This window comes from Hyposmocoma kahamanoa, unplaced genomic scaffold (assembly GCF_003589595.1).
Source record: "Hyposmocoma kahamanoa isolate Upper Pololo Valley unplaced genomic scaffold, ASM358959v1 102, whole genome shotgun sequence".
NCBI lineage: Eukaryota > Metazoa > Arthropoda > Insecta > Lepidoptera > Cosmopterigidae > Hyposmocoma > Hyposmocoma kahamanoa.
In genome coordinates, this window is record NW_020653337.1 from 16,631,098 (window position 1) to 16,693,939 (window position 62,842).

Genomic DNA, 62,842 nt, shown 5'->3' on the forward strand with positions numbered 1-62,842 from the left:
ACAAACAACTTCTCAAAAGTCTTTGAATGCTTATAGTATTACTTTAAAAAATATAATAATATCTCCATGCAGAAAAATATCCTATCTACAATATTAAAAGTAGTTTCCCTTTATGTTCCATAGTCCTGTATATTACTATATGCTGCATACATTTTCAATTGTGTGCTTGTTTCTTTTATCTCGTGTATAACGTTTCAGTCTACTGCTGCAGACGACACATTGACGTGTTGTAATTACTTTCAGCGTTTCAACGTGTGGTACCGGCAGCCTTGGTGATTGTTTTGTTTCAATACTGTTGATTCGCGGTACTTCGACGGAACGTGATGGAGTTTTGTGTCGAGAACTCGAAGCTCTTTTGTTTATTTCTTTTCTCTGTTCAATTATACGGGAATGTACGAATTGTTTTTCTATTTCAGTTATCGTTTTCTCAATAAGTATTGACTCACCGATCGTTTATAAAACCTTTGTATAGCTCCCATATCAACTTTCTTTAAAAAAAAGCCTTTTAAGGTGCTTATCCACTGGCGAGGCTAGACGGAGAGAGACGGGAATTGAAATATTGCCGGACTATTTTCACCAAAGAATGCCATTAATAGCAGCTCAGCGCGCTCTGAGGTTCTGAACAGTAAATTAAAAATATTGAAATACCAACGAAGTAAATTACTTGGTAGATACTTTTTAGAAATTTGACAACAGGGCACTCTAAAATTATTTGCAGAAAAGTAATCTTGTCAAAAGTCATAGCGTGAATCGTGTTCCCGTAGCAGAGTTAATAACTCTATCGGCACAGGAATATATTTTAATATAACACCAACAAATTTTCCAACTCTCATCTCGCACATTCTCGTCAATCCAGAACATTTCCACCGAAGATTTTGTCATACAAATTTAAATCGTACTCTCGCCTCGTTTCGACTCGTGGAAAAGCACCTTTATAGGGTTCCAACCTAAAATACAAATAACGGAAACACTTATCAATAGTCAATTCGAAGCTATTCGCGATTTTTTCGGATTTCAACCGCTTATATTTGACTGTCAACTGTAGTGCTTGGACCTGTTGAATGCGAAATGCGCGAAATGTTGGTTTGTTTGAAAAAACAAACATTAGAGATCTAAAGATGCGAAAAAACAATTTTATTTCCAATGTGTAGCAATCGTGAAAACCTGTGAACTTGTTACAATCATAATGGGCTGGGCCTAGTAGAGCATGACAATAATTGAGAAGTACTTATTATAATATTATATTCTCTTCAAATCGAAATTATAAAGTAATTACATTCTTTGATAATATATCATGATAATTATCCGATAATTATCCATGCAGATTCATAATTTTGTCTCTTTAATTTTTGACTAAAATTACAAACAATGACGAACTAAATAAACATGAAGAGAAATGTTTGGGAAAACGATTTAGTTTGTGACTGTAATTTGATTTTGGTAAAATTACAGGCACATGGGACTTGTCAACTTATGTCTGAGGGTGACGGGCGTAATGGCAGTGTCCCACAGATTTTTGCAATTTAAAACTCTTAGGGCTCATTCAGAGTGCTGCCAAGACCCGCGGCTTGGCGGCTTCTCTTTCACAGTGTCGAAGGAGCTACGAGCGAGTAGATCCACACGTTGAAAACGCAAACACACGTTAGATGCTAGACCAAGCACTGTGAAAAGTACGAGTGAGTACGGGAGGATCGAGCCAATAGATCTATACGCGAGACGCGCGCGCATCTGCGGTCGCGCCCGCCTCGAGACAGGCGCCGGCGCGCGTGGCCACTATGAACGCAAGGAACGTCTACGTACATTTGATTTACACGCACCCACTTCCGCCGCCACTCTGAATAAGGCCTTAGTGGCAACTGCTATGGACAAGCGTATCGCTTACCATCAGGCGCCCGAATATTTCGTCCCGTCACTTGGTATTATAGAAAAATATTGACGTTTGGATATGTCTCTGATACAAACACATGACACGGCATTGCTAGCATTTTGTTGTTTCAATTTCATTTCAAAGTCATGATAATTATTATAATTGATAATTATTTATCAATGATAATTTTCGCTTCGAAATCTCATACTAATATAAGATAGCTTATAGACAACAATTATTGACAAGCTTTTGTACTACCAAGTTATATTCAACACACCCGTATATTATTGAAAATTACATTTGATAATCAGTTTCCGTAATTAGGTCAATTTTAGAAAGCATATAGCGCACGTATCTCATTTGTAAGATGAACTCGTGTATCGTATTATACAGACTGTAATTATATTTGACTGATATTTGCAAATAAACACAGAATCAGTCAGCCTACACATCAATCGGTCCGTCATTAACAAAATTTACCTTTGGCGGATCGAAGCTTTGACGAACCCTATGTAGCTGGCAGCTAATTAAAGGATTTGATTGACGAGGGGTCCGATGAAAGCAGCATTTACATGGCGTGCATATTGAAGAACGTACAAAGGGACATGTAGTTTCTGTTCATTACATTACTTTGAATTGTATTTAATTGAAATTCAAAATATAATGATGGTCTGGGTATTGAGTTCTTTAGTTTTCACGATTGGAAATGACTCTATTTAACCAGATTTAACTTTCTCAAACAAACCAACGTTTCCTTTATAGGTCCCACGGCTGACACTCATCCGTGCAATTTGGATCCGCAAATAATAGTTTCATTTCCAATGATCTGTAGAATAGTTACTTCTTTAGTTTTAGACCAGGCAAGCATTTGTCCCCAACAATTGTTTTTATTCACTTAAAATAATAGTTTCCAATTTTATAATAATTACCACGTGATATTGAATATTATGTTTTATTAATTTAAACTTTAACATATTATTTGATTTTTAAGTCGGGTTTTAATCGTGTATAAAAACATATTTTATTTACCTCAACTTTTCGGACGTGTTGCAATGTCCATGGAGACCATGGATGTTGCAATAAAATTTGTTTTTAGACATGATTAAGTATCATGTTTTACTACTCCACTAGTTTGTTATTATTATTGATACAAAAACCGAACAATACAAAGAAAATTCCTTCAATCTGACTCTAGTCGAACCCGTGACTGTTGCCATGCCGGGACCACCGCTCTTAACCAACTGGGTTACTAATAGTCAACAGATGTTACGAATTTCTTTATCTGTGTGTTATATATAGATCTTTGTATAGGATATAAACGGCTTTTTCATCGTTAGCGCCATCTGTGAGAAACTTATGAAAATGATACGTTACACCCTTTTTTTTATTCCAAGTGACGCAAGGAACAAGTCGTGTCTGGTGCTAAACCACACGCTTGTTCATAACAGTTGCCACTTAGAACTTAAAATCGTAAAGATCTGAGGGGCACTGCCACTGTGTCTGGTCCCCCTGAGACAAGTTAATTCCCATGTACCTGTAATTTTACCAGCACCCTTACCCTTCAAAACCCCTAGTTTCTTGCTCATTCTTCTTAGTGGAATCTGTCTTACGAATGAGCAGTAGAGTTTAATCAATATGACGATGTGTAATTTGCTTACCTATGAAATGAAGATGATTTGAATTTGATTTTAAGTTAAACCGGAACGCAGTAGTGCTTACATTACTGCAGTAAGGTGGCAGTGTTTCCCTAGACGAACTCTTTCTCAAGCGGCTCTACTGCGAATAAAAATAATAAAGTAAGACATTCATGATGCGATGAATGTTTGACTTTCAATAACAATAAACAAAGTATGTTTTCTTTTTAGTATTTTTATTATTTTTTCTCTTTCTCCTGTTGGCTACATTTCTCGGTAGAGTCTTAAGATTCCGAATAACCAACAGTTATTCTAGAAACTTAAATTTATCACCATTCAATATTCTGTGCCCTGTGGCCCTTCCCTAAAGGCACATATTCAAGAGCCATTACGCCACAAAAGGAGTCCGAACAGCATTTTGAATCAGAATGGTGCAATATATCTCTGCGAAGACCGGCGATGGTGCGACAAGTTTTATGACTTCTCGTAATTCATCTCGAAATCTGAGAATAGTATAGAATATGTTTCCGTCTCTTAAGGCTGGAAGTATCTCTTTTATATCTGGAACTAACTCTACAACTGCTGATTGATTCTGCTCATTACCTTTGCTATAGGGTTCTTGCTCGGAGGTTTTTTTTATAATATCAAGTGACAGGATGAAAAAGTCGGGCAAGTGATGGTAAGCTACACGCCTCTCGATAACAATTGCAGTGCCACTCAGAGCAGTTTTAAATCGCAAAGATCTGAGGGGCACTGCCACTGCGCCCGACACCTTGAGACATAAGTTGACAAGTCCCATGTGCTTGTAATTTAACTAGCATCCTTCAAAACCGGAACACAGTAATTCTGACATTACTGCCAGGCGGTAAGGTGGCAATACTACCGTGGACGAACTTTTTCACAACGAGCTCTACTGCTATAAGGTCTATTGGGACGTTCTTTCAACACACACTTACTTTATTAACTACATTTTAAATATGCCTCTTTGTTCCAGGAGTATTTTTCTTCTTTATTTTCTGTGTATGGAGAACAGAATGGATAAAGCCAAGTTGAAGTGTCACTGTAGTGATCCAGGCTTGTAAAGGGACAGGATGGAGGGATCCAACTTGTCACCTGTCTGGTGTCATGCTGATGTAGTCGCTTCTAGATAGGCTGTTTATATATCTGATTTTATATTCGGTCACTTAATATACAATAACATATAATAAAGCGCGATCGCGCACAAGTGCGAAGTCTACTACTTAGATATTCCTAAGGTGCCTTTAAAACTAGGAATATAACGGATGTTACTACTATCTAGTCCATCTATGATTAATTCATTCGTCTATTGTCAATGATTTTATACTTATTGCCCAAAATGTGAGTTTGATTTATAGCCAGGAATGGAAACGTAATAGCTAACGGATGACAACGAGTAGTTTGTTCGTATTATTATAGTAATACAAAATATTCAAATTTATTTTCTCCACAATTGGGAAAGCCACATACTTTACGTATTCCCTCAGTGCTTTGCTCGAAAAGTATTTCCTTCACTTTTCATAACATACGGATCGTTTTTCATTGTTATAGCCCGTAACAAGATCCTACAATTCCGCTCACAAGCTTTGAAGATAGAACAAATCACGAAGTCTCAAGTTTCCATACAAAATTTATTCGTGTCTCGGGACCTTACGTATTGAATTTGTTATAATAAGATGAACATTTATAAGAGCTTAGCAAGCGAGTTCGTGAGTGTACGAATCTCGTAGAAGCATTTTGCTCTTCTTGAACAAACTCCCGAGGCTGCTACGAAAGTTATACGGCGTAGCTCGTCTACGAGAGGCATTGCCTGAGAATAAATAGTGTGTTAATTTCAGAACTTTGTTATTAGGGAATAATGTTTTCATTCTTATCTCCTTAACGTTCTTATGTACCCTATGGCTTATATATATATTACATATTACGAAAGACTCTATATCGATAACACAATATTGTTTAACATTATGAAAGGAATTTGAGAAGCCCTTGTACAGTCATATTAATGGGTATCAAACAACAAAGGAAATTAATTATATTTTGTGTAGGAAATATCCACATCCAACGAAAAAATAATAAAATCGGACCCTTGTGTAATAAGGCCTCATTTGAAAATGACAATATTTCAGCTTTAAAGATTCTACGAGTGAAATTAGTAATAGTAGAAGATAATTGTTTTGAGCTTAAATAGGAGACTTTTAAAATGAATGCTTAGTTAGTATAGCATCTAGCACGGTTTGCTAGAAGACGCTGGTTCGAATCCAGCCAGATTGAAAGAATTTTTCTTAGTGTTCGATCTTTGTATTAATAATTATAAGAAACTAGTGGAGTAATTTTGACTGCCTTCGCGGCCGCACTGTTACCATGTTGATCTGCTACGCAGAGGTCCCGGGTTTTATTCCCGGCCGCGAGAAATATTTGTATGGCCCACATTTATTTCCCTCATGAATTTGGGTGTAATTTGTGGTTGTCTATGTGTGTGTCCATGGCAGTCGCGACACAAGGTTTCCCTAGTGCGGGTCTAAGAGTGCATGTGTTAAAAAAATATTCATAAAAATAATTGAATATCGTGACATTCAAAAAAGATTTTAAAAGTAGTTTGGATTTTTTTTGTTTAATGTAATGAAAGCACTTGTGACGAATCACACATGGCTTCTTGTTTCATGGGTATGAAATATTGTTATTAAAAAACAATGGCAAGTTGCAAATTATACGAATCAATTGAGATTTTTACGGATCCAATTTCAAACAAAAACATTCTAACAAAACTATTCTAGTTTACTCTACAGAATTTCTAACGATTGATGCTTTCTAATCACACTTGCAATGCAATACCAACTCAGACAAAGGTTTTGCGAGAAAAAGAGGTACTGTATACGCCTCAAAAACAACATTACACTGTGTCTTAAACTTGTTGACTGTATTACAAAAGTCGAAGCTTATTATTCCGCTAACGATGTTATTATTCGTGGAATATTCCACTTGGAGACTTGATAAAGATCGCAAGATACCATTTCATAATTTATCTAACATATACTATAGTACAGTTTCAGTAAAAAAGTTTCTAAACTAGCTTCTTCTTTTAGTATTTTTTAGTATGTTTCGCCGTTCTTATTTCTTTTTGTTTCTTAGATCAACGCTTAACACGAGTGTCATCATCATCAGCCTAACGTCGCATCAACTTGTTGCATCCATCTGCTGCAATGAAACTAAGAGATGGGGTAAACAAGTTCTACGCCTGGGGGCAAGCGACACGCCTGTCAGTAGCAGTTACAGTACCATTTTGAATTTTAAATAACAAAGATCTGAGGGGCACTGCTACCACGCCCGTCACCCAAAAACATAAGTATAAGTTGACAGTTTCATGTGCCTGTAATTTCACCATCACGCTGACATCCAATTATAATTGTACATAACAATCATATTAAGCAAATATTATAATAAAATGAAAGATGTTAAAGAAAACAATACGTAATTTTTTGTTTGTACTAGAGTACAGCATTGTTTTAAAGCACTTAATACTACTGAAGAAATAACTATGGTAAAAACATAATATGCTATTAATTATGCCAACGACTCATTTTGCATAATGCATGCATGTTCGATCAACTGAGAATCCAGAGTAGAATTAACGACTTTATGTAAAGTACATACGTCTGACACTTCCCTACGATCCTCGAGACTGATTTTGTTGAATTTCCGTAAGCGATCAGTATAATTAGGTGTCTTACGTCGTAGTTCGAATTTTGCACCTGGACATGTCAAGAATCATTGTTGGTTTCCGGTGCCTGATATTTAAAAATTAAACTTATAGTTTTATGTTATCATAGGGATTTGAACAGTCGACTTCGCCTTTGCGAAGCAATCGTCCTCGTACTATACTGTAGCTAAATTTGACATAGAACATTTAATAACAAAACTGCTAGGCAACCCTAAGGTGGCCTGCCTATGCAGGCAGAGGAAAAAAAACATTTTTTTGCCAATGTTCATTATTAAGGCTAGCTTCGCTCACGTTCTGCTCGCGTCGTTAGAATTTAAATAGGTAAGAAGGTAATTGGGTTATGTGGAAATAATATTTACCTGGCAAATTATTACAAAGTTCGCAAAGTTATTAATTGATATGTTGTATAGCAGTAGAGCTCCTTGTGAAAGAGTTCGTCCAGGGATGTACTGCCACGTTACCTATTTCTGCCGCCAAGCGGCAATGTGAGCATTACTGCGTTCCGGTTTTGGAGGGTAAGGATGCTGGTGAAACAGACACATGGGACTTGTCAACTCATGTCTCAGGGTGACGCAGTGACAGTGCTCATCAGATGCTTGCGTTATAAAGCTCTGAGTAACTGTTATGGATAGGCGTGTTGCTTACCACTAGGTCCCGTCTCTTAGTCATATAAAAAAAATACGTATTTATGAATAAAATAATTAAGTTTTTAATACCTACTAATACTTACCGCTACATAGTATAGATAATGATAGTAGATGAAAAAAAATGTTCGATTTTATTTTATATTAATTTACTACATATTTTATCCAGAATCAATTTTCGATTCTGAACTTGAATTACTACTCGAACTAGAAATATTTGGAACTGGTAAATTTAGTTGCTTTACAGGTAAATTTCAAGTTGGTTTCAAATCACTTACTAGTGATTTGAATCTTGTATTGCACTAAATTCATCACAAACATTACTTTAACATTACAATGTTTAAGTCATGTTTGTGATGAATTTAATACTGAAGTATTATCAATATAGCCTGATGGAAGATCGGGGAAATATATTTAAATTGTGGTAATTGCATAACAGTCTGTGGTGAAACCCCTAAAATCATGTTTTTATTTATTGGCATTTATTCTACATCGAATTTGGCTGCAGTACCTATAGGCTACAACGGTTCTTTTATTTATACACGGTGTTAACATAATGGCGTTATACCCAAAGAGGATTATTCCACGCATTAAAACGAACAACCTTTATTTTTGGTACCCCTCTGAAATTACGAAAAAACATCTGGGGTTGTATTCTTGAATTGTGGTTGAAAGGGTATGAATATTTAGTATAAAACATCGGATTTGTTATTTGCGATTTCAAAAAGGATATCTTTGTTCAAGATGTTAGTACTATTAGCGTGCAACACAATTAACTTTCTGTCTCGTAACATTTGGATCACCTCCAAAGAAACAGGTTGTTGAGTCGAGGTTAAAATCTTGGTTAAGCCCTTGGCACTAGCAAAAAGGTTAATTTGTAAAGTGTGTGTGTCAAAACTATGGCCTTTTTTGAACAATTTTCAGAAATTTGTGCTATGTCGTGTTTGTAAAGATATAATTTGGTACAAGTCTGAAAACAGTACTAATCTAGGATTTCTCACAGGTTGTTCATATCCACTACTGTTCCAATTTTTGCTACATATAGTGGTATATAAACATACAAAAATAGGTAGGTATTCTTTAACTGCTTTAATTTCGAGAAAATACATGTTTTTTAAACTAATGAAGAAAAATATCCTAAAAATGACTTGTCTATCAATTTCTACTACGAGGCTCGTGTAGTCTTAATAAGTGTTTCACTATGCTTAAGGATTGTTTCTTTAGGAATAGTTCTTAAATATAAAACTTACTTCATTTCTTGTCCTTTTGAAAAATATCCATGCTTTTTTGCTTTAATACATTGCAACTACGGTATATAGGTAGATGCTTTTCATCCGCCATTTTTCTTTGAGAATATTTTCATGTAATAACTCGCTGAAGCAGCCGTGCTTTCAAATACCTTAAAGTTTTTTTTTGATTTCCCGGCGGCAGTCTATCTTAGCTTTAATGGACGTAGCGCTTTGAATAGTTATTTTTTAAATAAATAACTTTTCAGCGTTCCGGTGTACGCTGAAGTTTTTACGTAAATTAAAAAATAAGTAAAGCTTTTTGTAAACTGAGTACGTCTTTGGTACCGTAACGAAAATAATCTATGTTTTTGGAGGACGAACATTTACTTTATTGTATGATTATACAGGAATTTCAAGACATGATGTAGCGGATCGCTAATGTTGCGCATACAACCCAAATAGCCCCCCGTTAAATGTACATCAATTAAATTATTCGTGTACGCAACCCGTTCGCCTATAAAGTAATAAATTGCTAAAACGAAATGAATACGTAGCGGCGCTCTTACAATGTGGCCGCGGCAAGAGGCTGTAAATTATGCAAATAGGCACCGCCGCGTTTCCACCGCCCGTCGCTTCGCGGGTTTTCTCGCCCATCGAGAATTCCCTGCATAAGTATTGGAACTTGCCGTTCCATAAAAAAACCAAGTTCTTGAAACTGCTACAAGAACTAAATTCAAAAGCAAACTTTATCATCCCAGAGACGACGATGGAAAATGAGAACTCGACTCTACGTATTGTATGTAGTACAAATTAGTATTTAAGGTGTTGAAAAATATCGAAATTTCGCGAATAGATAAGTGTGTAAGTTCACGGATTGAAAATGTTACCTAAAATGGGTGTTAATCTCTTCAAGCTAGTTCACACTTAAGATATTTGCAAATTACGGGTCCTGCTTGACAACAGCAGCAAATTGGTGCTTAATATAAGAAAATACCACCCAAGCTCCAGGCGGGCGTGACTCGTACCCACCGGCACGGATGAGTCAAGATATTATGTGCTCCCGTAATTATGTTTGCTTGCCCGCTGGAGATTTTTGCCGGATGTTCATTAAACCTTCCTTTGTTTTCACATCTAACAAAGCAATAAATGTTCCATTAGAAATTTAAACTATGTCAAATTTCTCCCGTTTCTCGGCGCGAGGCCAATAGGAAACTAATAGCTGTGTAGTCCTCATCCCAATACGCTGAATCGAATCATCTACATTACAGGGAAACCATTGCACCTCGAATGCTAGATCCATGAACAAAAAAGTGGCCGATGTGAGTGGAGCGGACGCGGCCGAGGGCGGAGCGGTGCTGCCATCTCGCGCGTTGCTAGGAGACGCGCCGATCAATACAGCCTCCGCCGGGCCGCTTAATTACCCCCCGCTGCGCCTCACTCGCTCCGCCTTCCCCGCACACCGCGCTTCCATCCCCGCCCGCCCAACAACGGTCGCGGATTTAAATATCGAATCATACGACTCAAATTCAAATGTTTTACATTTCTTTTGTGAATATTTATTTTGTTATGCCGTGGTTTTATTCGCTCGATATTTCTTTGTTCAATTTCGGCTGTTTCATAAGTAGCTACTTATCAAATTGTTTTCATTTAGCCTTCAGTTTTTATGGTCATGATTTGTTTAGCAAAACTTTGTAAATCCCATTTGGGCTTTTACATTTTGTTTTTGACTTGACATCAATATATTAAATTTATGTCGGTTCAGAAGAAAAAAAATGGAGTCTGGACCAGGTGTGTTATCCGCGGGATAAATGTGTGCGGAATAATGCGCGCTGTGATGTATTGGAATATAATAGGGACCGCAATCCTTATCTGTTAGTAGGTGTGAGGAGCACAGGGCCATGATAGAATTGCCACAAGAGAATCCGACGTAACTGTAGGGTCTTAACTTAGGCCCCAAGGTACCAATACAGAGATATAGTCCCATGTGACTAGGCACCTTTTGGGTCTTAAGTATACTTGTGGTAATACTCGCGCTGCAAAATTTAGGGCGATAAAGAGAAGGGACCATAGAGGATAAGGGGTGAGTGAAGTGGCCCCATTTACGTTACAGATAAGGTGAACTTATAGGATATTGTGCAACTACTACTTAATCCAAGTAATCCCTAAGTCAGTCTTTGATAGACCACTGCATGAAAATGGTAGTACTGAAGAAAGAAAGGTACCATGCTTTGTAGGCTGCATGATTGGGTATTCAGTGGTGGGTTAATGCAATTTGTTAGCATACTCGTGCGCTGTTCATTTGGCTACACATTGTTTTACTTCAATAGACGTTTGATTGTGAATGGTGTTAAATTCCGTTCAACTCTCTGGTTATAACAATGATGCGCCGCACAAAGTAAAGAAAATGTAGTTTTAATGTACAATTGTAAGAAATAAGATAAAGATAACGATAAATTTATTTCAATATAACTTGATGTACTTACATTTGTTTTACTTGTATTGCACAAGTAAAACAAATGTAAATAAAGCTATTATAGTATTAAAATAAGGGAATCTAAATTATACAATCTTCATAGTAAAACATACGTTTTAATATTAGAACCTAATGTGTAATTGCGATGCCTAAACTAAGTAAATGTGTACCTGTATTTTAGGCACCTTTTTGGGCAAATTTCTTTATAATACTGCTTAAAAAGAGATTTAACAATAAAATCATTAGTAGTTATAAATGAATTATTACTTATATACATAATATGCAAGCATATATAGGTATGTTTTTAAAACAAACAAACAATCATTTAATTTTGCAGATGTTGGCTCGGACGTCTTTTCTTTTCAGAGCAATTGTTTCAGAAGAGACGCTCATTGTACCATTTCATATAACGGAATATTCTTTTTTTTCTTCTTTGTAATACCAAGTAATGTAATGTAGTAATGCTCACATTACGGCTTAACGGCAGAAATAGGTAAGGTGGCAATACTTCCCTGGACGAAGGAGCAAGGAGCTCTACTGCTATTAAATAATAAACTTGCTGCGAGTAATGCAGCAGTTGGTATATACCTACGTCATCAACTTCGCTGCCCTCCAGTTCTACGCTTCAACTGCTTTCTCGATAATAACCTCGCTGCCTTCCGGTCCTGCACCTTTGTCCTCGGTCACCAACTCTCTCCAACTCTCCAACTCACCAACCCTCCAAATCCGTTCCTCAATCTTTTCCTACCCACTACATTACTCATCCTAGTCTACTACACTCTTAAACACTTTCATATTATGAGTGTTTACGCGTTATTCCTACATTCTTTTTTTATATATAGTTTGGCGGTAAAAATAGGTAAGGTAACTTCCCTGGACGAACTCTTTCAGGAGAAATGCTACTGCTGCTAAGGTTAGCTGTGTACGTAGGTAAGTAGTAAATAATTTGGGTTCACTCGGATTAAAAAACAAATTTAAAAAATACCTAATGTTGGACAGATGGTCACAAACATCAGAGCTAGAAACGAATTTAGTTTTTTTTAAAGGGGTAATTTAGGTGCTAAATTGCAATGATCTCCACGAATATGCAATTAAGTTGTCGGAACAGTCCAGCTCTGCAGTGTACGCGATAAAAAAGCAGACACAGCGAGTTTTGTTTACGCTACTTTCATAGTTTTATAACATACAGCATACTGCTATGATATTAATAGAATTTTAGGCATCGGAAAAGGTACTTAAGGTAATTTGTGTACTCGGCCCTAAAGTCTTTTTCAGAGACAAGTTTATAGATATTAACATTCTTACACTAGCATCACAGTACTTTTATGAAAATGTACTGTGTAATAGCAATTTGGTAATGATAAATAGTGTTAGACATAATATTAATACGCGGAATGAAAAAAAAAAACTTACTGTTCTCTACAGAAGATTCACAAACTCAGTGTTCAGTCTTCTATAGTAAAGTTCCCGTTAATATTGAAAATTTGGCCTTTTACGAGTTTTAAAACTATAGCGAAACAAAAACCACGTGTAGCCGACAAGTGCTATTCGTGTAGATTAGTTATTTAGTTTTATATTGTATTTTACGTTAGTCGTTAGTTAAGGTATATATCTTATGAGCCATAGTTGCCTGATTTAAATGAATAAATAAAAAAAACCATGACAAAAATCCACGTTAGTGACCCGTTGACTTTTTCTACGTTATTATTGTCTAGGATATTTAAATGAATATTGCGTTGCACATGATAAATGTGTACAAATTTACAAAAAACATCCTTGGAGTTCGCAACGCATTTATACTCTCCGGTCGTAAACGCGCCTTTGAAAACAGCTTATAAACGTGTTGAGCTCAAAGCATTCCACATTTCCAAGAATGTCTCATTTCCATGCGTAGAATTTGTAATACTTGTTGCCCTGTTTGTCATACAACATAGGTGCTCAGTTTAGTGTTAATTTCTTTTCTACTTTGCCTTTTATTATAGAACGCCTAAGAAAGTATTACAGCAATTACACTTACGCAGCCTGTGCAAAAGCTTATTGCCAGTTTTCCTATATATCCATGTTATACACAAAAGAAAAAAATTTCTTCTCTGACTTACGAATTAAGTTCATTACTAGAACTTATGAAACATACATTCTTTGTTATAATTATTAACACAAAGATCGAACACTCAGAAAAAATTTCTTCCGATCCAGCCGGATTCGAACCGACGTCTTCTAGCATACCGTGCCAGATTCTATACTAATTAAGCCACGGAACGAACCAGCGAACCTCACGAATTTTTCTATGTGCATGTTGTCGTGTATTTGATTTTTCAATGACTTTTTTAGTCGTAGCTGTCTGAAATTATGCACCGAAGGCATAACTGTATTTATTTGTTATATAATGTTAAGGATAAGGTAATAAGAACAATCAGCAATCTACATATAAACGTATACTAATATGACTACCTATTTTAAAACAACGTAAGTAAATGTCATCTTATGACTATTAATTAAAATCAGTCTTCAATTTGTCTGTTCAGCCTTTTTTAAGCACACAAAGTGTTTCCATAGCCTTAAGTCTACAAAGCAATTTGTGGCTACAAGAAGCACATGTTTTTGGAACTTGCACGATTAATACAACTTCTAAATCTTTCTTTTCCCCTTTTTTTTCGCATGCCTCTGTCTCTCTTTTCCATTAAATCTTTCATGCACAGTTTCAAATCAAATCATTTATTTCTTTGTGATGAAGTTGTTACAAGAATGAATTTTGTCCAGTTGAATCGCTTTTTATTTTTGCTTTTCTAACACATTCTTTCATCATCTTGATTTCCAATTCTATTTTCTATTTGATTTTACCTATTTATATTCAGCTGGAAGCAAGTACTAACAATGTTCTAGTACTAAAATCCATAATATTAACAAACTTTTGTAAGAAAAAATGTATAAAATTCTTGCTTTTCAAAAATAATATGGTTTAGGTGGCAGCTTTTCTGATCTCGGTGGCATAATATCTACCGAAACCAAGTCCACGGAATTCAGAAAATATACATTTTTTTTATGTTACCCGTAAACGACAAAACTTTTAGCACGCATTATAAAAAATATGACATACAACGATAACATTTATTTTTATAAAAATTTTATACACCGAATTCAGAAATCAACTAGGATCAAATCCACCGAATTACATACTTACACGTAAACAGGTGAAATCGACAACAGATCACCCGCCTGTTCTTTCCAGCTACATGAGATAATGCGAATGAATTGCGAAACTACTAAAATGTTTCAGTTGTGATGTCTAGCGTGAATTGTAACTACCACCGAATTCTGGCGTAAGCCTGGGTCACACAGCAGACTTGGTATTGTGATAAAACTATTGTCTTGTTTATTATGAAATTCAGATTATAAATACTGTCTTAAATACCTTGTATACGTGAACTAAAGTCTAATATATTGAAATATGGCTCCAGGTTTGAGAAATATGACACTTTGTGTTGGATTCTGCACACCCGGGACACCCCACCGTTGTTAAGTTTTAGGTATTGTGGATTTTTTTCCATTAGGTCCGTAAGGTTTATTATGAAGTTTCGTGCTCTCTAGTTAGCTTTTGATCTATACTATACACTCCTTTTTTTGTAGATTTTTGTTTTAGTAAATAAGTGGTGTTTAGTGCGTGGGCACTGAAGACTGTGACTTTGGAGAAATGCATATATATTTACAGGTAAATCAATTAAAATAAAATATTGTTATAACTGATAGTGAGCCCGCTTGAGTTTTCAAGAGCTTGGTGTTTTATAGTACATTCACACTTTTCTACGTGTTGTTATCAGCGGTGTGCTTGTATCGAACTGTCAGACTGCGCTTTCAAGTAAGATACGCGGGCTAGTGTATAATATTATGGTCCTGTTGGAGTAATGTTAGTTTTATACTTAGGCTGCTACCAGACTTATATAACTGCATGCAGTTCAAACCGACTACACATAGTTTTTTCCTCGCGCCTTGCTAATTAGTAGAGACTTACTCTTTTCCAAGGAGCTTTACTTAACTTACTCCGTTGGCTCAGCGACCAGAAGTGGCCTCAGACATGAATTGAGGCCAGCGCGCCCTCTCTTGTGCGGTCTCCTCATTGCGTGCGGGGTGCGGAGGTCGTCACCCCTTGGACATCCAATGTAGGTCTTTTTCGAGGTGTCCGACTTGATTTCTCCGATAATATTAGAGACTGCTACTAAAAATAAATTACAACTCTGCTAGGAAATATTGAATCATTTCGTACTCTTTCAGAGAACAATTAATTTTTTTAAAAATATTGTAAGTATTAAAACTGGGATTTCCTAAGCGAAAATAGGAACCTACATTTTACAAGGAAACCTTACACTTGCCTTATTTACCTTTGTGGTAGTTGTTACAAAGGCGCAACATTTTGAAAGAGCTGAGTTCAGATTTTATTTCAGTCGACATTGCAAGTTGCGAAACAGCGCTGGTTGAAACCTTATCTTGGCTGTAACTTTATATTTTTTGTACGTTGCGAACATTTCCTTGTTCGTCAAATATTTCTGTTCTCAGCTAATGTAAACTTTTTTAATTATATATTCTTTACTTTTCTCATTGTAATTTTACGCTATGAAGTATCCCACGTCTCATACGGTGACCTAACAAGAGCGTTAACAATAAAAGCGGCGTTGACGCAAAACACAATTAATATATTTTTTTAATTTGTTGTTATTCTTGCATAACTTCTTGAAAATTAAAAAAAAAAACATATTTAGAAAAATATATGTTATTAGCAGCAGATATCCTTTGCGAAAGTATTCGTCCAGGGAGGTACTGCGACCTTACCTATTTGTGCCGCCAAGCAGTAATGTACTGCGTTCTGAAGGGTATGGAGTTTTAAAGGTTAAGGGTGGTGGTGAAATTACAGGCACATGAGACTTGTCCATTTATGTTTTAAGGTGACGGGCGCAGTGGCAGTGCACCTCAGATCTTTGTGATTTGTAGCTCTAATGACACTGCAACTGTTATGGATAGGCGTGTCGCTTACCACCAGGTGCACAACTTATTCGTCCTGTCGTTTGACATCATAAAAAATATTTTATTTATTTCCATACTTCACATGTACATTTAAATGATCTTAAAATATAATCTAGTATGGTACATGACCTAGTCAGGATGTTGCAAGAGTAGGTAAGCCTCTTAAACTAAAAGCTATAAATTGTATACTTAATTAATAAATGAGATAGTTGTGAGTTTTCCGCGAGGTATGACTTTACTTTTCAATTAGAATTTCATTTATAGATCTTTCCCTTTACTATGAAGGCTTATGATAAATTAATAAAAGCTTTTACTAGGTATGTAGTATTACTGAATTTGCTTGGTAGATGTTAGAAGTACATAATAATTAATAACTATAATACAACATCTACTAACTATAATATAAAGTCTTATCAACATAAATTAATAAATTAGACATATTAATTTGTATAATTATTCGGTCCATTATTTACGTAATGTGCTTTTCGAAAGGTTAAATCATAGCTAATATTACGTCTTGTTTTCTAATCACTAAACGATTTACTAGTCTGTTTAAGAATTACATTAACTTTACTAGTCTCGATTATAGGGTTTCTTTGTTTACAGATTGAGTGAGATCGAAGAGGGAGTGCCGCTGATGTATTTTGAATGTCTTCAGTTTAATCAGCCGTTTGACGTGGTCCTATGATATGATGGTCGAGAGCTGCCATATGAAAATAAGGAGTGAAAGTGATCATGATGAGTCAATGCTTTATAAATGAGCGCGCATCAACAAGATGGACTCTTATTCGTTACTTATGTGTTACTTGGACTGTAAACAAGCGCTGCCGGTCTTTGTGAACTTGCCGCGTGATATTTAAAACCCGTTTTAACCTGATTCATCTTCTATATTTTCGAACTAATTGCAGTGATAAATGGATAAGCGAATTAATTGCAACGAACAGACATTATTAAACCGCCGGGTAAACGAATTGATAACGAATGTAAATAAGCCCATTATTATCAAAAAATAGCTGACGAAATAACAAGTGGCGAAGTGACAAGAGGGTTTCCCTCATCGTTGTTCCTTTTCAGTTATACTCCGGACATATTATGTAATGTGTTGTCTCTGCCTACTTCGATGGGGCAAGGACTGGATATAATATTTATATATAAATAAATAAACAATGTAAAAAATTAAATATGTCATATGCCTTGATAAACAATTTTTGTTGGAGGAAATTACCGAAGATCAATGGCAAAAGGGAAATACAAATGAGAAAAAGTCACAAACATTTTTCGAGTGGGTTCTCGTTTGAAAGCTTTCGAATGTTTATGATTAGATTCTCGGCTACCTCTTCGGGAAGTCCGTAGTGGGTAACATGGCATAATGTGGAACATAAGCACAAAGAATGAGAACATTGTGTACGGAACCTGAAAGATTGTACCACGGATACGCAATCGCAGCTTATCCAGGATTAACTAATCTCAAAATTTATCTCAGATAATATTGTATCCAGAATCTTGTAAATTACGTAACCCCCTTATTTTTAGTTCGAGAAATGTTTTCAAAGAATATTGCCGTGGTTCGATATTCCATTTCCGTCACGGTTTATCTTTTGTGTCTGCTAAAATGTTCTTATCTTCTTCATCATGTAACCTGCCATTTCTGAACTTCAATCTTCTTTAGAGATGTAAAAATTGTTTGAATTAAACGAATCCATGAACGTAAAGGAGACAGACCAAACTCATACCGACTTTAAATTCTTTGTTTTGAAAACAAACAAATACTTTTGTTTATCTCTTTAAAAGTTGCCCCACAAACATCAGACTTACATGGTGATAGTTCAAAGCAAAAAGTGTTGCTTTTGAAATCACGATTATTTACCGTGCAAGGTTTTGGAGTCAAGTTGTATATTTTTCTTTTTATATTTGTATATTATTTCTCCTCATTCCAATAGGTCTGCAGTACCTAGCCGAAAAGGGCGAGGATAACTATCCTAACAACTTGCAACACGTCACGTTTTTACTAATAATTCCCGATCATAAAGAAACGCGCTCTTTAGAAAGTTCTCTAAACTAAGAAACCTGAAAAAGAAGTTGTATTATTAGTTTATAGGAGTATGGTTTGCTACGAGCGCGTAGACGCAGACGTAGCATCATTAAAATCGGTGTCGGCAAGCTTCGACAAATGAAATTTGGTAGTAGTAATACACATATACACATGTATATTTTTATTTTAATGTGGGATAGAATGTATGAAAATGCTTGACTTTTTAGAACTCTACGTAAAGTTGATTTAAGCGGTAAAAGTATGTATAAGTTGGCGTTCGTGTATCAAATTAATAATGTGTGTATAGAAGATAGAAAAATTAATAATTAAGTAAAATATGACTAAGGGTAGTAGGACCACATCAATCAATATATAATCGATTGCTGCCATCGATCGATGGTAGAATGAGTTGAGTAAATGTTGATCGGCAATTTTTACTACACCAAATCGATTTGCTCGATTTGTATGAACAATTTACAATCGTCTAGGCTTTTCCGTTTATAATTACTAAATACATCATCATCATTGATCGATAGTCGAATGATGTTTGATGGATCGATATTCGTCAATTAGCCAGGTGCCATGTATAGACGACCTTAATCGGTTGCTTTGTTAACGCCCTAACATACCCTGTTCTTGGATCTCATTTAAACAAGTACAAATAACAAAATTTGGAGTAATTTACAACAAATCTCCTTGCTAATTAGTCACTGATACAAAAATGAATGATTTAATTTTAAATTTTTTCTATGTTTAATTTAGACTTTTTAAAATTACACTAACCCTAATTTACTGTTAATTTTTCCGCTAAACTAACTTTACGTAGAGTTCTAAAAAGTCAAGCATTTGCCTGCATTCGATCTAACATTAAAATAAAAACATATATATTGTTACTACCAAATTTAATCTGATAAAATTTGCCGACACGGATTTTAATACCGCCACGTCATCGTCTAAGATGGTGCATTTACTTTAGAGAACAAGAAGTAATAGTTACCTATACAAACAAGGTGATCTATTTATAATATTTATAGCCTTGTATACCGGTCTGTTATAATGTGTAAACATATTGATGATTTTCGAGTACCTACATACCATTACAATAATGGCATAATAAAGGTGTTCGATCTTGTAGTTGTAGATAATGACATAATTTAGTTCCTCATAGAAGAAGACAAGAATATTTCTCATATAAACTCATTATTTACCATTGACACACAGTTCTAATTCGTCTTCGAGCATTTTTTTATTGAAGCGTCATCTATCTTTAAAATTTTAAATTTGTAAGAGAACATGTTTGATGAATAATAGCAATAACATTTTTAACACAAAGATCGAACAAACATTTCATCGATCCAACTGGACTCGAACCAGCGAGCGTCAGTTGCCGCAACGTGGGTTTTAATTTTGACTTCTGTGTCGATAATAATAACAAACTAGTGGTGTATTTAGAAAATGAAACTATTTTACTGGAATATTACGAGTCATCCGTGACCATGGCACCTGTAAAGGGCCCGAATCGTTGGTTTGTTTGAAAAAACAAATATACGCGATTTAAATCCGGAAAAATAGTTTCATTTCCTATGTGTAAGAATTGCGAAAACCTAAGAAATCGATAGTGGTGTATTTTCACAAAATAATTGAACAGTAGTAAAAACATCATGATATTCAACAAAAATAAACATAACAATTGTAATAATAATAATAGTTAGCCTATGTATATCGATACTTCAAATGAACACTGCGCCAACTTTAGTTTTTGGTCATTTTCTGTTATTTTTGTAATATACTCGTAAGCCACAATTATTTACTAATGTCATGCTCCCCGAATTTTGTTGAAAAAAAAAAGAAACAAAAAACAAAATTCGAAAAAAAACATGAAGTGACAAAAACAAAATAAAAACAGAACAGGTCCAAAAATTAAGTTGGCGTAGTGTTCATTGGAGGTATAGTCTTGGCTTGGAGCTGTAGTTACCACGCGGGTCTACCGCGGAATGGGAACTTTATACAAATCATCAAATTGCTTTGCAGGTGTGTGCAGGTTTATTTATCGATGCTTTCCTTCACCGAAAAGCTCATAGTAAATTTTAAATGAAATTTCGCATATAAATTTCAAAAAAGATGACAGAGATGGAAGCTCGGCTACGAAGCTAGTACTTGTTCTTGAGATGCGCTAAGTCAAACCATTAGCCTACAATGGCTAATTGATGAATGCACTTGACGATATTTGACGAATTATATAAAAATTAAATATTATTCTTGGTATGAAACACTTTTTCGTGTCTAAATCGCGTATATTTGTTTTTTAACCAAATCAATGTTTCGAACCCAAACGCGACGAACGTACACGACTATTTAGATCCGAAAAAATAGTTTCATTTCACATGTGTAATAATGGCAATAACTTAAGAATTCGGTATGTTATTCTTCGTGTTATTTTTTATGTTCTTGTTTTCTTTCTGTACTAAAGTTCGTATTTTTACGAACATAGCGTTAGCATCTGTATGCCTCGTATTTTGGTGTTTGATGATTATTATTATGTCTTTACAGACAAACCTGAATTGCATAGTCGTGTATTTGATTCCAGTCGATACGGGAGAACTATTTGGCTGATGGCTTTGAAACGAAGCAAGTTGCTCCGAGTAAGTCAAAGACTCACTGCAAATAAAGCAGTCTTGTTAGCGCACAGTGCACTTCAAATTGTACACTGGAGCGGAAACAGACGATTAGAGTTGTTACTTTTTAATTTACTAATATACGATACTAGCGTTTCTTAAAAATATTCAAAACATGTTTAACAGTGACAGAGCGTATCTTGTGTGATTTCTTTTTGTTTCCGTTTTATGATTACATCATGTAGTTGCGTCGATATAGTAATTGATTTATATAATAAGGTCTTCACAATCCAATCGTCTTGGTACTGTGATACAGTGACCTGAGAGTTTTTTTATAATATTAAGTGACGGGACGAACAAGTCGTGCGCCTGATGGTAAGCTACACGCCTGTCCATAACAGTTGCTGTGCCACTCAGAGCTTTAAATCGCAAAGATCTGAGGAGCACTGCCACTGCACCCGTCACCCTGAGATATTTATATAGTTGACAAGTCCCATGTGCCTTCAAAACCGGAACACAGTTATGCTGACATTACTGCTTGGTGGCCGAAATAGGTAAGGTGGTAGTACTAACCTGGACGAACTCTTTCACAAGTAGCTCTACTGCTATTAAATTTAAATTAAATTATTTAATTTAAATTGAGTTAAATTCAAATTCTTTACTTCAAAATTGTACATTGCGTCAAAAAAGATAAAAAGCATTAGATCAATTTCATTGAAAGTTTGAAAATACATCGTACAAGTTCATTGACAGTCACAACACGGAGGTAAATAATCAATAGTTTTGATCATACGATGTTGGATTCTTATGAGAGTTTATAAAAAGTGACACTTTGTATAACTTGATGTGTGGCGGAGAGTATATTACTGCTGGCTTTTATACGTTCATAACTGCACAATGCAACTCTAGTGCATTTTTGCAGAGGTTGTCAGACCGTAACCGTAATGCTTCTACTCCAGACTTCTTTGGCAACATGCGATGATATAATTGCAACATAGTAGCTGTTAGTAACTAGTATTATACACTCATACTCTATTAGGTACGCATGCAACTTTGTGCTCTATTGCTTTAGGCTCCTTTGATAGAACACGACAATATAATTGCAATTTACCAGCTATTAGTAACCAGTATTATACGAGCATACCTAGCTGAAATTGTATCCCTTTATGCTCTGTTGCTCCAGGCTCCTTTGATAGTATGCGATAATACAATTCTGGCTTAGTAGATATTAGCAGCTACTATTATATAATCCTATATTACCTAGCTATAATAGTATGTGCGTAACTTTGTGATCTATTGCTTGAGGCTAGCTTAGCTATACTAGCTTTTTTATAATACCATGTGACGGGACGAACAAGTCGTGCGCCTGATGGTAAGCTACACGCCTATCTATAACAGTTGCAGTGCCACTCAGAGCTTTAAATCGCAAAGATGTGAATGGAAACCGTCACCCGTAAAGTTATGTATATATTATGTCTCACACAAAATAGACAAGTCTCATGTGCTTATAGTTTCACCAGCTACTGCTTGACTGCAAAAGTAGCTAAAGTTGCACTACTTCCCTGGACGAACTCTTTCACAAGGAGCTCTACTGTAACTAGTATTATACTGACCATTCCTAGCTGCAATAGTATGCCTGTAACTTTGTGTGCTATAACTTCAGGTTGTTTTGACAGTACGCGTCGATATAATTACCACACAGTAAATGTTACGAACAGTATGCCTACAACTTTGTGCTTTATCGCGCCAGGTTTATTTTACGGTAATTGCAACACAACGATGTAATTGTGACTTATTAGTTTTTGGTAACTAGTATCATCCACTGACAATTAGCTCCAATGGTACGCTTACAACTCTAGGACATGTTTGCAGCGAGTCTGTGTTCATTGCTCCAGGTTCCTTTGACAGTGCTCGCTGATATAATTGGATTGCTTCCTAACTAAAGTAATGGCTCCTTTTCCTGTATTTGTGTTACAGGAATTTGTATTTGCATTAGAAACGTATAACTGTATTAACGTTTGCGTTGGAGCACGCTTTGGGCCATTCAATCTTTGTGCTCGTGTTTAAGAATATTGACCTACACGTAGATACGTATAATTAATTAACATTAATACGTCAAAAGTGCTTTTATGAATAGAGTAGTCCACTAGCAAACTGTGTTATGTGCATGGATAAAAAAGTTATAAACTAAAAAAAAACAATTATTTTTCCGAAAACGGGTTTTTAAATGATACTTTTTTTAAACTGAAAACCGAAAAATCAAGTGAGAACTTAACGGGAGACTGGTGCCCAAATTAAGTAGACTCCATGTCTTGTGCTTGGCACCATACTAAATAAAAATATATACATACGTACTTAATAAATAAAAATAATAATAAAAAGTGTGTGTGTATGTAAGAGAAAGAGAGCGTGAATGCGTACGTGCGTGCGTGCGTGCATGTGTGTGTGTATGTGTGTGTTGAGGCTAGCTAGACGTCTTAGAGGGTGGATGTATTTATACGAGTACTAACATCAATACATAAATTAATAATTTGACATAATATACTATAAGAATACGTAAATTTCTTTACTTTACCGATTTTTTTAAGAATTAGTACAAAACCAAAAAAGGTGCACCAGAGGCATAGAGACAACTTACTCTATTGAAGGTCCTTTACTCAAGAACATCATATAAAGTGCAAAATGCCTTAAAATACTTCAAGTTCTTAAATTGTACTGAGTCGACAGTAGCAAAATAATCCTCTAAAACTGACCAGCAAAGCACAATTTTATTCTACGTATATCAGGCATAACATCATGATCAGGCTTTGTTCTTCGAGCGTTATAAAAATTTAATGCATGCTAGAGCTGCAGTCTATAAAGGGGCAAGTCGATGAATCTATAAGTACGTTACGAGTCGGTCGAACGTGCCAAAACCATTTCTGCGACCGGTATGATACCAAAAACCCGACGAAAGTTCTCGCTTTGGCACCGCCGCGACATCAAATTGATTTCCCCGAACGTTTTCAGCTCACGTGGAATGGAACGGAATGCGATTTATGGTTTTTTTTCCACACAGCGAACTAGAACGTTAAAATATTGGAAATTACACTCTTTGAGTATTGCTTTAATTTTTTTTTCTCTGAAGGCGGCAACTGTGAATAGATATATAGTATAATACGAGAATGTGTCAATCAAATGTAAAGGTGCCTTATGGGGGAATTTTAAAAGACGTGAACTCTTGTGTTTTAATGAATGTGTACCAGTATGGTACCAATATATAAGATCATTGATACCACTAATACTTTTTCGTTCTCAGATCGACTGCATTTTTTTTTGTATGTATGTTATGCGACAACTTATAATAGATTTGTGAACCTATTTGATGATGCTTTTTTTTGTTGGAAATAGTGTTCGTTCTCAGTATTGGTACCATTTAAATTTGAAGAAAATATTCCACCTCCAAGTGTGGCAAAAAGGAGATGAATCCGGTTTGCGTACTTTCGGATAACCAATTCCAATAAAACTTGGCAAATAGATGTAACTCCACGAACTTTTGAGGTCGTTTTTTTAGTATTCTGTACTGAGGTTATATGAGTTCTATTTTTTTTTCGCTTTTAAAAAGATTCGACACGTACGATTCGTACATTTTAGTGTCAGTAAGTTTTGAGATATATTTTGTGTTGTGTATGTGGAGCGAATTAATTTGTCGCGTTACGACATTTTGAAGGGATAAAGAACTATGAAATTAAAGGAGTTTAGAATTACAAAGCAAATACGTTTATTTATAAAATAAGAATGTGAAAGTGTTAGAGTGTAGTAGACTGGGATGAGTAATGTAGTAAGTAGGTGATAGGAAAAGATGGAGGCACGGACTTGGAGGCTTCTGTCCTCGAGAGTTGGAGACCGAGGACAAAGGTGCAGGACTGAAAGGCAGCGAGGTTGTTATCGAGAAGTTGATGGCGAGACAGCGGGAATAATGCAGCAGTAGGTACAGGAGCAAGTTTGTTATTTAGTAGCAGTAGCTAGAGCTCCTTGTGAAAGAGTTCGTCCAGGGAAGTACTGCCACCTTACCTCTTTCTACCGTCAAGTAGTAATGTCAGCATTACCGTGTTCCAGTTCTGAAGGGTAAGGGTGCTGGTGAAATTACAGGCACATGGGACTTGTCAAATTATATCTCAGAGTGTCGGGTGCAGTGGCAGTGCCCCTAAATTTTTTGCGATTTCAAGCTCTGAGTGGCACTGCAACTGTTATGGACAGGCGTGTAACTTACCATCAAGCGCACGACTTGTTGTTTGATGTTATTAAAAAAAAGTTATACTTGAAGGTGGACTTTTATTATCGGCTTCAGTTGCTTCTGTGGTGCGCCACATGCATGTAGCCGCTCCACATTCGCACGATGAAGGTGAAGTACACAGTCCGGGTAGGAAGAGTGTAAAGTTTAAGAGCTTGTTTAGTGTGGTGAAATTGAGGAATCAGACATCGGGTAGACAGGTAAGGTGTCGAGAGTAAGTCCAGGTCTAGAGCTCGAAATGGTAAGACTTCGCAGATTTAGATCAGTTAAAGACCATGTCTCCAAAGTCGGTACTGGAGTACTGAACAATTAGCACAGTGAGACTAAGCATCATGATTTTCAACTCGATGATGGATGATCAGGAACCAAAATGTGATCTGCTAGAAACGGAAACGCTCCGTCTGCCAAGATCGCATATCAAAGGAAGGAGTAATTTATGGGATAGTCTATGGAAAGATGGATTCTAGAAGAATACAACGTAAAAAATTTTTTTATAATAATATAGGTATAGATAACTCATTTATTTGCTGAATCACGGTACATTACAAACGAGCTTATGACATCGGTACAATGGTAATCATAAAGAAAAAGGCTAGTCTAGGTATGCGGGTAAGGTCTGGGGTATTATGTTGTGTCAGGTATAGAATTGAGTGTGCTGTGTCAGTAAAAAGGGCCTGCCTCAGCATTATGCCGCAATTCAGTCGAGTTATGACGCTGATGGTTCTGCCAGGTCCTAAGGTGAGCCGGCATAAAAAGAAGTAACTCAGAATAGAGAATCGACATGGAGTTAGAATGTAAGGTATGTAGTTATAATATTGACTGTATAGGTGAATAAGTTATTACATAAGCTATAAAACGTGGACAAGGTAACTAGAAAGAAGAGAAACATTGAGAAATGTATATGTGAGAGTAAGGAGAGGAGTTGTGTGGTTGTATAATAACTTTAGATGAACGTATATTTTGCTTGGAGGTGTGTGTGGGTATGAAATAAGTGAGAAGAGTGTATGTGTGGTTTATATAAACTATGAAACATAAAGTATTTATGGCAGGGAAAATATTTTGTAGGCAGGTAGTGTAAAGGAGAATAAGGGTAATTTGTGAACTTTTGACATTTTATCAGACACGCGTAAAATATTCTGTAGAATTTTTTTAAAGTGCGAATTTAAAAGAGTGAATTGATTTGAAGTAGGCACTTACAGCGTCTTTTTAGATATATGTCTGTGAGTTGTACAGTTAAGCTACATACTTTTGTTCGAATATCGCCTCCAGTGCAACGGAACAAAAAATCCGTCAATGTGTAGCTTGATGTACAACCGCCTGTACACGTCTTTCTATAAAACAAAACTAATTTCCTAGCAGTCTTGTTGCGGTACTTTTATCCTTAAACATTCTTTTGTCTTTAAAGCTTCTACTATTATTTGCGATAAAATCAAGATCTAAAGACGAACAGTTAATATAAAATAAAATAAATAAAAATCATTTATTTCGGACTTGCATCCATATAAGTGTTAGTAACAATTTGCTTAATCCTATGTTAGTGCCTTATAAAAATATTATTATTGTAACTTAACCTAACGTCTTTGGCGAGATGGACGCTGGTCCAGTGTCGCATAATCGCACTGTCCACGTCCAATCTCGCCGCGACCGTCTGCAGGAGGCTGTTGGGGCTGCCACGCACACGATAGATTAGAGAAGCGATGCTCTTTCGGATGATAGCTGAGAAACTATCAACCTCAACCTCCGCTAACATACCTGACGCGCTGCAGTAGCGTGGCAGCCCCATCAGTCCCCTGAAGGCATTGTTGTACTGAGTGCGCAGGGCCTTGTACGCTCCTTGGGAGTAATTCATCCACAGGCTACACATAATGTAAATAAATATAAACATAAAGTCTGATTTATACAAAGGTAGCACTGCCCCATGCTATGTTGCCTACCCGTGTCTTTCCAACAAGACAGGTAGCCTCCATCATACGCTCCTTAAAACAATCAAACCATGTCATGTTAGTAATTGAATCTCTGCCCATCCTCCAGTGGTTCTATGCTATGAATTAAATAGTGATTTATATGTAAATCAGCGCACATTTTACGTTATTACGTGTGTAGCAAATCTGGAAGTTTTTTCTTTGCGCCTATACTATAATCAAAATGCATGTACCACAAGCGCTTTTTATACTTTGGGATCAGAGCGACGAATATAATGTTATCTAATATTTATTTATTATGTCATACCATTAATACTATTTTATGCAACCATTGCATAATGAGGTTTTTAAGCCGAGTGGCCAAAGTAATAGGTACCTCATTATGTAACGACTGCATACAATACATTTTGTACGAGTATATAAAGTTATGAAACAGAACCAATATTTAATGTATATTTTGTTGACAATCCATGACAACAAACGCAATTTTTATTACCTAAATAAATTTTAACCCATTTATTAGAGTAGGCGAAGGTTCCACCATACAGTCTCTTCATATATTTATAGACGAAAGCCAAAGAAACGCTACAAAAAAAAAACCAAACAGATAGAATTTCTATTTCGTTTGAGTAGCGTCCTAATTGATATTTTAATTAGCAAAAATACGACGTTCTTTTTTTGAAACTCATTTCAGTTCTGTGACTGTAATGAGTACAGAACTTTAATGAATTTTTTTAGCTGAGTGGCAAGTACCATAGACAATAGAATTTTGGTTCAGAACTGAAAAGTGCGCCTTTATGATATGATGTAAGAATTTTAATTGATAGATTAAAGTACAGGAGTAGAAAAAAATATAAATGGAAGAGCTTAGTACTAGTTATATCATGAAAGAAGGGGATTTGGTGACTGTTTTCAGTCGTTACTTCTAACCCCAGTAAATATTTTTTTTAGAAGAAGTTGGAAGTCAAGCTATGGATTACTTCAAGTCTCAATATGCATTCGCAATACACAGAAACTTCACTGTGGACGAAATCTTGTATTTGTTCCAAATATTTTTTATTATTATACCTAGAGATGCCAAATTATTTATTGTTTAAAGTCAAAGTCAAAGTCAAAGTATTTATTGCTTTCATGTGTTACAAATGATCTTAAAGCTAAAGTAGTATCAACATGACCCTGTTAGGGCGCCGCAATTTTACCATATGTACTTAAACAATATCTTTTCTTTTTTAAATAAAAAAAGCAGTCAAATTAAGAGATATTAATTTTCATGTCGTGCTTACACGCTAAAGAAAATTTATTAACAATTCCTCTGCAATGTCGATAGGGCTCCAGACGGTCGTGTTATGTAAAACTTAAACAGAGTAAAGCGGAAAACATACACCACTCACTCAACAATAAAACGGTAAAGCTCTGTACCCCCACAACAAGTTTACGTTGTCGATAGTTGCTTGCGACCGCTTTAAATATTTGTATACAAAGTTATCACTTTGTATACTAATCTAATATAATAATAACTATCTAATATAATAATATATAATCTAATAACTATCGTTTTTCATGCTCCTCTTGTGGGCGTTGCACAATTTATACGGTCTGTATCGGCTCTTGATATCGAAAACTCATAGTAGAGTTACGCTAGAACATAGATCCCACCGGACGTCATTTCGTTGGTAGAGTTGCTGTTCATTGAATATTTCGAAATATATTATGTATATGCATATTCTCCTGGACACATAATACGAGCCATTTTGCATTAGTACATAAAATATTATTAGCATCAACGACTCTCGAATCCATCTATAGACAAGAACATATTTACCGCAACTAAATGTTCCAAACAAAACACTAATTATCTAGTGATGGTTTTAGTGTTGAATTTTGTCAAAGAATATCGACACAGTACAGTGGGCAGACATGACAGTCTATACCTATTGGGAATGAGCTAGGTAGGCAGATAATATTGAGTGTTTACCAATGATATCTATCCATAGTTGGGGAATTAACGCAAAGTCGACAAAATCGCTACTAGTTGCACAATACAAATCATTTTGCTTTGGCCCAGTGGCCTTCCGCTTACTATTTACAGGAAAAAATCAAATGAATTATAAGGTAAAAAAGTCGAGTTGCTGAAATATGTTATGTACGTTTTCTTGCGGAAAGGCAAAGATCTTTAGACCGCATGGTCTAGCCTAATCAAGTACATAGATATCGTTGAGCTCAGTCTTTTCTATATTTTTGAAATGTATATAGTAACCTTAGTAACCGTTATAATCATATTACACATATTGTGTTATTGTGTAGTCAGAACACCCAGTTGCTTATTAATCTATGATTTATGTTTTGTCTTGTTTTAACATGCGTCATTACATGCTTGCAAAATGAGATGGATAGTATGAAATTTTGTATACTGTTTCGCGACTATCAAATGTTATAATGTACAAATTAATCAAAAACCACACATTACTTATCGAATCAATATAAATAATATTAAAGTTTAAATTTATGTTCATACAATTAGTCAAATGGCGAAATGTGAGCAACAGAACGATGTAAATTAATTTCCAAACAAGACCGCATCCGCGTCCGCCATCTTGAATGTTTGACAATCACAGAACACTTTACTCACTTGACAACCAACTAAATGATGTATAGCGTCTTCACCGCACATCAAACACAGCGTGTGTATGGAACGCCGCATCTAGTACGCTATCTATCTATCTATCTATCGATAACATTGGTTGTCATCGAAGAAAAAGGTTTTTTAAATATTTGTTTACAATATGTTTACAATTCAAATTTTCAACAACGACTTATGGAAATGACGTTCAGCATACCAGTTTCAAATTGCACATTTTTAAAGTAGAGCGTTTAATACTGAAAATGGTGTCCGTGATGTAGTTACGATCGTATTTATATAGTGGTATATTCAATGATGAACTAGTGACAAGCATATAGGGCGGCCATATTGGTTTTGTAAGGGAAACAAATATTCCTGTTGAATATTTTTTCCTCTCCCAGTGCCGGTAATGTAACTTGGTTATGTACGGGTAACAATTTGGTTTTTCACATCCTAAGGTTTAACAAAATACCTTCAACAATACAGATTGCTACAATAGGGTTTGAACATTGTTTTGGAGTAGTTACCTAACATTATTAATAAACTGAAGTACCGATACCAAGAGTAAATTTACATTTACATTACAAAAAAGGGACTTTAAATCGTTTGCTAAAGTAATTTGTTGAGTTTCGTACCTGTAGAGCTCCTTGTGAAAGAGTTTGTCAAGGTGACGGGCGTAGTGGCAGTGCCCCTCAGACATTTGTAATTCAAAGCACTCAGTGGCATTGCTACTGCCACGGGTAGGAATGTCGCTTACCACCAGGCGCATGACTTGTTCGTCCCGACACTTAATATCATAAGTAAGGCTTTTTCAATGCGAGAGTGAGTAGGCATTATTTAGGTGTACATGCTACTTTGTATCAGGTGAGATGAAAGTCAAATGAGCATAAATTTTTTAATAAAAAAAATCATAAAAAGAAGAGAACGCCACCAGCTGAAATATGTTAGGCCTTTATGTTGCATCGTGTAAAGGCTAGAATATTCTATTCAGTAACAACCAACAATATCTATTGGTGTCTTTAGAACAACGGTAATAGGAAATAGTTAGTATATATATATATATATATATATATATAATAGACAATATTTGTTTGAACCTGAAAATTAAATTATCTGGAAGGCAAAATTACGGGAATTTTTCTCGCTTCGCAATAACAGTTAACTTAGAATACGAGCTTTCCTTGGAACCTTTCAAGCAATGTGTTTGCTTTCATCTCGCAGCAAATTGCCATCAGTTATTTGTAATTTTATTTGTAAAACGAATAAACACGAGTCAAGGAAAATATCACCTCAAGGCTTCTTTGAAATACTTTGTAAAAGTACCTGCCAACGACGTTGTTTGTCAAAAGTATGTACTTGTTTACATGTACTTTTTATTTTTTATTATTTTATTGTTGTATATATAAGCTCAGTAGTATTTGGAACTTGTATCGAAGAAATTGTAATTACACATTTTTATTGAACATCTTAGTTTTGAACAATATTTTGTTTTACAATAATAAAATCTAATAATAACGTACACAGTCATAGTCCCGCACTAGGGAAACCCTGTATCGCGGGTGCCATGGACACACATAGACAACCAGAAATTACACTCAAACTCATGAGAGAAATAAATGTAGGCCATTCAAATATTTCTCCCGGTCCGGGAATCGAACTCGGAACCATTGCGTGGTAGATGAGCATGCCAGTATTGTGACATTGATAATAAGAAATTAATAACTGCCTCCGTGGCCGAATGGTTACCATGCCGGACTGCCACGCAGAGGTCCCAGGTTCGATTCCCGGGCCGAGAGAAATAGTTGTATGGCCTACAATTATTTCTCTCGTGAGTTTGGGTGTAATTTGTGGTTGTCTATATGTGTGTCCATGGCACCCGCGACACAGGGTTTCCCTAGTGCGGGGCTATGTTGAGTGTGTGCGTTATTTATTATTTATATTATTATTATTTATTTATAATTATTCTATGTTATTCTACTCGTAGGTACTTCGTGAACCTTGCAAAGTGTAATTTGCATTTATACATCGCTAAGTTAAAAAAAAGTTAAAACGATACCTCCTTAATCAACTGTGAAAACCAAGCACGAAGTGTAACATAGTTGATTAAGAATACTACTATATAATAATTATAATAATATTTACCTTACTATAAAGATTAATGTTTGAAAATAAAAACATAATCCTAACTTATTTCACACTAAAGTTACTAGAAAATGTAACTATATATACTAATGATTGATCCCCTTTTCTCCGTGATATAAAATAAACTAAATCAATATATATTTTAATCTGTTCTGAGTTACGCAAAAAATGTTTGTATAAATTTGATAGTTTTATGTTGGGCCTCAAAACTAAGACAAATGAGAAGATTATTTTTGTAATTTAAGTAAATGTTGATTATATTAGTGTACAATAATAATATATTGTTTATAATATAATTCATTTTTCATATACATACCTAACTTAACCTACTGAATGGAGGGCGCAATTGAGCAACCAAGATTTATTAAGAGATCAATATTAAAAGATGTAATCAGTTATTAAAGGAAAGACGAATAATAAAAAAAAGGATCAAATATTATTTGGAATACCAAATATTAATTTCGTGTGCTTAAATATAATGATAGTGTTATCTTCAACGCAGTTCATTTACAATTTATCCGTAGATCGACTAATACAGACGGAACAATTAATATTATATATCAAACATAAAAAAATATCGTTTATTTAAAAAAGTGCACATTTACAAGAGATCAATCTTTGAGGATCAAATAATGTTATCTCTTGAAAAATTAAACATACCGTTTAATATTTATGACAATTTTATCTTCACACTTCCACAATAAACGAATCATGCAAGTTGTCGAATGTTGGTCGGGTCGGAGGGGCTGGAATATCTTCTTACTCTCTTTTTTGTGTTTATTACTGACGATATGATATGCAAGCGGTGCACAGAAAAATATGTAATAGGTTTATGCGACACCGTTTTATGGTTTTTGACTTATTATAAACAACGCTAGGGAAACTCTGTATCGCGGGTGCCATGGACACAAATAGACAACTACAAATTACACCTAAACTCACAAGAGAAAGGCAACCGTTCGGCCACGAAGGCAATAAATGTATGTTATAAACACGTTATAAATAATTTAAAAAAGTAAATCAAATCGTATTTTCAACCCATTCTCTGCCACTAACAGTCATTACGGTCCTTCCCTGCCCCTTCACCGCAGTCACCGCGCGGAAACGCTAAGCGCAGGTAACTTCCGCACGCTACTTCCGTACCTACTCCCTCGCTATATGCAACGCAACCCCAGCTAGCCTTACTTTTACTCTTTTTAGGTCACTTATAATGTCTTTTTAAATGGCCGAAGGCGACAGTGTATGTGGAATAATGATTAACACGTGCAAAAAAAAAAAAACTTAACCTCCGTACTTTATTTCCATGCATACTGTTAATTTTATAATTGATTATGAATTATCTTGTATCCAGTTACGTACATTATCGTTAAAGCAAATCAATATTTATTATTATTATTATCTATATCTTTTCTCTGCCTGTTGGCTAGTTTTTAACCACGTTCACATACCGAAATCAAATAAACACAATACGTTAAGTATATGTTAAGGATGTGTCGTGATGAGAATCCATTTCATCTTCTATCTGCTAGATAGAACTTTCTGACAATTCGGCATGTATTTAAAATTACAGTATTATTATTATTTTAGTTTGTTATTGTGTTTTTCTATTTGTGTGAGTTCGTACAGGGAAATACCTTAACCTATTTCTGCCGCTAAATAATCATGTGAGCAATGCTGCATTCCGGTTTTAAGGTGTGCTAGTGAAATTCGGCGTGATTCTTACAGCCAGATGCGTGACTTGATCAGAAAAAAAATACTCGTTAGGTCATGAGATTTCACCAGTATTTTTTGCACCCTGTATTACGAGCAGTAGATCACACTGTAACCGAATTCTGAAGAAAGAGCTTGGTATTATTATATATATCACTAAATACCAAGATATATCGTGTGCTAAATTTGGAAACTTCGTAACTCCATTTCTTGTCGAGATCCTTTTTTTACATTCACGCGTAGTGACGGGCAATTAAGCTTAAAATATAATTTATACACCTTCTTATAGTTATAAAATAAAGGTACATCTAATCATAGATTGTTATACAATTATTTCCAGTAATTTTATTTTTTGCGCCTACTCAAAAGTTCACATTAATGTTTGATACGAGGTTTTCGAATTTTGTTGACTTTATTAAATATATATTTTATCATCATCGCACGCATTACAAGTTATGTCACTTTCTTCCTTTTCAACTTTAATTGCACAGTACACAATTAGCAATTTACCATTTCAAAAGTTTAAAAGAATTAATAAATTATGATAGTTTCGTTGAGTGAAACGGATATTTATTCTATACATCAATACTTATATATCAATATTTTGGTTTATATTGAATTCAATTAATCCAATTTGTAATTAAGGTTGCTCACTTAAACTTATAAAATTTATAATAAAATACCATAATACTAATTTTATGAATACCCACGTTAATTAACCTATTACAAATATTAGGTAAAAATTTTTTTTACAAAAATATTTTATACAATAATATTTACAGGTTTTTCACGCTCCTATGAAATTATTTTTTTCTATAATATCAAGTGACGTAACGAACAAGTCGTGCGCCTGATGGTAAGCTACACGCCTGTCCAAGACAGTTGCAGTGCCGCTCAGAGCCCGTCACCGTGAGTCATAAGTTGACAAGTCCCATGTGAATGTAATTTCACCAGCACCCTTACTCTTTAAAACCGGAATACAGTAATGCTGACATTACTGTTTGGCGGCAGAAATAGGTAAAGTGGCAGTACTTTCCTGGACGAATTCTTTCGGAAGGAGCTCTACTGCTAGCGGTGTTGTTTGCTAAGCGACGATACCTAAGTAGGCATTATAATGAATCATAATAAACAGCATCAGTATATATACACTAAGTTACACATATAAATAAGTATCCTTATGTACCTTATAGTATACATAATTAACTATCCTTTCACCACGATGGCAAGCATTATTATGTACCATCGCAACGATAACATGATTGTGTTACTTTCCTCACACCAGGTCATGGTCCCACGGTTGCCGGTTGCCATTGTCACTTTATTATGTTTTAATGTACACGTTTACTTCAGTTTAAAAAGGACGCTTTAACTCTACGTTTTGATAATAAAATTGATTTCTACAAGTTGATTTACAGTATTGCGTGTTTAGTAGGTAAAATATGTGTATGCTAATGTTCCTTCTTAAAGCGACCGCTTGGAACGCTCTTTGCAATTAGCTGTACTAAATTGTGTAGCGTTTTACGCTATCGCTAACGAGAATTGTTGCCATTAAGTCATGGTAGAGTCACTACTTCATTGGGCGCCTAAAAAACGTGTCAGACAGCCGTATCAATTACTTGATTTCCAACTAGAGAATTCCCTATACTATGAGTACCAGTGCAATGGGATTCACTCTGGGTCATTATCTAGAACACTCAAACCTGTATAAAAAACTCATCCAGCGTTTATAGAGTAAGCAGTTGGGCTACCAACGTGGCCATCATCGTCGTCAATCTATGGACATAGGCTTTTCCTCATTTTAATACCAGTGCGAACAATATAATGTGCCAGTCAAAAGCTAGGAAATTCCCTGTACTATGTGTACCAGAGCGACGGAATTCACTCTGGAGCACTTTCCAGAACACCCAGACAAGAATCAATCCTGAAACTTGATTTCACAATTTGGTCCTACCGGTAATCGAACCCGGGACCTAATCATACAGCGCCCACAATATAAGCCGTTGGGCTACTGAGATCGTCAAAAACATTTAATAACAATATAATACCTAAGTAATTTATTTCGACCAACATGGATCATACTTTACAAGATTTAATGCAATAATACCTCAAACAAAATTGAGTGCAAAATTAAAAATAAACATAATATACATATAATAAAAATAAATTTAAGCAATAATGAATGTACAGGTAAATGTAAGTAGGTAAATGTGTACATAGTAAATAGGATGTCAAGCTTGACACTTGAGATTTAAATCCAACTCTATGCCGTTTACGATAAGATCGGTCCAAAGTACAAAGTATCAAGCTTGACGTGCTCTTGACTGTACCACTCTACCCTATCACGCCATCACTGGTTGGTTAGTGAATCAAAGTATCGAAGACTAGAACTTTCAACATGGATTGATGTGAAATAAAACAAGAAGCATACATTTTTCAAAAAATTTATTAAACCGAATTAAATTTATCATTAAGTACTTAAAAGATTAAAAATTAATTTTCCAATAAACTTAATTTGGCATATTGTTTTAAAAAGGTAAAATTTCGTAATTCCAACAGTAAATATTTCTTCCTCTTCTAAATAAATAGGATAAAATTTATTAACTATCTTAGGAGATCAAAACTTAATCAGGTAACGAGAAAATTTAAGTAAGATTACATTTGAAAACTTCAAGATTCGGAGCTAATCAAGTTTTGCGGAAGTCGACAATTGTGTTATTGACGTATTTTTTACCGACTCCCAAAAAAGTAGACATTCGTTCGATTTCGATGATTCTTTTTTGTTGGAAAGGGGGTACTTCAGTAGTGGTTCCATACAAATTTGAAATACATATATTTCACCTCTGAGGGTGGCAAATTAGGGGATGACTGTGGTTTATTATTTTTCACTTTCTGTTAACCAATTTCAATAAAACTTGGCAAATAAATGTAATTCCACAAACTTTTGATGTAATGTATATTAATACATTACATATTATATATATATGTAATGCATTAATTGACATTATAGATTTCTTGCAAATTTAAAAACCACTGCAATGAAAAGTTTACCTGAGGCTTTAAGATATAAGGTTGGTAATTGGTTACAATTAAATAGAGACTTTGAATACCTGTACATAGCTTATCAGATAATAATCTCAGTACAGAGTACTAAAAAAACCGACTTCAAAAGTCATTCATTAGTTTGCCACCCTTAGAGGTGAAATATTATATTTAAATATAAATGGAACCACCATAGAGGTATCTTCTTACCAACAAAAAAGAATAGTCAAAATCGGCTCATGAAAGAGTTATAACATACATACAAAAAATATATACAGTTAAATTGAGAACCTTCTCCTTTTTCGGAAGTCGGTTAAAAACAAAAATAAGTCAACCGTACAATTAAAAGTTTTACCTTAGTAGTAAAATGTAAGGTTTATATTAAGTAACGTTTTTCGGGGTCAGAGTTTCTCAATTGCATACGTCTGTTTCCGTAAAACTTGAAGGATTTCGAAACTTGATCTTCAGATAATAGTACAGTACTTCATTTTACAAATGTATTATCGTCTCTACGTGCTGACTATCGTACGAGCATTAGGTATGTTTTTCAGCAACGACTTCGGATCAGCTCTTTACATTTTAAGCTCGTTTAATCAATAAGATATATTCATAAGTAGGTGTACACGACGACTACTGGGCAATATTCGCCTTTGAAATGTAACTACTAAAGCTGAAATTTATAAAACAAACTTTAATTTCGACTAATCAAATATGGCGAGCTAAGCAAGTTTTTCGTATTTACAAAAAACTTTCAATCTAAGCTCGCTCATATGTTAATACGATAATAAAAATGTTTCATACGACAGTCAGTGTGCAGATATCTATTAGAAAAATATATTAATCCCAAGCTTAACTTGAATTGTATTTATTAGACACGCGGGTCACTTCGAAAAACATTTAATACAGGTGCAAAAAAAAGTACGAGTGAAATTTCATGACTCCAGCTATCATATAGTAGAACATTTATGACAAAATTGATGATCTCCCTATGAAATCCCGAGTTCCATTATCGGTAGGACTTATAACCAGTTTCTTTTAGTTGTTTCTGGTCTGGTCGCAATAGTGCCCCGAAAATAATTTCGATGCACACAGTACAGGGATTTCTCTAAATTATTAATCAAATGGAACCCCGCCTGTCGATTTTCCTTATATGGAAAGATGACAAATTTGACAGACTTTGGTATGGGTTCTAAAGGGAAAGTTGTTCTATAACATTAGCACTCGTAACCCGCGTTGTGGCGGTAGAGCTCCTTGCGAGTGTTCGTCCAAAGATGTACTTCCACCATAGGGTGCCGGTGAAATTAAAGGCATATGAAACTTGTCTACTTTGTATATTATTGTGATTAAAACTCATAGTAGCATTGCAACTGCTATAGGTAGGTGTGGTTCTTACCACCAGATACACGACATGATATCACAAAAAAGAACTTGTTAGGTCATGCTCATGAGATTTCACTAGTATTTGTTGCACCCCATATACGAGCAGTAAATCACATTTTAACAGAATTCTAAAGAAAGAGGAGATACCCAACCGAATTGTTCAGATTTTTAGGGATCTTATGTAAACTAGTTTAAATGTGCTAAAAGATCTTATTGTATTTGGACCTCTTTAGGGACCAACAAATTTGGTTTATTTGGTCTGATCTAAGATGCAAATACAAACAGGGCATACATATAAAGTCGGCCATTCTCAGATATTACACACAACATCTACCCAGTTTTAACATTTTTTTTTCTCAGGAAACTCAGGCGTAGCCCGTACAACGTACATTCGTAAATAAGAATAACTTCACGCATAGTAAAAGGTACAAAACTCCTATACGAAATCATTCTATATTGTTTAGTCACGAAGTCCCACAGTCAACATACGCGTTACAAAAAAGAACGAGACTTCGAGTAATTAATTTATTATTAAGTGTCAATATATATAACATCCAAGACATTGTAATATCATTCTGCAGAGTAAGTACTTAATTGTAAAATAAGTACGTAAGCAATTTCGAAGTGGCCTCAATGGAACTAGATCACTTTTAATAATTTATTTAGCTTATACCGCAATTCTTTATTTGCAGTAAATTTTTTTAATTCGCTATAACCTATAATGCATATTTTATGGACTAACTGAAAATATGAGATTGTAATCATCAAATTGGGTCGAAATTTAAGACATCTATATTCCCTTTTCCCGCTTAACGCTTCCTAAAATAACCAATCACCACTAATAACCCGTTATCACAACACTTGGTACCATATTACATAATAGTAACAAAATTATTTTCCTTTTATTTCACGTAATCGCGCGCCTTCTCAATGACGTCACTAGAAACGTTCTGGGGATCATTGGAATTTCTACTAATGATTCAACTTTGTACTATACGCAAATTGAATGTAGGTGTATATTGTACTAAATTATTAAGTAGGTCATCATTAAGTGTTTCGACGCATATACAAGATACTTGCGGGCAATTTTTCTATTGATTGTTTTATATAAATGGCCAAAAAGTTCAAAACAGTAGGCAGGCGCAATTTTACTAAAGCAACTAGCTTTAATGCTGTTTTGAATGTACGCTATTGACATCGTGATTAAGTACTATAACTAATTGTCATTGGAATTACATTGAATTAAGTGGAACCATTAATATGTCCAATGAAGAAATAACCGATTTCATGAGGTAACTACTTTCAATAACAAAAATAAGTAAATTTGTGCTATAATTAATCTTTTTTTTATAAACCATTTCGTTGCAATAAATAAATCTGATATGTGTTATAAATATACCTTTCTTTTTTATCACAGCCCGTAATTTTAGCAAGTCCATTTACCGTTCTAACTAACAACAGAAATAAAACTTTAACATAAACACAGTAAGTCAGTAACTACATTAACACATAAGTACTTAGTAATTTTCTTATTAAGTAATTACCTAATTAAAGTATGTACATAATATCAGAAAAAAAAACAATGTTCGAGCTTTGCTCCCTACACTTTTAAAATATTATGTTAAATATTTTGTTCATCTATCTAAAATCGACATTTGCACATTGTCGGTCCAGCACACTACTCTTAAAGATGTTACAATCTGTCATAATTCTTAGTAAAAAATCGTGCTTCATATCGTTTACAATGCGTTCATAGTTACAGTTAAAAAAGTGACAGTTTGTATAGCTTAACTAGTGGCGGAGTGTATGTGACCTTAGCAGCTATATTCGGATTTAAATAAATATCGTGCTAAAAATAACGTAGGCATCCGAATAGCTCATAATTATTATGGTTTTTAATGAGTGGATGTTGCAAGATCTCAAAATGAGTTATAACAGGTTAAAACAGAACTCATTACTCGTGATTACAAATATGTTTTGTAAAAATTGGTTACATAAACTAAACAAACTTGTTTTTTTAACCTGTATGAAATTTGAAAAGGCAAACAATTTAAAAGTTTTTAGGAATATGTCGAGTTAGCCCCTTGTCTACCGATTCCGATAGACAATCCACGCCTATCGTAAGTCAACATTAAAAAAGCAGCTAAGGGTATACATATAAGATTCACCTTTAAATCAAGACGTTATCACGACAGCTGGCACATGAAATGGTAAAACTGATCAAAGTTCACCGGTTCCATATCAAAATCCCTCTCCGGATTGTCCAATAGTTCAGGATTGCGTTTTAAAAAGTTCCTCACCCAATCTTCGCCAGCCATTCGCGAGTTCACATCGAATGGGTGATTCAGGCGGTTATCTTCGGCATACTGGAAAGCTAGCTCTCTTATGTCACGCCTAGAAACACCCATGAAGTGCTTCTGCATACTTTTTATGTAGCCAACAAGATCCTTTTCCTGGCTTTCTGTGAAGACTCTTCTGTAATGCCCCATTAGTGGTTTAGGATCTTCTGTAGCCTGTAGTTGGTAGCGAATCTTGCTGGCTCTCCTCTGGAGAGTAGAGCGTGGTATGTGGAAGGTCCTGGCGGCGAGTTTGTATCCCATCTTACCTGAGACCACGGCGGCTACAGCCTTCGCCATGTCCTCTTCGCTCCATGACTGTCGGCCGCTCATTCTCTCGTATTTTCTCACCATTGCCTTCTGAAAACATATTATTTTGATTATTAAATTACAAAAAATTAAGTAGATCTAAGAACTGATTTTTCGATATTTTTACGTGGACGGAACGGAATCTGTCATTAATTAAAAATTTGAGTTTAAAGTGTATTTAAAATAAGCTATGGAGTGTTCGGCGAAGGGTAACCACTACCGGTTTTATACCAACCAATGCCGTTCGCGAGGTGAAAAAAGTGTGTCTAAAGACGATCTTGAGGTTAACCTCTTTGCCTCGAGTTGATTATGTAAATTATACGTCCTAAAGTCAGATAAGTGACGTACCGAGCCTCATACAGTGTCGAGCGGCCATTTTATCTATAGCTTTTCCTCAAAACAATAACAAATCACGTTAGCTCTATCGCGTATTTATTTAACAAATTGTATTACCATCTTTTATTTTAGCCATCGTTGGTTGACACTTTTAGCTGTTTATGTCACTAGGTACCTATGTAATGTAAGTATACTAAAGTGGTATTAAACATAACGTTTAATCAATCAAATTGCATACGGGAAACAACATCGAATGCATGAGAGAACATTTTGAATTATCCAGTTAAACTAAAAGACAAGTTTTGCGTGTGAAGAAAGGGGTTTACTGGTTCACGAAACAAAATTATACTTTCAATTCGTGGCCGTATTCTTCCTACAGTTACTTTGATTAACTAATTAAAACTGGATCAACTTGAATTCGACCGAGGACATTGTAACGTGTTTTACGTTTTCTTCGGTGCAGTACTCGTATTATGCTGATAGTGAACATATTGCGATAAAGTATGGCGTGTTTTTCCAGCGCGATAACCGGGGAAACGGCGAGGCCCTTTGCTCACATTTGCTACGCATTGAAACCACAATATTACTTCATCGACCAGTAAATATGTACGCCACAAATTGCCTGCTCATTTCTACTTTGACCAACTATCTAGCGATAATCGTTTGCGCGTCATTTCTGTGACACTCCATAGCGCCGTTCAACGGGAAATACCACTCGATAGTTGGCGACCGTCCTTGAATGACTGCGTCATGTTTTTTATCTCCGAAAAAAAGAAATACGTCGTCGAGGCAGTCAGCTGTTTGTGTTCGTTCCACAGCGTGTCTATCAACAAGTCCCAGTATTCAGTAATTAATGACATTTGACATTGTTTGATAGAGATTGCGCCTCTTGTATGAAGCAATGGTGCGTGTTTTTAAAGTCCGAGAAGCAATGGATAGTGTAACATGGCAGAAACTGGCAACGTAATTGTTGTGTAGGGCGATATCGTTGTATCGGAAGAGTACGGCGTGAGCCGAGGTTACCGTGACGCGTGACTTGCAAGGTCCCCGCTGCATTGCACGATGCGCCAAGGTTGCCCCACTATGAACCAATATAAGAAAATACCTAAAACTGTTATTAATGAAAAAAAAAAACGTTTAAATTCAAAATTATTATGTTGATGGTTATAGGAGAAGTGTGAGACGATGTGAATCGCTTCTTCACTAGTGCAGCTGCAGAAGTGAAATCAGCGTCAGTCGTCGCGGTGCATCGCTGCAGTTAGACAATAGCTTTCAACACCTATGTAAGTATATGCACTTAGTGCGTTTGGCAGCTAGTAGAAGAATAGGTATTTACCAGTGCGCGTGTGTCTGAGGGTGTCCGGGCTGGGAGCGGAGTGGCGGGGGCGGGTGCGGCGGCTGGCGTCTACGTCTGCGGCTGGCGCTGGGTGGTGCTCGAACGTGTGGCGGTTGGCGTGCGGCCCGGCTGACGGCGCGCGCGACACTGGCGCGGGGCCCGTCTTGCCCCGCCGCCGGCCCTGGGACGCTGACGTCACCTGGCCCAGGGCCCGACTGCGACGACTATTTTTGTCCACGACTAATTATCTAGATCCTTCCTTTGTCTGACTGTACCTATACATGCGCCACTGAAAAGCAATGTATCGCAGTGCACTTAAGGTATTTATTACAAACCAAATTATGGCTTTGTTGACACACAAACTTACACGAGGTGACGTGACATACGTTTCTTTCATTTATGTACGTAGATCGAGATTTGCATATTTGCCCAATGTCACTCGCACGTATGGGTATACACACAAACATGTGCCTACTTAATGTGCCTAATAAATACATGAGTACATAAATACGTAATGTATATACGTAACACAATTGACTTGTATGACGATTTCTACATAGCCCTAGTAAATTTGCCCATGAGAACCAAGCATGTTGTATTTTAATTTCTTGTACATCTTCTAACGTTACCACCTACACATTATAAATGACTAAGTAATGTTGAAGACGTTGCCTGAATCGTGCATTCCTCCAGCTTGATTTTGATTGCCTCTCCCGATCGGAAACTACGTCTTATCCGAGTCGAGGCGTATAATATTGCGGATGGGCTGCCCGATCGGGTCGATTCCAATTTGAATTAAAATCAGGGCCCTGAAGTAAAATTTTTAAGAGTTGGGAACGAGCCTTTTCCCTAAAGGAAACCCTTAAGCTTCTCTGTCGAAAAAGGAAGCAGCAAAAAATGTTTTTACATTAGTGGATCAATTCCCTGAGGCAAGTGAGAAATTTTGAAAACATCCAGTAACTTTTTCATTTAATATAAGGTAATAAATAATGATCTTTAATTAATGCCTAGTCTACCCCATGCAATTTTATAAAGAAATTATATTACTCATTCTAACTTTACTCATCATTATATCTCACTGTCCCTGTTAAATACGGTCTAACTCAATTTTTTTTTGCATGATTTAAGGTTTGAAATTATTGAAGAATGTTCCATACAAAACTTTATTTATTTCTTAATCAGAACTAATACAGCCAAGAGCACGTAAAGCTTGACAATTTGGATAGTTTTTATTCCAAGGAGCATAGAGTTGAATTTAAATGTCAAAGTGTCAACGCTCGACGTACCATTCACCAAGTACAATTTTTAGTATTATGATCATTGACTTACAAATAAATTATGATAAAGAACTTTTTGAAATACATATAAAATACTGAATTATGGTAGTGGATATGTAGATGTTTGCAGGATGCAGCTGGTTTGTTTTTGAGCCAACTGCAACTACAATAAGTTAAAAAATGAAAATTATTGCGCTGTAATTCCATTTACCTAATAAAATAGAAAATATTATTATTTTTGAATACAACAAAATGTAAAAATGAAACATAACAAAACAAGTAGAGAGCAAAGAGAGAAAACCATACCCTACAATTCGGAACATACATGTATATTTTTTTTTTATAATCTTCATAAATTGCAGAACAAAATATGTTTTTATTGATTGGTCACACACAGCACACCTGTTACACAAAAAAATGCCAACAAGTTGTTATTTCAACCATCAAAAAATTGCAAAAGTGTGTAAGTAACTTAAAGGTTTTTACCAAATGTATCTACTATTAAAAAATTTATAACATCATGAAAAATAATAAATTTTATAAAGTGTCCATTATTAAATACGCGATAAATTTTAACTCGTTGACAAAGTTTCACTTGCCGTCGAATAACGATTCACCCGAGTGATTATTAAATTTCTACGTACCGTATTCGATTTTGCTTTTGCCAATGGTAAATTATCTAAGATTGTATTTAACCCAGTTGTCTGGATTTTGTTAGGTCTAGCGGGATTTTTGATCATTGAAGAGGCGCCAAAATATTTATCGTCGCGACAAAACAGATTCCCCGGGGTCAGCCAAATGACTCAGTCCGTATCATGGGCTTGCCCTCGTTCTTTTCTGCTTTATTGGCAATAACGTATGTATGTACAAAGAGACAACAAAGAAAATCTATGTAACATCAGCGTAAATTGAAAAAGGAATAAAATAATTATCTTTTATAAGTATGAAACATAGTCCATCGGGCTTTCTAGAAACTCCATCCAAGTAAGGTCGGTTTTTAGTGGTACGTGTACAAAGGGAAGGAAATTCGTACAGTGTACTATGAACGAATTTCATAAATACTGATATACTTAGTTCTATTTCTTTGTCCCATCTTTTTAGCAAAAAACTTATCGAAATTTCAAGCCATTTTACAATCGTGGTAAACATATTATTCATCAGAAATACTCAGTTGTTTAAAAAAAGTACAATTAATTAATTCTTATTTAGACATTTCGTTTTGATTTTTATTTAACGAATACAATCCAAATGATGACATTATACCGAATCATGAATCATATTATCATGGATAATCCCATGTAGCTTCGGTTATTTGTTTTTCCTCTACTCTCATAAGGTAAATACTCGTATATTGTATATGTATTATTGTATAAAAGTGAAGAATTAAAATGAACAATGTGTAAAAAAGTTATAATTAAAATCATTTTAATAAATGATAGTATATTTAAAAAATAAACAAAATCAAAAACTACACGCAGTTATAGACATAATGATGTTTATTTATTTATTTATTTATCTTATTGCTAGCATGTACAATTTGTGTAATACGATCTTAAAAATAGTCATTGTTACGTACATACACCCTGTTGGGTATTGCAATATTATGTCATTTGTTCGCATGTAAAATTACTAATTATATTATACATTGTAGCAAATTATAAGTTAACATGCAAAAATCATCAACAACAATTAGAATACATTAAAATTTTGTAACATGTAACATTTGTAACATTTTGTTGTTTAAAAAAAACGAACTCTGAATGATTAGTTATAGTTAAAATAAATTAGTTATAAGTTGTTAAACTTCCCACGCCACAGATAAAAGGTACTGATTTTTGAAAATTATCACACTAATTTTGGTGGCTTGGTACCACTCATCAAGTAAAATGTTCGTACCCTGGGTAAAATTAAGCCACATTGATCATACATCAAATTTCCTTTTATCACAAGGAAGTTTTAAAAATAGCATATACGAACTATATGAAACAAATTATTAATACGAAGATCGAACACAAAAACCTTCGATCTGACATGACTGTCAGATTACTATATAGATTATAACAAAGTAGTGGAGTATTAGTAGTATATTTATATATTACATATAAATATCATGGTCGTCAAATATCATAATATTCATTTAAATCTCTCTTATTTAAGAATGAAAAAGTTATCGACCAATGTCGCTCGTAGAATATTTAAACTTTTCTCCTGAAAAGTTGTCAGTTTCCGATGTGGCTTTATTACACTAAAGGAAGAAGGAGAAAGGCACAAAACGTGAAAGATAACAACAAAAGTCATAAACAGCGATTGTAGTTAAAACACTAAAATTATAACAAAACCACAATTTATTTTACATTTTACTTCTTATTATACTAAGAAATGGTTAAAACGAAAAAGTACATTTTTAAAATATTTTATTATGTCTAGCTCTATATTAAATGTGACATTGGATTAGAGTACAAAAATGTGCAATAATTAAAAGAGTGCGAGGTAATTAGGTAGTTAAAAATTAAAGATTGCTTAATAGTTCCAGTTCACTCAAATGCATGCATCGTATCTTTATCACGTATGGAACGTGACTTTGATGCGCGTGTAATCATAAAACGTACATAATTAATATATTTGGTATTTTATACGATTACAGGATAGGTTCACTCGCCCTAAATGGAATGTTTACTCGTAAACACGTCAAATGTATGTAGGCAACTGAATTACAATCAAATCTCCGTGGACAATATTGGCTATATTTTTTATTTTTTTATAAAGAAATAAGTGCACATTTGACCTTCATCTCACCTGATGGAAAGTGACGATAAGGTCGACGATGTAGCATGCTCACCTATACAATGCATATTCACTCTCGCCTTGAAAAGGTCCAAGTTATAGCGTTCGGGGCACAAGTCCGCAGGAAGGGAATTCCAATCCCTAGCCGCTCGCCATATAAATTTGGAAACGAATTGCTTCGTCCGAATCCTGCGAATCCTGGAAATATCTACAACATAGGGGTGGAACCACATGCCATGTCTAGTCCCCCGTGATGGAAAGGGGGAGGCGGAACCAAATTATGCAATTTCATCACACACTCTCCATGATATATCTTGTAGAATACCTATAAGCAGGCTCTGCAGCTTCGCCTCTACTAATCCTGAGTTACCTACGAGCCTCTTGGCATGCTTGTCGATTGAATCCTAGGTGGCCAGTTGGTAGTTAGCAGAGGCATCCCATAAGTAGCGGCAGTGTTCCATACACGACCGGATTTGTGCTTGGTACAGCTGAAGCATCTGTCACGTTTAACACATGGTCAATTGGTAAAATAATAACAACCTCACACGACTACGTTGCTACATCATAAAGAACAACTTTTGTTCCATGACTTTAATTTCGTACAAAAATAAATATATTGAAATAGATCCCTTTAAACAGTGATAACTCTTTGCGGAAACAAAAGAAAGTAGAGGTCGCCGGGGAGGATGCTTGCACGTTTCACCTTACTACCTTACTGGGTAAATGCTTACTACCAAATATATATCTAAAAAGTGTCAGATTGTACCTTCAACAAAAATTTAAAAATATATTTATGGTAAATTTAAAATGTTTTGTAAAAAGTTATGGAACAAAAGTTTTTGCTTATAATTTTATTAGGTAATATAGTTCTTTGAGATTGTTAGTATTTTACAAACTACTCCGTCTCTACATTGCATATGAGATAATGTTTTTTTTATGATACCAAGTGATGGCACGAACAAGTAACTCGCCTGTCCTGTGCCACTCAGAGCTATTAGCAATAGCGTTGTAACTCAAAATATGTGATATTCAATATAATGTTATTGCTGAACCTAAAATTTTAGTCTCTACTCGACAATAAAACCATCGTTAGAATATTATCAGAAACAATTAAAAGATATCTACTTAACTTAAAATGAGACTAGAGCTAGTTCTGCCAAAATAGTCCTGTGTCCTTTATGCTGTAATAAACCGTCACCTATACCTAAATTTTAATAGTCTTCCACGGGAAGTGGGTAATTCGTTTTTTATCGATTTCGAAAAAATACAGTTCTCGAGTTTGTTATAATATTAAGTGATGGGACGAACAAGTCGTGCACCTGATAGTTAGCTACACGCATGTCCATAACAGGTGCAGTGCCACTCAGAGCTTTAAATAGCAAAGATCTGAGGGGCACTACCACTGCGCCCGTCACCCTGAGACATAAGTTGACAAGTCCCATGTGCCTGTAATTTCACCAGCACCCCTTACCCTTCAAAACCGGAACACTGTAATGGTGACATTACTGCTTGGCGGCAGAAAATCCAGAACCCCTGGATCAGGAACTAAAGAGAAAAGTTGGTTTTCAAACTCCTCCAGTGTCCAGAATGCTAACCGGTGGGAACCGAGATCGCGAAAAGGATTGTTTTCGGTATATTTTACGCTCATTCATAATAAATTAATCAATCAACTTAAGTAATGTTTACAGTTTTCCATATGAAATTAAACAAGCGGAAAATGTGTGACTTTTTTCTAACTCTGTTTCTTTGTTATTTCCGTGCAAGAATAACAAGTACTATTCTATAATTGAGTTTGTAGAAAGCGCCATTTTTGAATTTTAAAATTGAATTTAAAACAGGACGTAAATATTTTAAAAGTCGTGAAAAACTAAAACATGCTCCTCAGAAAAAAATTTTGAAAAGTCGCCTTTGCCCATTCTACAAAATACCGATGATGTATCCTGGGGTCATCCGTATAGAGAGAAAACAATAGGTAGTATTTGAACACTGACTTTGTAAGAATTTATTTTTGTATATGAGTAGCGCCTATTATCTTCTGAATTTACTTATAACTATAGATATAGATCTCATTGTATATTTTAGCAATGATGAAGTTTTGAAACAAAACAAACGGCGTTGCTCCAAAGGCACAGCCCAAAGTCACAACGGTGCTGATAAAAATTATCGGACGTTGACTTGTGGATTGAAAACACACTAGACTAGAGCCGCATGCCGCTGACTTGATGAACAGTTGTTGATGTATGGGAAATCATACTATACCATAGAGCATAGGATCCCAAAATTTTTGGCTCACCGCCTACTAGGCAAGAATTTCAACGCCCACCACCACAAAAAATAATTCAAAATACGTATTTTTTTATATTAACTTGACACACAGTTACATATAGCTGACGGTACATTAATAGAAGCACGAGGACATATTTGTCCTTTTGGTCCTACCAGTAGGAGCATAAGGACATATTAGTCCTCGTGCTCCTACCAGTAGAAGCACCCAGTAGGAGCATGAAGAAACGGCCAAAAAATCACAAGGAAAGAAAAATATCATTCAGTTATTTTTTCAAAAACTGTAGCGGTCAAGTTCAATTGCTTTCGAGGCCCCTACCGACCCCCTAGGACTCTTTAGCGTCAACTATTGGGCAGTAGGGAGCACTTTGAGAAACTATGCCATAGAGTTGAATTCAACTAAGATAAGTTTTTTTTGTTAGCTTACGAATACTAGTTAAATTTAAAAACAACTTCATTTGTTTTTATTGAAGAGACTGAAGGCCCAGTAAGTTGTATACAAGTCTAATGGCAGTCTCTCAGTAGGGTAATAACATTTAACATTGTTAGTCTTTAACGTAGAACTATCATGAATTATCTTTGTTGAGATAATAAACCATTATTATTGTTTTTTCCTGTTGTTTTTTTCTCAGTCTGTTGACTGGTTTATTATTATTATTTTGGATATCTATTTTAGACTCTCGCCTTTTCCATTGTTAAAAGATCAATTTTGAATTTTTAAATAGGAGAGACGGTATTCCCCGGCAATGACACAGTTGACCGGGGTTAGGGACTCAGGTTCAAGAACCGGCGAACAATACGTACAGTTTCGAGCAGGACCGCTTTCTGCATTTGTGTCGGAAGCGAGACGCCACACACCACCACCAACCTCAAGTTGTTAGCGACGCTGACTGGAATTAACCCATTTGCGGACAAAACTATCGGGATTATTTCAGTGGAGGCCACATCCTACATGTCGGTGATAATATTGTTATCGTCATTATTTTATGTATAAATAAAAAGATGTTGCCAAAAAATTATTACGTAGTAGTACAATTTTTTGATCCTTCGGGGCAGGCTAAGTCGTCTAAACTATGCTGCTAGATCTTAGATTTTAATTTTTAATTTAATAATTTAATTTAAAGCAAAGCCAAGTTTGTCTGGCTTTTCTTTAAATTTTGAAGTTTTGTCTGGCTTGTGAATTTCTATTAGTGAAATTTCGTATGACTGGCACCTTGTACGTGTGACAAATATCACACTTATTAGAGGTGAATGACCTGATATTGCTTCTATATCGTACATAGTATTTTATTTCTTCTAAGATATATATATTTTGTTGCCCAACATAATGGCGCGTGTATTGACTTGGTGACATTATCAATATGCATATTGTCAAATGATTTTTTTTAATTCTCCATCAGGTTCATTTCTAATTTACCAGTATTATAAGTCATCGTGCTTTGCTTGCAGTTCTTCAGGACTACGCACAACAGTAGCATGTGCGCCGTGTGCAATGTGTGAGATACCTCTAATGGAAACTCAATATGAGAAAAATTTCAAAGTGATGTAATAAAATCAACATGAGTAGTTTGTATATTCTTTACTTTAACGTACATAGTCTATAAATAAATCGCTTAAAAAGCGTTTTGTGTTGTGGCAATCTATAGTCTAATGTAAAGTCCAATATTTTATTTAGGAATAATATAAAGTTGGTAGTACGATTTACGGATATAAAAAAGTGTTATTTTAAAGATCAACTTCACCGACTCACTCAAGTATTATTATTGTTACACATAGGAAATGAAACTATTTTTCCGGATTTAAGTCGCGTATATTTGCTTTTTCATAAAATTATTTTTCAAAATTTTTTCAATAATCGAATGTTTACATCATGAGACGTTATGTGCCAAAAGTAGAATTGGTTTTCATTACATCAATTATCTTAACTTTAAAGCAAATATATTTTTTGTAATATCTCGTGTTAGCAACGTCTTGACAACACCATTGATGGTTTGTAATGTTCTTAGCTTGACTAAGGTTAAGTACTACCTTAAAAATACCTTGTGAAATTTACTCCGAACTAAACGTGTTAAATATTGCATACCATTGACAAAACCACGCCGTCATGTACTACATTATCACCCATAAGTCATCAAAAAATTGTTTTAAGTTCATCAGCTAAATTTGTTGATGCTATCAGAGTTCAGTTTGGATAAAACATGCTATATCGAATTCCAAATGTGAAGCTCAGTGTAGTAAGTAGTGATATTCAATGAGCTAACCGCCCGCTCGTGCATATAAGAAAAACAAATTGATAGCTGGCGACGAGACATTCCGTCGCTGCTTAAAGCGATTACTTTTGTTTAATTTGATACAATGAGTCAATCCTTGCTCTGAGTTATTTTTATAGTCTGTGGCTACCATCCTTTATTATGTAGACGGGATGTTCAACCAACTGACTGTAGTAAAAGAATGATGCTTACTTCGCCACACATTACTACGATTTCGTCTGTGTGCTGAGTTGCGATATTGTTGTAATTTAACTCATTATAAAAAATAGTCTTGGTTTTGGTAGAGAGTCAGCGATAAACTTTTTTAACGTAACAATAATATTATAATAGATATTCCATGCTGTAATTTTAAGTAAACAATTTAAGTACATCATTGACTTACAATTATATGGACGTCGGGTCCGCGCTAAAAAGTGTCCGAACTTATAGGGCGTCAAAGTCGTATACAGAGCGTCATTCACGCTTTAGTCTTCGTTTGTTCGACTGACAGCGAAGCAAGCAAAATTAGACAGTACTGCGATGACATTACAATTTAAATTCAACGTTTTAGCTTTTTCATATTCCTTGACATGTCACTACGTTTAAATAGGTTGACTTCGGACATTTTTTTCGTGGTTTTTGTATTAGACCCGTCGTCCATTTATTTGTAGGTAAGTCAATGAAGTACATAGATTTTTTTTCACAATGTCATTTATACTTTCGAAGTACCAAAAAGACTACTATTAAATAAAAACAATAGTAAAATAGTTCCTTTCTTGACACTTCTTCTCTTCTGTTCTTGATATCTTCGAATCTGAAGGATAAGTCCTCTCTTGGCATTCACCGCGTGCCTTATGAAAGTCTAATTACACATAAAAGTACGCAGTGAACGCGAGGAGGTGGACAGTTTCTTCTTATTAGCGCCATTTCACATTCTTCCGTTGAATATTTACTTTGAAAAAACTTCATCAACATACTTTAGTTGTGTAAACATTATAGTAGATAACAATCATACTAAATCTATGATAACAATCCATAAACCTGGAGAATTTGATCACATGTCGGGCTCCGGCTTGACCTGTGCTGTAGTGTAATCTGGATTCAGTGACAGCTTGGACTGCATGACGTTGTTTTTCTTTTGTTTTCTTTGCTTTTATCCTATATGTGTTTGACGACAGAAAGTACAGTAGTATGAAGTACCAATATTATACCAATATTAGTAAAGCAATTCTTAATGTCTGTATCATTGCTAAGCAAATTCGAGCAGGCGTTATAAAAATAAATTGAGTGATATGATGACATATTTAATACATATACGCATAAAACTATATTATTTAACCTTTATGTGAAAATATAGTAGTTGTATTAAGTATATTTTCTAAGAATTTAAAATGCAAACGGTAATCCATATCATTAAAAGCACTGAAAAGGGAAAGGCACATAATACAAAAGCCAAAATTGCATAAAGTTCTAGCGGAGAATTAGACAGCAGTTGGTTATGCAAAAGATTGACTTGTAGATAGTACAATATTTGTAGATAATTTGATAATCCACGATTAATGACCCGTAAAGACACGCAATAAATTAAGCCATGATATGTAATTCATATACTTTGCGTAAGCTAAAGGCAAACTCCCTTCAAGCCCCTCCTTGTCCTTGGCACCAGTTTGGCAATAAAAACCCATTACCCTTGAACTCGTGTCGTAAACCGAACTGATTACAATTAGCACCATTAGGTAAATATTCCACATGCAGTTGGACTTTTCTTTACGGTAATGTTGCTACTATTGATTATGATGATGACGTTTTCAAATGAGTGCAACCTTATAACAGTAAGTGGTATACTGTATACTTATAAAAATCCGGTTACTGAGGAAAATATAACTGAAGTGTTCCATTTTGATCGTGTGCCTACTAGGGGGCACCAGGGTACTGATTGTACTTAGTGTTGAGTCATGGAAAAATTACCATTTTGAAAACATCATATTTTTCCGGACATTTTTCCAACATTTTTCCTTTAATTTTCCACATTTGACGTTGACACCTCTCAAAAGTTGAAGTTACTGAACGGAAACGTTGGAGTCATTGAAAAGGTATTTTTCACTGTGTGAAATCATTTTAACTCTAAGTAGCTTTTAGCCATAAAGTTTATTTTATAATCACGCTACATAAAACTTCAAAAGATATTTCTAAAGGCAGAACATAATACATAGGGGGCACTTTAAGTTTCCGGAACTGGCCACTTACATAAACAATATTTAAAAAGTAATTACAACATTTAAAAACGGAACTCTTTGGCTGTAAAATACAGTTTGTTTCATCTGACTGTCAGTTGTTTTTACATTGTGGCGTCATTTTAGAAATTGGTTGTCTACATCACCATCATTAAATCGTGAAAATTTTCGTAGTACGATTTTCTACGACTGTAATTACAAGTGTAATTTAACAGCTCAGCGGGGTTTCGCTCGGCTTCAAACTGCTTTGGCGATGAAGCACCACGCAGGACGACTGTTTATAGCTGGTTTGCAAAATTCAAACGCAGTCGTGTGAATCTCAGAGACGAATTTCGTGATGGTCGCCCGTCCACTGCTGTGAACAACAAAAACATCGATACTGTGCACAGCATTGGCGAGCCCTCGAACGCCCTAACATCGGAGCTGAAGTGGTTGCCTTAGGCGAAATCGGCTGAGAACATATTCCTATATTTTTATAGCAAAATGTAAAATTTAAAAGTTATGTTCTTCGACAGGGTGTAATCGTTAAGAGTGCCCAGATGATTATATATAAGATACCAAAAACTTTTAAACTGATATCGAAAGTACGTTACCTAATGAGTAAAATGACATCAAATATGGGATGTTAAACACGTTAAAATTTTGGATGTTTCTAGTTTTATTTAAAATTGTTATTAATGTCGTTTTACTAATTAGATAACAAACTTTTGATATCAGTTTAAAGGTTTTTGATATATCTTATATTTATGGAATAATCGCACATGGACACATTTAACGATTATATTAAGAAAATGAATAGCACCTACGAATGTAAAAATTATTTTCAAATTATTTCCCATAAATAAATCGTGTCGTATCAAAAACTGTCGCACACACTTTACTATTAATCAGCTCCCCTTAATACCAACTTCCCCGCACTCCACACCAAACTCCCCTTAGGCTCTTCAATCCCAGGACGCCCCTGTACAATCGCTGCCAAAACTTCTAAATGTCTTAAACCAATTAAAAATTATTATAAAAACTTTGCATGATGGATTAAAGAGTTATCCCTAATTGTTACGCAAACTTTAAGGTTGTAAGTGATTAATGCTGCTATGATTTTGTAATTTAGTTGTATTTAAAATAAATTATGAATTTGATGTGGATGCAATTTTGCATAGTTTTCATACTAGATTTTTAAAAAGTTGGAATCATTTATTCACTGGTACTTCGACCCTAGCCGACTACTTATTTTAATTTATATGTGTTGTTTCTTTACCGACACTATAAAATAATTTAAAGATACCTTGTTAAAAGAATGCATGCCACTTGTGAATTTAGAACCCAAAAACACGTGAGCATAACTTGTGTTATGTCTTGATTAGTACATGAAGTACTTTTTGTTTAAATGTAGTAATTCGTTATTAAGTTTTTGTACCTAACTGTTCCTATTGTTCGCCACTACATAGACTAATACTGCTAGTTGCATAGAGGGGTGCGTTGCATTGTCTATGCCACGCACAATGCAGGGATGCAGCTGTCGCATGTGCAGCGTTCGATTAAACCTAGCCGTGTTACTTTTTGTTTACGCAATTGTGGATTAACGCTATCGAAACAAATAGTAAACATTGCGGAGAAACAAAACATATTCTTTTCTTATTAAAGATGTGGTCCCATAATAAAAGCATATGTAATGAAGTAGTCAACCTGGTCAAGGTTGTGAAAAAACTGAAATGTTCAATCGAACATTTTTTTCATTTCATTACCTAATCAGGTAAGATTTTTTTATCATAGCAATGAAATAAATGTAATTAAAGGTGATTTTCCACTGCCGAGGCGAGACGAAGATTGACATTTGCATAGCAAAATTTCAGTTCTCTCCGAGCACACCTTCAGTGAAAATGGTCTGGATTGACGCGCGCAAGACGAGAATTGAAATATTTGTTGGTGTAATATTAAATCGTATTACTGCCTACACAGGGTGTATATTAACATTACAACTGATTTTAAAAAGGTGACTTTTTTGTTAACAATTGCAGAGTGCCCTGCAATCCAATTTTATAAATGTATCAACCAAGTAAATTGGTACTTCAATATATTTATGATACTATCCACAAGCCCAGCGCGAGATCGCCCAAGTCTTGCGATAGCTATTAATGTCATTCGCTTAAAAAACATCCCATTTTCATAAAAAAACTGCCATAAATAATTGTATTAATGGCAGTTTTTTTATGGAAATCGACCGGGTATATTTCAGTCCTCGTCTCACCTCGCCAATGGAAAAGCACCTTAAGGACTTGAAATGCTTAACTATTTGAAAAGAATTTTCTCGTAAAAATGCAGAAAATATGATATATTGCTGTCGTAACTGATATTTTTGTCGTAAAAGTGTTAGATGTATGCTTACATAACATTGTCCACTAATAGTCAATGTCCACCTTTCTTGTATATGAATATAACTTGAGTTACAGATGTTAAGGGCTAAAACGAATATAGTTTGCTCTGAAAAAAAATTCTTAAAGTTACTTACGACATCTAGTCAAGAGAGTGACGATGTACTCCTGTTTAAATTTTATTAGTTTTTTATAAGTACACAACTAAATAGTACGTGTTCAATAAATGGGTAACTTAAATTTGTATTATTTCCAACGTGTCTAAAAAGGCTATCTCGTTATTAAATATTATAATACTATAACCCTCGTAAATCAGTCAATATATTAGTTTGCATCGTACGTCAATTTGCTACAACGGTGAATCATATCATACTATCGATTTGTGATACCATCGACACATAGGACAATATGGAAACGCCGTTCGCTTATATCAATGATCGATAACTGGTTTTATATAATACGCTTGTTTAATTAGAGAACCTGTAGCCTACAGATTGGAATTTATATTTACCTATTTTCGTATTGAAAAAATTTAATGTTTTATTTTTACACTTACACTTGTTGATAGAGATTACAAATATTTGCTTCTCAAAAAAAAAAAGATTTGAAAATACAAGTAGGTACGTTGGCACTAGCGTGTACGTACGTTCTTTTTGGGAATTGACGTGTGAGATTTACACAAATACTTATTTTATGCCATTTTATGCTTTAAAACTTGCATATCAGTTGAAAGCATACGGCCAATGAGCTAATATTATTTTAAAGAAAGTCTCTTTTTACAACACCATAAACAGAATGTTGAACAGAAATTGATTCCTATTGTTGTCTTTATTAATTTGAAGAAAGATACGGTGTAAAACAGTCCGAAAATGGGTAAACAGTTTAATTCCTGATGCGCACAGACGCGTAAAACTAGTTTGAGAAGGAAAGATTCTTTGCTTTAAATTTAATATAGCATTTTGTGACGGAGCATAAATGTAAACAAATATCTACACGATATACGGTGTTGTAATAAGGTCGCATCTGCAAAATGATAACTTTTCGGGAGAGAGGATTATAGACTATAATTTTTTTATGCTTTATAATTAATTTCGTGTAGTTTGTATTATTTTTATGACTTCAAAATAATGATGACACCACTTTGACGGTCTACTCCTTACCTGACGTATAGATGATCATATGTATGTTGCTTTATTAGATACCAAGATTAGGAATTAATAGTGAATTATTACGTTCAACTTAATAGAAAATGTTTAAACTTGCACCTAATTTGTAGAAAATTCCAAAGGAATCAAGTATGTAACTAAATTTGGCCTCGGAGCTAGAAGCAACTGGCGGTGCCATTCATGACTACTGGACGTTGCCCTTCGCCCGATACGATAGCGTGTTAGCGTACACGATACGTATACGTGGTTTCTATTGGGGTATTACAAACATTGCACGGAAATTGGTTGGTGTTTGTATTTAATTGTAAGAATCTATGATTTGGTATTTAATATATTTGACACAAGTGAGTGACATTTGTTTTATTTTAAGTTATTATGTGTTACCCAGTATATTATTTTAGCGCACAGTATAGTAGCACTAGAGCTTGTGAAAGAGTTCGTCCAGGCTGCCACCACTGCCACCATACCTATTTCTGCAGCCAAACAGTAATGTGAGCATTACTGCGTTTCAGTTGTGAAGAGTAAGGGTGCCGGTTAAATTACAGGCACATGGTACTTGTCCTTTTCTGTGTCTGGGTGATGGAAGCAGTAGCAGTCCCCTTAGATCTTTTTGGAGTTAAAGATCTGAGTGACACTGCAACTGTTATGAATAGGCGCGTCGCTTACCACCAAGCTCACGACTTGATCGCCTCGTCACTTGATATAATAAAAAAAGGATATTTTCAACTTTTTTTGATAGAGAAAATAGATTTGATTTTCAAAACTAGTACTAAAGGTTATTCTTCACGAGTTTTATTTTACTTTTTTAAACGAGCTTACACCCCATTTATTTTATTACGTGAACAAATATGTACACTAGATATACATGACTCATGTAGATATGATAACATGTAAGGGCAATCGATCGCGATCAGCTGGTACAAACAGGCCTCATAAGTCTTTACGCCAATTAGGCACCAAAACGTGCACGTTACCGTTTTGAACGTAATCCTTGTCAATGCACAATAACCTAAAGTAGTGTTTCTTATGTAGACTGGTGACCGAAGTGATGTCGACAGTTTTGGATTGGAACAAAAAACTGAATTAAATAAATGCACACACTCATGGCCGCACTATGGAAACCCTGTATCGCGAGTGCCATGGCAGTTTGATGTAATTATCAAATTAATAAATAATTCGGTCAAAGTCAAATAATCATTTATTCCACAGGTAAAATTTTTACACATGAAAATGTCATTTCTAAGCTACTGCTCGTTCACTACGCTGACCTCCGTGAGAAGAACAAGCAAGAAACTTTAGGGATTGCTCTTTTCAAATAAACTTAAATGCTATGGAATACACTTTGAATCATAATTGTGTTAAATCTAGACTCTTGTTGTCTGTGCATACTTCTTTACCTAAAACATACTCTTCCATTTTGTAATATGACTTTTCAATTAAAATACTTTTAATGTAAATTTTAAACTTAGGAAATGATAATCTTATCGAGTTCTTAGGTTTTCGCGATTGTTACACATAGGAAATGAAACTATTTTTCCGGATTTAAATCGCGTATATTTGTTTTTTCAAACAAACCGACGTTTCGGGCCCTTTACAGGTCCCATGGTCACGGTTGACAACAAATATACGCGATTTAAATCCGGAAAAATAGTTTCATTTCCTAAATGATAATCTTAATATATTGTCCAGAATCTAATTGTAAAAACGTATACAGTTCCCCATAAAATGATCGTTTACCTTAGCTAAACGAAATCGTGGTACCATGAGTTTAGACTTAGTTCTAAGGTTAATAAGTGATATTATGGATAGCTTCTTTCTTAATGAAACTTATGTATATTTTTACGGGCACACAAAATATTTGAGTAAATGTAGTGCGACGCAGCAGTCATGACACCAGTCTCCTTTTCTCTGACAGAAACCCGAGAACTTAAACGGTACACAAAACGAATCGCTCGTTTTTGTAACACAAATATGGTTTGTATATCTGCCGCTTTACCCCACATGAGAATCCCGTAGGACATTATACTACGGAAGTAACTAAATTAAACTAGTCTAGCAATAGCAACATCGGTAAGCTCACGTATTCTACGAAAACTACGGTAAACTAACCTTTGTATGTGAAATCGTGCTCAATGGCTAAAGTAGTCATTAGTTTTGTAAAATATAATTTTGAATTGCACTTACATAATTGCCCAACACAGCAAATCCTTTCATAATATATTTACGTTACGCGTAGTGGTTAGATTGATTGAAACGGGGTCCTACTAGCGCCTGCCGTCAGCCCTCACCATGGTGAAAGAATGTAAACATAGGTGGGTGTAATTAGGCTCGCTACTCTAATCGGTAAGGTGCCCAGTTAGATGGTAAATTGGTCACTGTTTACCGAGAAGTTACTTACAAGTATCACTTTTGTATAATGTAGTAGTCTTCTAGAATTCCTAGTTGAAGATGGATTCGTTCAAGTATCTAAATAAAACCCTATTTACGTGACGACAAGTCGACAAATAAATAATTTATAAATATTTAATTAAATTTTGAATTCGGGATATCTAGTTGTGGAGATTTTTCCACAACTATACCACCACAACTTCTAAAGCGATGAGAGGTTTGACTTCATAAACAATTCGGATTAATCACAGACCACAAAGTGCGAAGAATAAACAAGGTTACAACTATTACATAAAAACGGTTTCACAAAGTTGTGGAGGACTGAGTCGTAACTACAGGCACGCAAGTGTTGTAACACTTTAATTCAATGGAGTAGAATTCAATTTAGTTTGAAGTGTAAGATAGTATCAATATGTTAAATAGGTAGGTAAGGGTAGTAAGGGGCATAACGTGGCTTGTAGGACATGGAAATTCGGTTAATTACAGTCCATTGTACATAACTCTAAATTTAACACAGTAGGGGTCGATTATGAATTTGTATTCTTTTGTAATTCTAGTTTTAGTGGTGATAATGGTTTTTTTATGATACTAAGTGGCGAGACGAACAAGTCGTCCGTCTAGTGGTAAGCGACACGCCTATCCATAATAATTGCAGTGCCATTCAGAGCTTTAAATCGCAAGGAAATCGAGGGAAATCCTCAAATTTTATAGGCATGTCAGTGTATTCGCCGATTTCTCCATCAATTGTGGACCGATTTTGAAAATTCTTTTTTTTAAAAAGGTATACTCTCAAGGTGGTCCCTTATGCTGTTGCGAGTTCGTTTCGGCCATTACTAACAAAATAATTTCCGCATTTCCGCAAATGTAACCAACAAATCACCGACACCGTGACAGTCAGAGAAGAAAGTACAAAATATACAAAGGAGTCCGTAACAGTCCCATTGTCAACAAGTCAGAATCTACATGGTAGTTGGTATGATCGCGTAAATTCGTATTCAAAAATATTTGAGAGCCATGTACCCATCTCTGACGCTTTGGTCGGGCAGCCTCATTCCTGCTTGATGCGGAGCGCTATTCCAAGATATCCGATTTTTCTCGTACTCAATGAATACTTTCGACCGCTATTCTCGTTAGTCATTTTAAACGATCTGTACTCCGTTTGAGGGAACAATTACCTAAATGTCTACATCAGTCAGTAGGTAGTAATCGAGCTACCTGCAGATGGCTGATTGCGCGCTGCACTGGGCCGCTAGGTTTCTGACCGTTTGCTAGTTAAACACAGTAACTAGTACTTTTGTTTCAGAAAATTTTATTTTTGTTAAGTTTTTTTGGGTGGCAGGGAGCCAGGTAGTTGGTATGATCGCGTCAAGTTGTATTCTTAAATACTTCAGGAGAAACTACTCATATATTATCAATAGTTGTGAAGATTCAGTAAAGTTAATTTTATATAGCGGCCATCTTGGATTGGAAAATTTTTGATCCCGGTAGAACCTGATCAGACTCAAACACCTGAATGGAAAGAATAACAATTCTCGTAATACCTTTTCGTCATATGGTCGGCGATTAAGACATAAGTGTTAATCTTTCCATTTCTCGTAATTGTTTTTCATCATGTGGTCGGATAAGTAGATAATATATGTAGATCTAAATCACAAAATGCAATAATACCATTTAATGTTTTAGTATAGGTACTTAACTAACCACTACACTACTTACCTGCCTTTATTGATTAAAAATGAAAAAATAAACAAACTTTAAAAAACAAAAATTCAACCAACTTCAAAAACCACAAAGTCACTAAAAAGCGAAAAATAACAAAATACAGATTTAATCCAAACGACTACAATGCACGTCATACTTTACATTTATTTTTGTCTTATTTCGTTTTGTACATAGTATTATAATTACTTATTAATCAATCTATCTACATTTATGGTTTACTTATATAATTACGACGTGAAAAATCTTGTCCAAACCTTTAATTTTAATAAAATATTATTATTGGTATGTGCTACCACCTACTGATCGGTTTGAAATTTTGTCTTACCACTAAAAAAACTATTCATACTTAAATTTGTACAATATCAAATTATTTATTTTTGGACTCGGTGCCAACCAGGGAAAGAAAAACAAAGATATACCTTAATGGATTCTATTGTAAGCTTGCACTGGCTGGCACCGACTCCAAAAATAACTAATTAGATATTGTGAATTTTATCATTAATTTTATATTTATTTTATATATAATAGTATCAATATTTTTTTAGATCCTTAAACAGCTGAACAGATTTTCATAAACATCGCAAAGCACCATCCCGGTTAAATCAGTTGTCAAATAAAAAAGTTATAACACCCTTCTTTTTACATTGGGGATTAAAATGGCTCTTGATAAGGGTGTAAGCTGAAATTCTATAGCTTTAAATATAATTGACGATTAGAATTGAAACACGTAGAGATTGATTATTTGTCAATACACAATAGGATTTGAACCATATCAGGACTCCGACACTCGCTCAAGGTTCCGCAGTAAGTGCCTACCGCTGAGTGTACCGACGTCGGTACAAGCGCTCATACAAGTCTTTCATATAATGAGCATTGGGCTTCGCACGACTGCACACGGCGAGCAACGTTATTTTCACCTCTCTGAGGTGAAAATAACGTTCTTAGGTTTCTTTTTCCTCGTACTGAGAGCCTGGTGTCGTTAGTCAGATTTAGTAGGTTATTATAGCGTCGTAGGTATTTTTGATTTTTAGATGTGAATGATGCATCTGTTACGTAGTAACTATTAGATAATCTGTGACCGTATTACCACAAACCAAATCATCACACTTTGTTTTAGAATCTTTTTTATTTCACTTTATCGATAACCTTACAACATTTTACATCTTAAACAGATTATAATACAGGTTATCTTTTCTTTTGCATCGTTGGTTCTCTATATATATTGACTCTACCCATTGCAACCATTCAGTAATTGCAAGCTGTATGAAGTGGTCACAATGAAACTGTTGTGTGTTTTAGTTTTGATCATTGTGGTTTCAAGTAATGCGGCTACAACTCCCGCGACAGAATTCTATGGAATATGGACAATAGTGGATTTATTAAAAAATGTGGATACTGCATTTTCTCTTAGCGGCAATCATCGTTGTAGCAAACAAGAAATAGGTCCAGTCGAAATGAAGCATTCGTGTATTGGTGTTGAAATTCAATATTTTAAAGTTACACAACTCACTAAGGGTACGGAACAATCTGCACATTTTCCAATTGTAAGTGCAGATACTCATGAAGAAGCTCTTGATTACAGTAAATCATGTATATGTACTAATGTTTGTGGATGAGGTCTTCAGAAAGTTAGGTGATAATTATATGGTTATGTATGCGAATTGTGCTTGTCGAGACAGTGTTTGCCAAATCTGTACCTTCCTTGACTGAATTGGAAG

At 35.1% G+C, this 62,842-nt stretch overlaps 1 protein-coding gene across 1 annotated transcript; it reads right to left on the reverse strand.

Moving 5' to 3' along the window:
* Positions 1-36,797: 36,797 nt before the first annotated feature.
* LOC113235344 lies at positions 36,798-42,807 on the reverse strand. Its single transcript, XM_026471026.1, has 2 exons — positions 42,650-42,807; positions 36,798-41,028 (listed from the first exon to the last, which is right to left on the reverse strand). The coding sequence occupies exon 2, from the start codon at positions 41,020-41,022 to the stop codon at positions 40,519-40,521; it is 504 nt and encodes a 167-aa protein (XP_026326811.1). The 5' UTR covers positions 41,023-41,028; positions 42,650-42,807; the 3' UTR covers positions 36,798-40,518.
* Positions 42,808-62,842: the final 20,035 nt, after the last annotated feature.

What these genes read in the sequence shown, in the direction of transcription:
- LOC113235344 (XM_026471026.1), bottom strand. Translation starts at nt 41,022, where the DNA reads ATGGTGAGAAAATACGAGAGAATGAGCGGCCGACAGTCATGGAGCGAA.